The sequence below is a fragment of the Chaetura pelagica genome, unplaced genomic scaffold (genome assembly GCF_000747805.2).
Source record: "Chaetura pelagica isolate M959 unplaced genomic scaffold, ChaPel_1.0 scaffold269, whole genome shotgun sequence".
NCBI lineage: Eukaryota > Metazoa > Chordata > Aves > Apodiformes > Apodidae > Chaetura > Chaetura pelagica.
This window is the reverse complement of record NW_009954705.1, coordinates 735,618-794,724: the sequence shown is the minus strand read 5'-3', so window position 1 is coordinate 794,724 and position 59,107 is coordinate 735,618. Positions and strand designations below refer to the sequence as shown.

Genomic DNA, 59,107 nt, shown 5'->3' with positions numbered 1-59,107 from the left:
AGACGCGGGTGGGATTGGGGTGGGCTGGGGGCGGGTGCCGTGGACGCGCTTGTCCTTCCAAGTGTGCGGGAAGCGGGGAGGGAGAGCCCTGGGACTCGAGGTTCGCTCGGTTTCGGGGCTGCTTGTTGCAGCTCTGCTGCTCTCAGGGCAGGGTTTCTAGAAGCGCCTTCCTTCCCCCGATCCACTTGGTAATTGTCCCCAGCCTTCGGGTGCCTTCCTCCTGGGGGGGTTGGTTGCCGCGCTCGGCAGCGGACCAGGGCTCCTCTGGTTACCCGGAAAAGTGCTCGCATCCCGCCCGAGCTGTGACTTAACTTGTTTGCATCGATCCGCGTCCTGATAGGAGGCTTCTTCCAGTTATTCCTTTTTCATTACTCTCTCTGTTGATAAATCAGAGCTACAAGCAGGTACACGGATGCGATAGAGCTGTCTTGGGGGCTTTTAAAGAGGGGATGCTGAATTCAAGGAAGGAAATATCCCTCATTCAGCAGAAGTCCCTGTTTGCCGTGGAAGAGATGTCTTGAGGGGTCACAGCTGGAGATCCTGCGTTTGTGCCGTTTTCTGTCTGTTTTGTAGCTGAATGAAAGTTCTTGTTCCTAAATCTGTTTTCACGGGGGAAGGGGGAAAATGCACCCTGTCTTCTGGTTTGTGAATTTGCTGAGTTGGGACTGTTGCCCACCGTAATGTCACACAGCGAGACACACATTTCCTGTTATTGGAAGCTGATTGATGGTTTTCATAAATATTGCTGCAGAGAGGCTTTAACATCTCAGACGTATCAGAGGTGGCCCATGACAATTCTGAATGAATGTCTGTGAGCCCGTGGGGTCAGATTACTTACCTTGTTGTTGATCAACTGGAGTAATATTTTTTTGTGATGTGGGAGTTCAGATATTTTCACTTGGAATTGGAGGGTCTGACGTGAATTAATGAGTTGTGTACCAGGTTCTTTATATGGCCACTTGTTGAAGGACAAACACCATGTACTTCAGGTATTTTTGTTAGATTGTAGGTCAGACTGTTGAGGAATCAATGTGATTGATCCTTGAGCTAGAACAATCTTGTTCTATTGCAATTCTAGCTAACATGTTTTCACCCACAGTTGACCACTAGTGTGAACATCCATTCAGTGCCGGCCTCTTGATTTAGGGCCAATATGGAACGTAATTTTTTCTGCTTCTTGAAAGCATAGAAGTTGTAGGCCTGGACTGGCTAAGCAGCTAGTTTAAGATTATTCTGTATGTATGGTTATTAGAAATAATATTATTTTGTCATTGACATTTAGGTCAATCCTGAAACAATTTTTTTCAACTAAAAATAATCTTTTGATTATCCAAAGTGTCCATGTCCATGAAGCTGGCATTCTGATGCCAGTTAGGTATTATCTGTCCAATCATAGTCATGTGCACTCAGGTGGAAAAACTTCAGGCATAAGATTTTTCCCATGTCTTTCTGATGCATGAGCTTTGATATTACTGGGAGATGGGACAGCTAGCATAGGATAGCTGCTGTAAAAGTTTTTTCAACACTTTATAGATAATACAAGGTTGTGCTTAAAATATTCCAGTAAAGATAGTGTGAAGAAGCACTTGTTTTTTACTGTGGAGTTTTTTAGAACAGTGTGGGTATGGTCATGCAGATCTTTTTAATTTTAACAAGAGTAATATACTCATGTTTAAGCATCTGTTTTTCAAAACCAAAAAGGAATCTAACTGCTGAGTAATACTATTTTTTTTCTAGCAATTTTTCTTGATGTCAGTCCACTGTTTGATAAACTGCCAGACAACTTCCTAAATATTCTTGCAAGTTTTTCTTGCCTTTCCCTGTGCCTCTTACAAGAACTCTCAGGCTGTTTCTTCTCTTCTTGTGTTTGGTTAGTATGAAGCCAGTATCAGGCAGTTTTTGTCAAAAGACTGTTCGTGCCTACACAAACCTAACATGCATGTACACTTGCAATCTGTAACAGAGCAGTCTGGAACGATGTTGAAGAAGCTCTTCATACATCATGGTGTATTTCATGACTTGGTATCCAAATTTAAGCTTCACTTCTGCTGACTCAATTCTATTTTATACATCTTATCTTTGTTCAAGCTCTGAGTATTAGAAAGCAATATCTTGCATTTTCAAGTACTGGCAGGCTGTGTGGGTACAGTGAATTGTGATATCCAGTATTTTTAGTTTGTTAGCCATGGTGTCTTTTGAGATGAATTTACAAGAGCACATAATGTCTACAAAATATTGGGTTTTTTGTATGCATCATTGTTGCATTAGTCTATACTGCAGTGTTCGTACTAGTGGTGGCAGAGCTCTTCCTGTGGTGCTGTCTCCTAGTGTTGTATCCCCTTTGAGCTACCTTGGACTTCCTTGCTCTTCATCGCCACTGCTGTGATTCCTCGTGCTCATGGCTGGAGAGTGTGGAAAAGCACAGCAAAATATCTTTGCCCTTAAGTGTTTCAGTCACTGTTCTTCTTGCAATATGGATGAGAATGAAAGTGAGTGGGTTTTGTTTGTTTTAAAGCTTTGTCCTTTGCAGTAAAAGTAGAACTTAGTCTTCTACTCTCTTCCGTGCAAACCTGACTGAACTATATCAGGTTTTTATGCATTGCTGAGAAGTGGTAAAGTAGCCCATGCTTACTGCAATGAAGATGTGCCTCAAACTACACTGACCATAAAATGGAGATTGAATTGAGTCCTTTGCTTCTGTTGTCTAGAATCAAACAAACACTTGCTGGAAGTTGAAATGTATCAAGTCTTACAGTAGCTGAAGTAAAGAGAAGATAGAAATTATCTTTGTAGCTTTAAATCTACAAAAAGCTACAAAGACATCAGTCTCAGACATACAGAAGGAAGCTGTAGTAGTAGTAGTACTTGTTTTTCAATTTCTTCTAGAAACTGGCTGAATAGGTAGCACAACCTGAAAAAGTGTAATGAAATTTAAAAACAATGCTAATCTAGAAGTTGTAGCATTAGACATGAAAACCTTGTCTTCGGGTTTCAGGTATTTATGTGTTCGCTTCTCTCTCTGCCCGTTTAGCATCTTATATACAGGGTCAGTGTCACTGATTGTCTTCAGTGATTGATTTGTCCCCCCAACACTGACATCAAATACATAGTTTGAATCTAGATGTGGCTTGTAGGATGTAATAGTATGTTCTGCGTGAGAAGTCTGTGTATATCTTGCAATTCAAATTTTTGGCTTTTTTTTGAACGAGTCAGACTTGACGAATCATGCTGAATGGCTAGCTGTTGTCCTTTTCCTTCCTGTCTCCTGTCTAAGGGTGCTGTCACCACTAACCTTTGGCCCATTTCAGGCACATTTGACAAGGGTGAAGAGATACAGTTACTCATGTTCAAGCAAGCATCTTGGGGCAAAAAGACATCTTAGAGGAAACAGACCCTGTTTGTGCCCAGCTGAGGGAAGCCTGGAGTGCACGTACCTCAGATGTCACAGCAGAGAGGCTTTATGAAAACTATTGCAGGAAAATTTTACAACTAACTCTGATACAGGTATACATATATGGACATATATTTACTGCTTAAAGAATTATTTGTTTACAATAAGGTTTTCAACCTGATTGTGAAATCTGCACTTAATGTAAATTGATGTTTGCCAGAGTTTGCAGTTGGCCGGAAATGGATATGATGTAGTCACTCCTGTTCCTTGTAATTGCACTGTCTGCTCCGAAGCAGGAATTAGAATACGTAAACATTGATGATCAGGTTAACAGATTCTGCAGGAAAGAGTATACAGAAGACTTGTGCTGGAAGAAGTGAGAATTGAGAGTTTCAGCAAGTAAAGAAAATACATGGAACCTTAGCTGCAAAGTGAGGAGGTGGTAGAAAATAAAGCAGAGGAGAGAACTAAAATAACAGAGAAAACAGCAGTGTTATGGTACTCCTTTATCCAACTGTCTTGACTTGCCCATGTGGCAGAGTTGGCAAGATAGAACATGTGCTCTGTCTCAGCCACTGCATTTCATTCTGGCATCATGACCAGAATCCACCTTGATCAGTGGACTGGAGAGTTCAGGCACGTGTTCTGTTGTGGCAAGCACATTAAGTTTGGAGAAGTATGTATTAAACAGTTGGGGTAAGAGCTAAAACCACAGTAGGGAGGTTCACTCATCTGTTGGAGTTCTTATCAGGACCATATTTCATCATAAATATGTCAGTTTGGGCCCAACACAACAACAAAAGGAACAGCCTCATGGCTGCTTACTCAACTCTGCCCCCACACACACACTCTGGGATGAGGACAAAGCTCCTGGGTGGAGAAAAAGGACAAGGAGGGTTCTTCACCCATTAAGGCCCTGGGCAAAACAGACTCACCTTGGGGAAAAAATGATAATTTAATTTCACACGAAGCAAACACACACAGGACACAGACAACACACAGAGCAGGGCTTGCATATGTTACCCCACCCCTCCCTTCTTCCTGGGCCCAAATCACTTTGATCCCGGTTTCTCTCCCTCCTTCCCCCCAGCGGCACAGGGGGACTGGGGATGGGGTTTAGAGTCAGTTCACAGGCTGGTGGTTCCTGCTGCTCCTTCCTCCTCAGGAAGGAGGATTCCTTACGGTCCTTCCCTGCTTTCCCATGGGGTCCCTCCCATGGGGGGGATGGGGGTTAGAGTCAGTTCACAGGCTGGAGGTCCCTGCCACTTCCTCCTTCTCAGGAAGGATTCCTTACACTCCTTCCCTGCTTCCCCATGGGAGAGAGTCCTCCACGAACCTCTCCTTCATGAATCCTTCCCACAAGGTCCCGAGCTGCTCCAGCCTGGGCTTCCCACAGAGTCAGGGGCTGCTTCAGGAACAAACTCCCCTGGCACCGGGGTCTTCCAAAGCTGCACAGTCAGAGTCCACAGGCAGCAAATCCTCTGGCCACAAAATCCAAGTCCACTGGCCAAGTTCACCCCTCCTGGTGCCTTCAGGGAATGTCCCACCACGTTTGTCCACGAGTGCAGGGGCACAGCTGCCATCTCACCATGGGTTGCAGGGAAACTTCTGCTTGGGCACCTTCTTCCCCTTCTTCCTCAATGACCACCAGCACTGCTTTCCTCCTCCAGCACTGCTCTTCTTCCCCCCTCCTAGCTCTGCTCAGGTGTTACAGCTGTTCTTTCGTACGTCTGTTGCCACTCTAAGGGATTTTTGGCTGGGTTTTGGAAGCAGGGGGAGCTGCTCATCTTCTTACCAGAGCCACTCCTGTGGCCCTTCCCCCACTACCAAAAACCCACCAGACCAAACCAGAACAATATGACACTAAGGCGTAAGCATGATTGTGGCTTTTGTCATCATTTTTGTAGATGTAACATGCTACAATATGGTAATAAAATATGAGTCTGTACATTTGCTCTTTAAAAAGCTGGATTTGTAACACTGCTTAGCATACTAATTAACTTGGACAAATTTGTTTTAAATTTGCATCAAATTATGAATTTGACTCTGAATAAATATACAAGAAATGTCAAATGTGAGACACGAAGAAAAAAAAATCCTGAAGTTGGGAACCTGTAAAGTAGTATTTATAGCAGCACCGAGAATTATGTTTTGGGCATATTACTTGGTTGGATATTTTAAGTTATATAAATGTTCCTTTTTCTTTTTACCTGTATGGATACATAGATTTATCTTGCATGTTCTAAGCACAAAGAGACAACGAAACGCAAACTTGGACTCTAGTCTTGCTGACATAATTTTTAGCTGTGTCAGTGGGGATAACCGACTGCATTACTAAAAAAGCTTGAATATTTAGATTGGTCATATATAAAGTCTTCGTATTTACTTTTTAAACCACCAAAACAACTAATTTGCATTAAAATGTCTAGGAATTATTCAGTAAAAATGTGGTAAAAGGATGTCTGTCCATTAATTCCTCTAATCTACTTTTTCAACTTTGATAAAGCAAAGATGGTGTATAAAAGCCTTGTATAGGGGATAGCTTTTGTTTTCTGCTTAGGAAGTTTGCAAAAGTTAAATGCTTTTAACAAATTATTTATTTCAATAAGGTCTGTCTGATTTTTCAGTTGAGGGGGAAAAAAAAATTGACATCTTTTTGTAGCATAGAACCAGAATGGCTCTACATAGTAGACCAGAACCAGAGAACATTTTTACCATTTTTCATAAACTCAAATTCTTTTCATAATTCCATGAAAATGGGAAATTATAAAAAGCAGCATACTTCTTTTATGAAATAGGAATTATGTGAGTTTAAAAAATATGTGAAACATGCGACGGTGTGCCGTTTATCAACAAAAGCAGTTAAGTAACTTTATTCCTTTTTTCTTTGTTATTTCTTCTCCCTCTGTATTGTGGGTGATTAGATAATTCTGATTTTTCTAAAAGATTAATATAATGCTTGTGACTCTCTGTACTTTGTAGGTAGTGAAAGTTTTCTAAAGTCAACATCAGATCCTCTCTTTAATCCATCTGACAGACTTCCTGTCTTGTCTGCTAGTGTAGTTCAACCTTTTTAACTAAAAGTCTTTGAAAGTGGTAGTTTTGATCTTTTTGGGACCCCACTTAGTACTGTTATGAGATACATTGCACCAATGCTATTGAAAGTCCATCTGATCAGAAGAAACTGAAGCAAAGGCACCTGATATCATTAACAGCATTACTCCAGGAATTCTCTGGAACTATACAGTATAAAAACAACTTGTTGGCAGTCTTGTTTTTTTAGCAATATGATTTCCTTCTGTGTTGTACAGCTAGTCGACTAAGACTGGCAGCAATTGGAGAAGAATTGTAGAAGCATCAATACATCTTTTCATGTTTTGAAGACCCATTCTGAGCTTCTTAACGTGAGAGTAACTTGTCTTTTACTTCAGTATTCAAAACAGGAGGAAGTATAGCTGTATCTAGCTGCTTTAAAGGAAAGTATGTTGTGTATGCTCAGTAGGGCTTAAGAGGATGGGTGTGGTAGACATACCAAATGTGAAGAGAAGGTAATTTTGTGCTATGCTATCATTTTCCTTGCAGAGATGTTTTTACTTTGTACTCAATAAAAAAACCTTTTGTCTTAGCTGCTCATGGTTAGAATATACAGGACTATGTCTTCAGCTAGTTAGTTGAGCACATATCACTGATTCTAAGTATTTTAAAAATATGAACTGAAGCTATCCAAGTATTTCATAGTTAGATAATCAAGTTGTGTATTTAGCCCAGTGCTGGGTGCATTTTCATTAGTGTTTTAGTTCAAGTAAGGTGTGTGCAGTTCTGAAGTGATTCTCCCAGACATCCCAATTTATCATACTGTGGTTTGCATCTTGGAGTGGTCTTAGAATGCACAAATTAGATTCCTTGTGGCGGAAAATAAATTAAGCAACACAGTTCAGCTGCAGCTGGGTGTTCAGTCACAGAGCCAGCCTAGAACTAATCTGGGAAAACCCCTCTGAAACCCAAAATGTGTATGTCAGATTATAAGTACCAACTGATTTGCTTTACAGATTGTCTCCCATTAGCTTATGCATATGTTAGCTGTTAGTGTGTCCCAGGAGTAATAGTTTGACACATAGCACCAAAATAGTGTGACCTCTGAGGCAGTGGGAAAAGGCAATAAGAAAAACAAAAATAGTATTTAAAAAATATTTTCGTTTTAGCAATTGAAAAACTAAACAATCAAACAAAAACTCCATCACATCTCTGCACATTCCTCCTTCCCACTCCTTTCCATCGAAATCTACAGTGTCAGGGGTTTTTGTTTAGTTTATTTTAGAACTTTGGGAGAATGTATATCTGTAAAATTTTAAAATGAGGAAAATTCAACTGTACTTAGGATTCTACACTTTCTTCTCTCACTGTGTTTTCTGGGCTTTAATTCTACTAAGCTGAAATAAAGCTCTCATTTGGTCAATGTTAAATGTGTTAATTTATAGAAACATTGAGCTGTTTTGAAAATAAATTTGAGAAGCTTAATTAAGGGACTTCCATGGTAAAAAAGGTTTCTTGTCCCTTCAGTAAGGAATTAGCATCCAAGGGGATCTTTGATAAATTGATAATATAGCTTTTTTCTTTAAGTTGATGGGGGAGATAAGCAGTAAGTGTTCAAATGATTTGAATGTGCTTAAACTAAGATTGCTCATAAATAATTTACCTCATAGAGTTTACATTTAAACATAAGATGAAATGGGCTCTAGTTCAGCTTTATGCCAAACTTTCCTCATGTGTAAGAACATTATTTTCTAATAATTGATATTTTAACATTGTTTCCAGAATCACTTTCAATACCAAATAGAAGTTAAGCAAATTTTTATTTCATATTATGTTCTTGTATACACACCTTAGTTGCTGATCTTTCCACTGTGTTAACTATGACAAATACTTTCTGTATTCTGTGTTCTGTATGCTGTATAATTATCTCTGTGCTGGAAGGGGGGTAATGTTGAGCAGTGGTTGGTATATTATAGGTTTTATACTGACGTGATGCAAAAACTGGTAAATGCCAGTTCTATTGCGATAGCAGGTTTTTTGGACTTCTGTTCCTCTCACTACTGGTTAGTGGCCTTGTGTGTTCTTCAGAAGAGAAGGGAAGCTAGCAAAGTTGATGATGTTCCTTTCTGTCCCCTGCACTATGTCAAAGCCAAGTTGCTATGTGGGGACTGAGCACCTCTTGTATGGGTTGTTCAGTGAGACCCAAAAAAGAGAGGTTCATCTTGGCACCTTTGCACATCCCAGTAAAGTAAGCAGAGGAAGAAAGGTCTATGTCCCAAACCCAGTAAGTCGGTCTTGGCTGATGGAAAGAAACAGGCTTTCCTTCTGCCTTAAACCTCTGCTGCCCTCTTGTCCAGAAGATGACACAGTACCATAATGGGGTGTTGCAGTGCTTCCCCTCTGCAACTGTGATTGCATAATGAAAAAGTCAGCTGGGGTGGATAGTGTGTGCTGTAGTGCTGAATGGGAAACCTATTGTAGCGAGGAATAGTTGGGTTTTAAAATAGCTTTTTTGTGTCAGGTGTGAACATGCATTTTAGATTACTCTCAAGCCCCTGCTGCATTATATGTTTTCATTCTTCAACTAGCACACTGTGTACAGTATAAATGATAACTTGGAGGGGAGGAATAACGTATTTTGTGATAGACAAAAAGGGAGCTGTAGAGGGAAGTCTAAGTAGCTTGAGGGGTTTTGTAGTGGTGTAAAACATTCATGCTGGTTTGTAGTAATAAAACAACTGCATTCAGAGATGGGTAATGTCATGCTTTCAAATCATGTGAAAGTCTAAGCCCTGAATCAAACAGCCTTGAATAATCAGAAAACCATAACTATAGCGGAGTATCTTAGCATGTCTTTCTAATTGCCAGGTCAGGATCTTTATTGCACCAGAAAACTAAATCCAGTGTTCAGGTCTATACAAAGCAGAAACATCAAAGTTTATACTATAACAGTCTTCCTTCCAAAGGCAGAATGAAGCAGCTGCACCACCCTTTCTTTGAAAAGAGAATTTCCTAAAAGCCTGCACTTGAATTTATTTCTTTTTAAAGAAGTAGAGATTTTTAAAATAGGATAAAAAGACATTCACAGTTCCTTTGTTTTTTTCTAGTTTATTTGTAAATAGTACCCACCTTACCAGAGCTTATGGGTGTATTTCAACAAGGCTCCAAGACTTAAGTATTCAGAAGTTGTGGAGTGCTTTAATCTTCAGTGAGGCTTTATATCCCTTTGCACCAACAGTGTGATTGGAGAACAGCTTCTAAAGTAGCAAGCCCTGCAGACAAAACTCAGTAAAGGAGAGGCTTTGTCATAATTGCAAGGGATAGGACTGGTGAAAAATCAGCTGGGTTTATGTCATGCATGGAGCAGAGCTGTAGTGTCTCAAGTGTGGGGTTACAGGATCTTTTGCTGTTTTTTGGTTAGAGTTGTTACTTCCTAATGGGCTTATGGCCCTCTGTTTCCAGTTTCAGAACTACAAAACTGGACTGTGTAACCACAATTGTGACATGGCACATACAACATAATAGAGTTTAATTATAATTTTGCACATTTTTATACAGTCCTAATTTTAATTCTGTCCCCCTTCCTCTTATCTGTAATTAATCTGTGAAATCCTGAATGCTGCTTTTAATGCAGGTTGTGATTTTGATTTGATTTTATTGTTATTATGTCCAGGGCTATTTGATACATCTTTGGTGTAAAGAAATAACTTGTTGGGAAGGAGTGGTCTGTTTTGAAGTTTCTTTGCTGTGTACTATGTGCTATTTTAGCTTCATGTAGGCCTGACTTTAGACAGGAATATTCATGCTCATGTATTGGCTTGACAGAGGCGATACATATATGTCAGTGTTGCATGCAACAAAAGGGATTTAGCGTTGGATAAATATGCATTTTTTTTCTAAAAGCAATCAGTATAAAAGCTTATAGATAGCTAGGGTTTTTTGTTCCCTGAATTTTCAAGAGTAGACATTTTTCTGTCTCTAAATAAGAAACTTCTCTTTCCTTTGAAACTCAATGTTTATTGTATTTGTTCAGTAAATAGCCATTGGCTGGAACCACAAAGTAACCAAAGTTACCTTCTCTGACTTCTTTTTGAGGATCAGACCAAACAGATGTGTTGGGCAAAGGCTGCAGCATTTGTAATGTGCACCAACACTAGCTGTACTGTGTTGTCTTTTAATTTTACAAACTTCAAGATATTTAGCAAAGCACTTTGAAGTATATTTTCAGTGTGAGTAGAGGAGTTCTTTCTCTTCCTTTAAGCAATCTGCACTTTTTAACTTTCTCTGAAATGTGCTACACAACATGACAATTGCACTTGTTAAGAGGAGCTCACCCTTTGGCTTTTTATCACCTGGTTTGCAATACTATATTAATACAGTCTGAAAATAAATATAGAACATTGAAACAGTGTTATTGCATGAAAATACCTGAAAATCAGGTAACTTACTTTGAAGTGTTTTTGAACAGAACATGTTTGGAAACGCAGATCTCTAAGGTGTTGTGGATTATGCTGAAATAATTTTCTTGTGGTGGAAGAGTGTTAGGTTCTTTATTCTAACTATATAAGTATAAAGTTATGGCATGGAAGACTTGCTGTCTGCTTTAAGAACTGTGTGAAATGATTTTGTGGACAATCTAAACATCCTGAGAGTGCAAATCAACAGAGAACTCAAAGGACTGATTTTTCTGCATTCATAGCTAATATTATCCTCCCTCCGAGGATATTTGTCTTTGCATTAAGCAATAGACTAAACAAGTTTGGTGAATTTGCCAGGTATTATTGTTGAGATGCATTGCAAACTCTGCTTTCGTCCCCCTTCATACTAGAGAAAGGAAGGTATTTAATCTGTTTTCAATATTTAGTCTCTCTATTATTTTTGGTTTTCTCCCTGCTGACTGGAGAGAGCTTCAGTATAAGTAAATTTTGTAAGCTTATGGTCTGAGATCTGAAGATACTGGTTAGGTGTTAGCAAGACTAACTATGACCAGGGTGGTGTTTGGTTTTGGGTTGGTTTTGTGGGGTTTTTTTGTTGGTTGGTTTTGGTCATTTATCTGTGCCTAAAAAACTTCAGTTGTTTTTCTCAACCAGTTAAATTCACTGTGTACATAGTTGCAACACTAATATTTTACTGCTTTTGATTTTTCTAGGGCGCCAATGCCTCAGCTTTGGAGAAAGAGATTGGTCCGGAACAATTTCCAGTCAATGAGCACTATTTTGGTTTGGTTAATGTAAGTTTGAATCTATAACTTCATTGCTTTAAAATGCTAGGAGTGTATTTGTTAAATTACCATACTGTGACTGCATGAATAATGAAAACACTGAGAGATACAGTCATTGAATATGTTTCAGTGTTCAGTATACTTGTTGAAATATGCTACTGAAATAATTGTTGAAATTGATTTATTTAATCTGTATTTAATACTTAATTTTAGGGTATTATAAAGATCACTTTCTTGCTATTAAAATGTGTCTTAAAAAAAAAGCTGTTCAAATATGTAGCTTGTAGTTCATAGTGTGCCAATCCAAGTGAATATAATGAATAAATATAGTAAAAGAAAAAAAAATCTCGAAGACTGTTGATAATGTGAAATGTTCATATGTGGTAGTTGTATTAAGATTTTTTAAAAATACTGATCCCAGTGGGAATGCAGTGGTGGAAAAAATATACTAAATTGTTCAATTAAATCCTTAGCTTTAGGGAGTATTTTAAATTTTAATTTTTAATATTACCAATGAAAAGTATATCTTGGTAAAAATTGCATTATTCTGAAATGAAATATCAAATTATTTACTAAAGCTTCAGAGCGTATGGATATAAACCAAGCTGGCTTAACACAAGCTATCATCTTGTGTTCTTAATGAAACTAATTACTTGTAATGCTGTCCAACTACTATAACATATGACTACCTCTAGGTTCTTAGCACTATGGCTGAAGAGTCTACAATGAAACTGTGTGCTGTATAGTCAGTAAATGCTCTTGCTGACAAGCGGACTTACTTTTGTCTCAAATGCCATTACTTAAATGAGTAATTTTTTTCCTTTCTCCTTAAAATTGAAATACTTTCAAAGTAACACATTGTTTCTCTGAAAATAGAAAATACAGTAGCTTAACTATTAATACTTGTTAGATCTGTAGCAGAGGTTAGGCTTTCTGACAAGACTGTTCTTTTGTCAAATCTGTTATTCTGTTGACAGATAACCTGTTTTCCTCATTTCTTCTCCAAGTCCAGAAAGGATTGAAGACTTAACAATAGAATTGTGTTGTATGCCTGTTCTTGAAGTTTTACATATTTTGTACCCTTAAGGAAAATTTCAGTAAAGGACAGTCTTGCTAGTATATAGTGAAAGATCTACAGGTTGTGGCTTTCTGTGGTTCAGATGGAGTAGGAAATTTGAGGGGATGTCTGTCTTTAGGTCACTACCCTCAACCATAAACATATGAGCCAGGCAGCTAAGATACCTCAGAGTGCTCTTAACTTTTTGTGTAGTACAGGAATGTGGCTTATTTTAACTTCAAACAAAAAAGTTTTATGGACTGATTTATTTATAAATGGTAACAAACAGTAAAATAGATTTCCATTACATCTATATCACACTGGTTCTGTGTTTTTCAGGTACAGTGTTTGGCTAAGGAAATCAGTTGTGTTGTTGCTTAGTTGTGCAGATTGTGTTTGCTAACACCATATGTATATGCCATCAACGTGTACTAAGCTTGCAGAATTTAAATCTGTCAGGAAGAGGAAAGGTAATGACCTCTTCATTAGCAAAACTATGGCCATTCAGAAAGAACAGCAGTGCTAATGATAATTAAAAGAAATAATAGCTAATTAGATAACACATTAAGATTACTATTAGATTCGGAAGTAGTAGAAATCACAATTTTTGCCTTCATTGATTTCTCTAACTGTTTTATAGCAGTTACAAGAAGTGAAGCTCTTAAAAGTTCATTAACATTTACTACTAATTTTTTCTAATTTGTCTATTGATTTTGTTTGTCCTAATTTTACAAGAAACTGACATAATGTGGAAATCAATAGCTCTCTTCTAACTGTGTGATAGCTAGCCATTTGAGATGTCTGGACTGCAGGACAGGATTTTAGTTCAAGGTGAATGTTCTGAAATAAGAGATCTATCAATGCTAAATGTCCAGAGGTAGTATAAAAGAAGAGAAGACAGAAGCACTGTCTTATCTCCTCTCCGTCTTTGTGGTGGAATCTAGGAATTATTCAGCAGATGGGCTGCAAGACCAATTTGAGAGGTAGAGGAAGAATTAAGAAAGGGCAATTATGGGAAGCATATGGAAGACCACGTCGTCGCTGTTGTTTTACTTTTCTTAGATGTGCACGTGTTTCCTCACAGAAACAAGGAAGGTTAAAATAACTCTACTAGATATAGTCTGTTGCCTTCTTCTGAATGAGGCTGAAGAGTTTCAGTAGCCTGTACAGGCTGACATTTTCAGGTATAAAATTACAGTGACAGTCTTTTTTAGAGTTTTCTACGGTTACTTTCAGGCAGACTAAACAAGCATTTCATTTTCCTACAATTATATTTTTAAAAAAGCCAGCTAGTTTCTATAGTTTATAGAAACTAGGTAAATATCCATCTAGATTTGAATAGCTTGAGGGGCTTTCAGTGCATGCATTTTGATATTTCAGAGTGGTGTTGTTACACTGTTACTACAAAACATACAGATCGTGGTTGCAAACTTCACAGAATCACAGAATTGTCAGAGTTGGAAGGGACCTGTAGAGATCATCTAGTCCAACTCCCCTGCTACAGCAGGATCCCCTGGAACACATTACTCAGGACTGCATCCAGGTGGGTCTTGAATATCTGCAGAGAAGACGACTCCACAACCTCTCTGGGCAGCCTGTTCCAGGGCTCTGTCACCCTCACTGTAAAGAAGTTTTTCCTCATACTCAAATGGAACTTCCTATGTTCCAGCTTGTGTCCATTGCCCCTTGTCCTGTCACTGGGAGCTCCTGAAAAGAGTCTGGCTCCATCCTCCTTGCACCCACCCTTTAGATACTTACAGGCATCGATAAGGTCTCCCCTCAGCCTTCTCCAGGCTAAACAGTCCCAGCTCTCTCAGCCTTTCCTCATAAGGGAAATGCTCCTCAGTCATGTTTGTTGCCCTCTGATGGACTCTCTAGTAGTTCCCTGTCTCGAACTGGAGAGCCCAGAACTGGGTGCAGTATTCCAGATGTGGCCTCCCCAGGGCAGAGTAGAGGTGGGAGGAGTTGAGAGGTGTGCTTTTGTATTGGAGTCAAAGATGGGAAGAAAAGTAATAATGGTCATAAGACCAGCATTTATTTGTGTAACAGATTCCTCATTTGCATAGTCTAGAAGCCTCCCCACCCTTTTTACCCCCTTGTTCTTTAGTACTTGTACAATTAAAATCTTCTAAGGAATGGAATTTTTTATTTTAAACATTTTAGGTGACCAAGATTGATGCTCAGGAGTCTTTTTTCAGACAATTTCTGTTGCCTCCTATCTCTGAATTAGGTTGAAGAAAACCTTTCATGAACTTGATCTGCTTGCATTTACTTTCTTTCCACAGGCATGTAGGTTAACATGCATTTATAATAAATTCATCTCCTGAATTTTGTTGAGTGTTCTGAGTTCTCTCTTGCACCATATTTTGGTCGTCTCTCACTGTATGTTTGCCATTCTAATTAATTCATCATCAGACTCTTCCTTTTTAAAATTGAAATGTTATTAAATTTCTCATTTGATGCCTTTTCATCTTTTGACACTTGCTGTAGAAATTTTAGCACTTTTCCCATTTAATTTAATTTTAAGAACGTTCTTAACATTTTAATGTAGTTTTCCATTTATAGCTAATTCTAGTTGCAAACTCATAAAGAGTTAGCTTACAATATTAAAGGTTTTGTCATAACTACGGTGTGATCTCATCTGCTCCTTGTGAGGAAAAAAGCCTTGGTTTTCTGCTTAAGTTAATTGACCTGCTTTAGTGCAGATTTGGACCACAAAGAAGCTAATACAAGCATTCTCTTTAGCTTAAAGTAATAAAAATACTGGGCGGTAATTTTCTCACTTTTTAATATGGAGAGTGTGGGGAAACTGTTCTTTTTCTTCCCCTCTTTCTTGCAACAGAGAGCTAAAGACTTAATATATTTTTGTAAAAATACACTTCTTACTCATTATTTGAGTGTGTCTTGGATATTTAGAATGTAGTTATTTATATTTCATTTATTTAAAATAAAGGAAAACAATTTGCTTTCCAGTTTTCTGATTAAATTGGTTCTCTTGTTTGTCATTGTCTTAATCAGGAGTGAGCAAAACCCAGTTACTTCCTTGCTATTCCTAAGAGATAAAAGATTTTAGTTCTTTGTTTAAAGAACCTGCTCTGAAAATATCTCTAAATGCACTGTTGCTATATATAACAGTCTCCCTGCCACAATATAGTCTTGAGAATTTGCTAGCCATGTATGCTACTATGTTTATATAAAGCATAAATGTGAACATTATTTTTACATTTTACAGAATGTGTGTAGCAGGTGCGGGCTTCAATTTGCAGGTTGAATGACTGCAGCTGAAAGGTTGGATTACTTGTTGAGGGCCTTATAAAGGTCTTTCTCACACTTTCAGTGTTTGACAGTAGGTTTCACTGGAGAAGGGCAGCATAAAATGAGAATGGCTCTATCCACTGACAGCTCATGATGCCTGCACATAGGTGATGGGGAGGTGTGCAGTGTTGGGGTGAGCTGGAGACAGTGATCACAAGACTCAGGTGCCTAAGAGCTGGAAGGAGTCTGGGGAAGAGGGACGTCTGGAGTGCCCCTGTGCAAAGTGGGTTACAGATGCTGGTTTTGCTGACTCTGCTTGCCCTGTGCCAATTCAGTGGCTTGCCTTCTTCAGAATACACACCCCAGAGTGTACATCCCTCTCCTTTTAGTCTTGAGTTGAAACTACCACCTGTGCCTTAGCTCCGAATCCTAAATAAGCCATATTTCATTGTTTTAAGAGAACTCCTGAATGCCAAGCCTGTCACCCTAAAATGCGAACTGAAACTGTAGTAACAGGTTAAAGCAGTTATTTCTGACTTTGATCACAACTATTAAGATTTGGAGAAACCAATTTCTGTAGTGTCTGAGAAGCTCTCAATTTACAGCTGAATTTCTTTGCGGTATGAGGTCATGCTGTGCCTGTTCTTTATTGTTGTGGCTGACTTGTGGGAGATTGGTAGATATTTTTACCTGGGCACATTTTGGGAGCTGTTATACTGGTGGTATTTGTTGAACATTTTGACCCGAGTAAATGCAAAATATTACTTACAAATTTACAAATTAGTCAAAGTAATCTATTGTTCAAATTTACCTAGGTTTTTCTTGCACTTACTTACAGCTTACTTGTTAATCCTTTGCAAATTGGAAATATGCTCTACTGTCCTAAAGTCAAGAGGAAATGACATGCAGAAAATTTGCCCCTGCTTATGCATTCTCTTATACTTTGGATTTAATTTTACCTCACTACAACAATACAATGTAAACTAATAAGCATTTCTCTTATTTTACAGTTTGGAAATACATGCTACTGCAATTCAGTTCTTCAGGCACTTTATTTTTGTCGACCATTTCGAGACAAAGTCCTAGCATACAAGAGTCAACCAAGGAAAAAAGAGAATCTCCTTACGTGCTTAGCTGATCTCTTCCATAGTATAGCCACCCAGAAGAAAAAAGTTGGAGTAATACCTCCCAAGAAATTTATAACAAGATTACGAAAAGAAAATGGTAACTTTTTTTTCCTCCTTCTTGTGTAGTAATCATAGCAATTATGATTTAATTCTGAAGGTGACATAGTGGAATAGCCACATATTTGTTAAACATGGAAAGTGTTCTTGGTCCTGCAGTATAAAGAGGTGGCCCTAGAATGAGGGTGTAACCCTGGTGCCGTTTTGAGAAAGAATCCTTGTCTCTCTCACTCTTCATGTAGAACCGAGTATATTGTCAGTGGCTGCTTATGGAAGTGCTTGCTAATTTTGCCTCTCTATAAATTGTATTTTTGTAATCAAAATTCACTGTAAAGCTTTTGGTCTGTGTTTAAGAAAACATTATTCTTTGAATGCAAACTCGGTCTCCCAAACTGAGTGTGTGGAAAAGACATTAAGACTTGCCTGCAGGATTCTAGCTTGAAAACTCAGAAATTTTAAAATTAGTTTAGAATTTATGCAATACTTATCTTGACCTAGTTTTTAAAGGATTAATGAATTTTAAAATAATTTAGTAGTTTTGGCTAATTTTTTAAGTGTAATATCCTAAATTTCAAGAGATTTCCAGGGATTTTTAATATTTCCTGTTTCTTGTCTGCAGAGCTGATTGGTCAAAACGTTTTAGAAGATGGTTTGATGGTAAAATATAAATGAAATATTGTAATCTGCCACTCAATTTGGATACAATTCTATAAAAACATAACGTAAAATTTTCTAAAAAATAATCCCTAGATTTAAATAAACTGTGTGAGGTACCATAATTAACACTGCTGCAATAGACATGTTCATACTGTTGTAATCTCTCCAAGACTAAAACAGTGTTTAAATATTATTATGTCCACCTCTGTAGTAAAAACAGAAACTAAGATACTGTAATGACATTCCTAATTTGAAGTGACCTCTCCAGCAAAGGCACGCCATGAGTTGTAATAACATTTTTTTAAAAAAGCTCTGAGGTAGTGTGTAGTCACTTCATATGCAGAATAGAAAACTGATATTCAGTTCTTCAGTAAATGTACTTGGATAAGCACGCTTATATGCTGATGCATTTACAGAAATAGTTCATTATGTCAATTAATGTTGACTAGGACAAATACGGAAAATGGTTCAAATGGAGAGAAGAAGGCAGATGACAGCAGCCTTTAAGTTCTTCTAAAAGTGTTCTTTTTAATGCTGAAGTATGTCATGGCACGAACATTCTAAGCAGGAGATGGCAATTGGAAAATTTTCAATAGAGAAATCAGATGTGAAACTTGAGCTTGTTGGCTTTTGGGGTCTTGTTTAAATGATGATAATCTCACCTTTTGTACAAATAAATTGCTAAATCGTCAGGCAGTTATTACATAGACATTATATATGCTATTAAGTGCCTATTGTAAAGGTATATAATTTTGAGCCTTAAAGAATATTTAAAGAATCAGGTAGGTATGCAACACCAGTCTAGATTCTGCTCTAGTCAGTATCAAAACTTACCAGGGTGATGACTGAGAACATAATCTTAATGTATTCCAGACTACAATTCTGCTATTCAATAGGTTTTTTGCAACATACATGTATTAATGACCTTAAAGCTTATCTGGCAGGGAAGTAGCTACTGGCTTGAAGTCAGCTGAAGGTATACTGTTATGTTTCCTTACATTTCTTCTAATTATAAAATGAACAACATGTAGTTTTCATTCTGTTGTACTTAATGCTGTTTTACTGACTGAGCATATAGCCCTGAGAGGTTTGTAATGTAACAATGTGAAGAATCTCTGAAGTGTTTTATTTTACCTCAAGAGGTTTGTAGCTCTTGTTCTGCCTTGACTTGATTAAATAAAGACCTTACAGTTGGCTAGATTCAGAATTGAACTTACTTTTGCTTCTCAAAAATAATGTAGTAGTTCATTAAATAATCTACTTAGTTCGTACTCTTGGCTGACCTATTGCACTAGTTAACCTCTTCAAACGATCTAGATTAGCATCAAGTTATCCTTTCTTTGCTAATAACTTTTTTCTATGTGAAGTTTGCTCCAGGATGTTGTTGTAAAGCTTCTGTGTAGTGTTGTTTTGCACTTCAAAGCTAAAGTTTCACCGAGTATCTTTTTCATTCACCTTTCCAGTCCTGGGAACCGTCCCTCTGCTGAAGGCCAGTCTATTAATATATTCTTGTACTAGAAGCATATTGCAAGCTATCATTAATTGAAGTAATGGCAGATTAAAAGACTTATGTGATATAGAATGCTTTATAATTGGCAGGTAAATTTCCTCATAACAATTCCTGGCCAGAGAGAGAACATGAAACTATTACTAAACCTTACTCAATGCCTTTATGGTTTCCTTAGTTCATTCCTAATGTAAGGATTTGTAGCAGCAGGTTGATATCCCAGGCTGTACATCTAAACCATATTTTTTGGGGAGTACCCATTTGACCGTAAACAAGAGAGTAGATTTGTAAGAAAGAGAGTTCAACTTTACACTCTAATCTGTATCATTGCTGTATGTTGCAAGTATGTGCCAGTGAAACTATTCTCCTTTCACTGAATTAATCCTAGAACTATTGTGCTTAGAAATGTTGACAAATTGAGGAAGCAGGAAGCATGGTAAATCCATTATTTCTATCCAACAAGTAATAAACCAGTAATAAAGGTGCAAATGTATTACTTGAGGTCTTAATTTGAAACCTGTTTGCTCTTGCTGTGGCTAGAACTTTTGACATGGCTTTGATGAATACTGGCTTACTTAAAGAGCTTTGAGAAAGAAAATAGTTGTTTAAAAATATCTATGTCTTTTACTCTTAGTTTCATTGCTAGTATTGATGACACTGTGCTTATGACAGAGCAGCAGTGGACTTAAAACCGTAAAACCCTTATATAAAGCAATGTTTTAAACATTGATTGTTCATGTTCTTCCTGTGATAGAGCACATAGATGATTAAATGTTTCCTGTCATTCGTGCTCTGTTTATTTCTGGAAAATGTCAACACGTAATGCCATTTGAGATACCCTATGTTACCCAAGACATTGACCTAAGCTTGTCAGAAATAGCATAGCCCCTGTACGAGATCCAAATCATTGTGGACTGGCATCTGGATGGCATAAGTTATAACATTTCAGGTGGCACTATATGTACATCTAGGTTTAGCTAATGGAGTCGTTCATAGTTTTCTTGCAGAATGAATGGGTCACTCTTCTGTTAACTCTGATCAGCTGAGAGATTTCTGTGAATGTAAGCTGACTTGCCCTCTCCTCTTCCCACACCCTATATTTTGGCTTAGTTTATGAAGTACACGTTTTAGGTAGGTGTTTTATTGTCATGAATGATTCAAGAGGAGAAATTAAGACTATTTTGAAATTCAACTTATTTAAAAGAAGTTGTGGGATTTTTTTAATAACACTAACTGGTTAATAAAATCTTCTGTTTTATCTTGTAGAGCTTTTTGATAACTACATGCAGCAGGATGCACATGAGTTCTTAAACTATCTATTAAATACAGTTGCGGATATCTTGCAAGAAGAAAGAAAACAAGAGAAACAAAATGGTCGTCTACCTAATGGCAACATCGACAATGAAAATAACAGCCCACCAGACCCAACCTGGGTTCATGAAATCTTTCAGGGAACATTAACTAATGAAACCAGATGTCTTACATGTGAAACTGTAAGTCTGTACATACTTCGTAAAATGTATTCTTCCACATTTCAGAACTTCATGTTGTATGATGAATATATCTCAACAGACTAACATGCTAAATTAGTTTCTTTCTTTAAAAATATTATGTTCATGTGAACATTTGTTTTTGGGGTTTTTTTTCTTAAGAAGAAAATTTCAGCAGCTGATGCATGAGTTGTAGGAAAAGGCTTTTGTTCAGTAAATGCCCAATTGAGTTTTTGTTGGTGTGATCATAATCAACTTCAAAATTTAGATTAGAAAATTCTGAGAGCAATGAACCCTGCTACTTGAATGTCTTCATACTGTAATGTCATGCTTAGTGATACATTCTATAAATAAGTGTTTTGAATCAATTTCCACCAATTTCTAATTTTTAGATTTAGAGTCACTGAAATCAAGATACTACGTTTGGCTTTTGGCACTGAGGCAGGAGACTGGAATTCCAAAAGAATGTAACTTAATATGCAGGTGTTATGGTTTAACTGGCCCCAGCAGGTTGTTGACACCTGTAAGAGGAACTAAGGAGAGGGTCTTTGGGACTGTGAAGCACCTGGGAGGGTTGGAACAGAGAGGGGTCAGTATTCCCTCCCACTTCCTGCCATACCCTATAAAAGCCGGGAGAATCAGAAGCTTTGCCCACTTTTTCCTGAGCGTCTTCTTCGCTGCTGCTGCTGCTCAGAGGTTCTTCAACTCACCACATGCTCTCCAGAATCCAACAACTCCTTTGGGTGCTGTTGGGAGCTGTGGGCCCCTCTCCTGAAGCCACCTACTACTGCCATCATGGACATCAGTTTTGTACATATCTATATAAGTTTCTGTATCCATTCTTCCCCCCACGTTACTCCCTTTTCTGTGTTACAGTAAATTTGTTCCAGTTTCAGTTTCCATCCCTTAAGTCTCTCTTCCTTATTCCCCTTTTATCTTCCCCTGGGAGGGCAGGTGGGGGGTAATAGGGAGCAGTTCTGTCCTCTGGTTTTTTATTCTCCCTGACCACTACAGCAGGACAGCAGGAAAAGTGTTCCTCTCCTAAATGTCTGTCTGCAGAAATTATTCTAATACTAGACCCTGAGAAAGAAACTCCTTTGAATGAGCTATACAAAAAATTCCTTAAGAATATTTCTACAATAAGAGAAAGGAAATATTTCTTAAGAATTTTTAATTGAATTTTACTTACTTGAGAAAGAGAAGCAGCAGCACAATTTGAAAATTACAGTAACTTTGTCATAGTCTGTACCTTAGATACTGTAAAAAGCTAAATTACTGATTTTTTTTATGACTCTTCATACCTGTTTTCCTTAATTAGATAATGTGCTTGGTTCAGCATGATGTTGGAGATGAGAAATTAATCAGGTTAAATCTATATATTTCACATCTCAAAACATTGAAATAAAAATAGTAAAAAATAATAAATAAAATTAGTATAAATAAGAAATTTATTGATCTTCTAGAAATACCCACCTCTCTTTTATTTCAAAGAAAATAGCTTCCTAATGTCTTGTGTAATTCAACTGAACACTTCAGTAAATCATGGCACTTTGAGTAATTCAGGTGCTGATTGTTTACTTTTCTGATAGATTTCCTCTCCCTAATAACTTTCATGGCAACTTTGAATTGCTTCTCTTTTATTTCTGGCATTTATTATGAGTTTATCTTAGTTTCTTAACATGACTGATTTTGTTACCTGTCCTCACGATGACATAATGAATCACCACTATCCACATTTTAATCTAGGTATAGTCCTTAATGCAATTTTAAAATACTGATAAGCTCTTTGCCAGCGTATTTTATTAGTTATTTAGCCTGTCACAATTTTCAGAGTATTCGTAATATTGCTCAGTTAGCTGTTGCTTAACAGGATATGCTGTGTCTGTTTGTCACTGGGCCTCCTTGGTCAGTTGAATTTTAAATTCAGTGTTATAATACACTTGTTCTAGTATATTAGGGGCTTTGTTTTCCAAGCCCTGATAATCTGGAAGCTATTTTATCAGCATCTGTCTCTTCTATATATCAGCTTGTGTTTAATTAAAGTACAGTGACCTGAAAATGGGCTTTTGGTAATATTACTGTGAATAGTGTCTTATTTTCAAATATAACCATCATATCTGATTGTTTTAATGGTTATTGGAAGCTTTCTGTGTTTAGAATGATAACTTAAAGTGTCAAGAGTACTTGGATATAGCTCATGTAGGAGACAGCAATAGAGGATGAATTAGTGCTTCTTGGTGACAAGACAGTAACCTTAGTATATTTTTTTATTTAAATTTTGAATTTAACACATAGTTAAATATAAAGCATAATATATCTTTGCTCTATGTAAGAATGGTCGTCTTCTAACTGACTGAACCTAGTCAAAGTTCCTAAAATCAGCATGGCAAGATTTTATTCTAATTTCAGTTGTCCTAATTATAGAAAAGAGCTTCTTAGCAAGACGCTTTTGGCTCATTGATGAAAAATTAACTGACTCAAGATTTATCCTCAGTTTAGGTATGGACAGTGAAATATAAAGGACACAGATATGATTCTTTAACAAAGACTTATGTTGTGGATCAAATCACACTATGAAATACATAAGTTACAAAATAGATTGTAAGTTGTCTACATGCTTTCAATGTGATTTCTTGTTATCATGCTTTCCCCCTTCCTTGATTGAGGTAGTATGATGAACTAAATATTACAGTTTTTTGTGGTTAGATAAAAACAATCTAGAAATTAATTTGTTTTACAGGCTTCCCTCACAATTTAAGGAAAGAATAACAGGAAACCAAAAAACAATATAATTGACTTGTTTAAAATTAAATTTTAGATGGCTAAGTACTTCTACAAGAAACACAGGAAGTTGTCTTGGATCAAAAGCACCAAACATATCAATGTTTTTCTCCAGCTTATAGTCTTGCTCTTGCATTCAAATAAACATAGAATTGTTTGGCTCAGTTCTACTTTGGACTGAGAAAGGCAAAAAGGAAAATCTCAGTGGTCTCTCTTACAAGAGTACTATAGAAGCCTTAACTGTGCCCTACTCCCCCCCCTTTTTTTTTTACAAAACCAGGATAAATCAGATCCTTTGTTTCAGCTTAAATTAAAATTAGTTTCTGTCTTAGCATGCATGGGAGCCTACAGCTGAAGAAGCTTTTCTGTCAGTGAGCTGATTCACATTGCTTGTGAAGTTCCAAACTGAAGGAACTACAGATGCCATGTTGGCCTTCTGAGGTTTCTGCTCTGTGTGGCATTGGTCATGGGAGTACAGCTGAGCTGTGTGAGTGCAGATCATGACCACACTGAGAACAGCTTACCAAAATACCCTTTAGCCAGAACACCCAACTTCTTCACCATTTTTCAGATGCAAAATGTGATGCAAAATATAATGCAAAATTATTTTAAAAGTCACCATCCACTCTTAAGTATTAGGAGCACTCAGGTGGCTTTTTGAAGGGCTTGATTCTGGAAATGATGAAGTTTTTGACCATGTCAATCTTTTTTTAATCCTATAGATGAGTGAAATAAATAGCACTGGTGACTTCAGTCTAAGGAACTTAGTGATGTTTATTTGAAACAGAACCAGTACAGCCTGGTTGGAGTGGATGGTGACTTTTAAAATAATTTTTTATTTTCTTAAAAATGTATGAGTTAATACTGGAAAAAAAAAAGGTACTGCTCAAATACTAATGATTAAAAATGTTACAAATTAAGGGTAGCAATTTCTAAATTATCAACATAGATGGAAAAAATTCATTTGGCTATTCTTTCAATAAAAATTATTCCTCATGATCCCAGGTGCACAATGGACTGGCTAACCCGAGAGAGGTTATTTAAGGCAGCTTTACCACCAAGAATGGAAGAAATCCTTTTGCAGACTGCTAATTTCTGTACTGATCACCTTTTTAACCAAGTACAACATCTCTGTTTCCTCTTCTCCATCTCCTCCCACAGCTTCTCTATGGGATAAAGCTGCCTATGGAATCTTTACTGTTTCATTGCGTTTTCTTTTATTAGACCAAGAGAGGATTGCATGTCTAAATAACACTAATCACATGACTCCTTAATTCCAGCTGTCAGAGCTGAAGAGAGCAACAGAGTATTTTCTAGAGTTGTTTGTTGGTTTTTTTTCTGAGCCATTATTAATCCTGAGGTTAAAATAATTTATTTCCACCAGAGTTCTTAGTGTTACAAATTCAAGTTCAAAAGCAGTTTACAATGGGATGTTTTGAACAATTGTCCACACACTTAAACTGTAGTACATACCTGGAAACAGGAAATGTGCACTGCACAAAGAAAATGAAGATGGATTTTTTTTCCCCCACCCTAAAAACATCTTGGAATTTTTCCTTATGTGTTCTGTTATCCCTTTAAAAGTATAAACATGACACCTCAGGATCTAAATGATGTAGTAGATTTATACTGACATAGTGACATATTTTTGAACATGTACACTTACTCTTGGAAAGATTAGCTATAGAAGAGTGAGAGGAATCCTTGCCCAGTGCTTTCATAGATATTAACAGAAGCTTTAAACTAATTTCATAAGCTTTTTTATTTGCCCAATGGTATTAATTCTCAAAAGCAGTTGTCTTGACCTCCTGTATTTTTCTTATTCTCCCTGTATGCTGCTCTTAAAAACAATGTTTTTCATATCTTGATGATCAGAGAAAACTTTGCAAATTTGTTTTTATTCTGAGTTGAAAAGGAACACTAGTGCTCATGTAGCTGTTTAACTTTTCCTATTTTCAATCAAGAAACTGCAGCCAAGCCTCTTCTCTAGAAGCATTTACCGTAGTAACTAGGAGTCATAAAGGTCAGAGGACATTCTCATCAGTGGCATTGGATATCTCTAAATACAATGTAGAAACACTAGCTGACAAACGTTCAGATTGCAGATTGGTGTTTTCTAAACCTTTAAATATTATAGCTGATTTTCAGGGCAGCTGTAGATTTTGTCCATCACCATTTTTGTGATGGAATTTATTCTCTGCTTCTAGGATTTTCTTTTTTACTTTAATTGCTCTCTGGCCATGCACTGTTCTGCCTCTATCAGACCAAGTCCCAAGCTCTCATTTACCAACACATTTGCTGTCTGCTTCTTGTTTAAGGATATGAATGTAGCCAGGAAGAGGATTAAAAATATACGTGTACTTTATTAGGGACATATGATATACAAATACATAGCTTTAAGCTGGAGGGAATCATAGGGGAAGAATGGAGGTGAGAGCACTAAATAGAAGAATCCCAGTGACTGTATTATTTTGAAAAGAGGGTTGTGTAGAAGGAACTCGGCATTAACATTGTTGAGCTGAAATCACAGCTTAATGACAACTGGCATTATATACCCTCACAGTCACGTACACAGTTCCCTCTTCCTCTTTCTGAACAAAATTGGAAATAGAGATGTAGGAAATCTCTGAAAAAGAAGGAACACTTATAACAATTTTTAATGTTTGTAGTGAGGAAAAGGATGCCTTCTGTCAATAGCAAATGGTACTGAAAAACAGAGGCAAACTGCTGCATTACAGTCTAGACAAGCGGACTGCGTGGTGGGTGGGGAGCTGGCTGACAGGCTGTACCCAGAGGGTGGTCGTAAACAGTTCTTTTTCAAACTAGCAGTTGGTCACAAGCAGGGTCCCCCAGGGGATTGGTACTAGCCAATGCTGTTTAGTGTCACCTTCAGTGATCTGGACATTGGAATCAAGTGCACCTGGATGAGGTTTGCAGACCGCACCAAGTTGGGTGGGGAAGTAGACACTCCAGAAGGAAGAATCACCCTCCAGGAAGACCTGGACAGGCTGTAAGAGTGGGCCAACAAGAGCCTTATGAAGTTCAGTGGGGACAAGTGCAAGGTCTTGCACCTAGGAAAACATAATCCAGGAGTGCAGCACAGACTGGGATCCACCTGGCTGAAGAGTAGCTCTGTGGAAAAGGACCTGGGGATCTTGTTGAATAACAAGCTTAACATGAGTGAACAGTGTGCTGCAGCAGCAAAGAAAGCCAACAGGATGCTGAGCTGCATCAGCAAAGGCATCACCAGCAGATATAAAGAAGTCATCATCCTGCTCTGCTCAGGGCTTGTCAGACCACACCTGGAGTATTGTGTTCAGTTCTGGTCCCTGCTATACAAAAAAGATGTGGACTGGCTGGAGGGGGTCCAGGGAAGGGCCATAAAGGTGATCAAGGGACTGGGAAGCCTGCCCTATGAGGAAAATAATAACTGGGTTTGTTCAGCCTGGAGAAAAAAAAGCTTAGGGGAAACCTTAATGCCATGTTCCAGTACTTAAAAGGGTGGCTACCAAAAAGATGCAGATTCTCTTTCTTTCAAGGAGTCACATGGAAAAGACAAGGGCTAATGGGTGCGAATTACTCCTGGGGAGATCCCACTTAGACATCAGAAGAATTTATTTCACTATGAGAAGAGTTGAACCATTGGAATAATCTTCCCAAGGAAGCAATGGATTCCCCATCACTAAACACTTGTAAGACTCAGCTTGACAGGGTGGTGGGCTATCATATCTAGACTGTGTTTCTATCTAGAAAGGCTGAACCAGATGATCTTTGACGTACCTTCCAACCTGGCATTCTGTGTTTCAAAATAGTATAACTAGTTGTAACTATAAACTGTTGGTTCTTTTTTTCCTGCAGATAAGCAGCAAAGATGAAGACTTCTTAGACCTTTCAGTTGATGTGGAGCAGAATACTTCAATCACTCATTGTTTAAGGTAAATGCAAATATATGAATTTTCATACTTTGTGTTTCACCTGTTACCTAAAAAGCAGGAATTAAAATTAAAAGCTCACAAGCTTAGGAAATTTTAGCTTATGTAGACTTAAGAGTATGAAATTCTGTTTATATTGTACATGTTTATATGTGTATTTCAGGTAAGAAACTTGTATCTATAGCATTTATCTTTTGTCTTTTTTTTTTTTTATTCAGGGGTTTCAGCAATACAGAAACTCTTTGCAGTGAATACAAGTATTACTGTGAAGAATGTCGCAGTAAGCAAGAAGCACATAAAAGGTACAACAGGCTCAGGAAGGGAAAAAATAACCCATACATTTAATGAAAATGCTTGTGTATGTCCTTGTGTGTGCCTATGAGGCAGGGAGAGAACTTCCTTTTTCCCATAGTTTTTCTCACTTTTCTTTCACTTAAGAGTAATTTTGTTGCATTCCTCCTCTTGCTTGAATTCAGTGAACCTATATCCATGAGTAAAGAGAATCCATGCAAAACATTTTGGGATCATTTGATCATTATTTTACAAACAAGAAGGAGAATGGTGTTAAGACAAAAAAAAAAGTTAAAAAGATGGGTTAAAACAAAGTTACAGTGACTAATCAAAGATTATGGGTAATGCTGAAAAGTCACTGATTTTGTCTTGATAATGAAATAATATTTCTGGTTCCTGTAAGAATCAGTTTGATAGCACTTTATTTCTGATTCAGTCAGAAGGAGGCTTTTAACTTTTTTTGTTAACTGAGTGTCTGATTTCTTAGTAGTGCATAATTAGTTGTGCAAAACTTCTGCTTGACAGCGCTCCTGAAAAGTACCAGAAGCTTTGTGGAAGCCTGAAGTTCACTTTGTGTAAAAACTCTCATCTGCTTTATAAGTCTTCTAGTCTTGTTTACATCTTTAAAAAAAACCCAAAACCAACTCTGGTTTTGCATACTGTGTGGTATTTATTATCTGAGAAAGTATTTGGCTGCTTATAGAAGCGTTGAAGGGATGAGAACACTAACATGCTCTACTGGTTATACTACTGATTGTGTTTATTTGGTTTATCATAGATTCAGCACATGGCTTTTGGCATTCTCATCTGCAAAGTCTGCCATCACATGTTGCCTAAGCTTACTAATTGGTGTGTATTAGAGGGTTATGAAGCCAAGTCTGTCCTGTTGTTTTCTGTTGCCTTAGCTCCTTCTCTGTGTGAGAGGTAATGTGATCCCTGACCAATATAAGCTGTGTTTTCATAAACCTGTGCTGTAGGCACTGCCCTATTGGCAAAACACAGATTTTGTTGTTTATGTTTTGCTTTTCATGTTGGGCTTAAGTTCAGTTACACTATGGTCAGAATTTTCTTCTATGCCTGTAACATGGAGCTTATCTGTGATAGTGTCTACTCAGCTAGCAGAGGTGGTATGCTGAATTTCTTTCCCAGTGAAAGAGCTCCTATTATCAAATACAGTTGCATTAGAAGAGGAGGACTTTTATTTTGAAAACAGAAATAGGGCAGAAATTATATCCATATCTCAGTAATATAATAAAAACGAAACTCCCTAAAAATAGTTGTTTCTTATATCTTTCTGCTCTTCTCTAGCTTGTTTCATTTCCTAGTTCCCTTACCAGCCACGGGGAAAATTTGAGTCTAGCAGGATTTCCTACAGTTTGCTGTCAGTCTAAGTTTAATGAGAAAAAGAGAAGGAAGATGAGTTTTCAAGGATTTTATCCCCAGCCTCTTATCTTTTGGAAAAGGATTGTCTTGTACAAACATTTCCTGGCACTCTGAAAATACAGCCTTAGTAGGCATTTCTGAAACCTGACTGTGTTGTTGAGACTTTTGAGCTGCTTTCTGGAGCTGAAGGCAGTTTGAAAAAATCAGCACAGAGTTGATCTCAGGCAATTAGCTTGACCAACAAGCAGAGTGCTCTCTCTGGGTTGCTCTGTTAGTATGGGCAAATTACTGCCCAGAGAGTGGTTTGCTGCCAGGCCAGCTGTGGCTGTGCTGAGGGTTTGTAGGCACTGATGAGACATCTCAATACCTCGCATTAGGGAAAGGGGCCAGTGAGCCCTGGGTGAAACTGGATTATCACTTTGACTGCCATAAAATAACGCTGCAACGTTTCTGCAAAATCATTGTGCTGGAGCACAGCATTATCTTGTTTGGGCAGCAGGAGGTAAGGTGTGCAGTGAGGTATCTGTGTCCCTTGGCAGTGTTAAATGAATGGCTTGGTTGGAAAACTTGAAGTAATACATATGTAACAAAGTGGTGTAAAAAAGATTATTTTAAAAAGCCTGTTTGAGTTCGCGAGGTTACTGAGAAATTCAGCTGGACAGGATCTCTGGAGGAACTGTGTTGCAAAGCCTCCACAGTATGCCAGGTGGGATCTGAGGTTTCCTTTGGGAGCTCAAGAAAGCTATGGGAAGAGCTGTTTAAAAGTTAAATTCTGTGCTACACAGTCGTGGCTAAATTATTATGTGGGTTCATCATGGCTGTTCTTCTTATTATATATTATAGCTTATTTTTTTTAATGCGTTTGCAATTCACTCAAATGTTAAAATACACCTTTAGTTTAGCAACATAGTATTTGTGTTCAATATTTGTTAAATGGCTGATTATTTGAGCTTCTTTTAATGCTCACAAACTATTTTTTTAAGACTTCAGTAAGACAGCTTTCCTGTTTGTTGATATCAACTGAATGTTTTGGCTGGATATTGGAAATACTGTTGGTTTGTTGTTTGTTTGTTTTTCTTTTAGGATGAAAGTAAAAAAGCTGCCTATGATTCTAGCTCTCCATTTGAAAAGATTTAAATACATGGATCAGCTGCATCGATACACAAAACTCTCTTATAGAGTAGTTTTTCCTCTAGAGCTGCGTTTATTTAACACCTCAGGAGATGCCACCAATCCTGACAGAATGTATGACCTTGTTGCTGTGGTAGTTCATTGTGGAAGGTAATAACTCTGTTTTGCACAAGGGGCTGATAAGTTACTATGTTTAAAAGCCAAAACATGCAGTATCGAATAATTGTAATTGCATATAAAGATCTCTTAAAAGGATAGTTTCTTAGGAAAGTAAGCATTGCAGGGAGATGATACCAATCCTAATGAACATATGGCTTTTGCCATGATAGTTATTTGTGGAAAATAGTGACAGTGTATTTCATATGATGGATCTTTGTATGAACATAACTATATTTATAAAAAAACATGAACCATGCAATATCATATAACTAATAATATTTAGAGATGATAAAAAAGTGTCTTAGGAAGGGAAGCATGATAGAATAGATTTCTTTGTAAAGCGTCTCCTTTAGCGTGGGCTTTTTTTGAGGCTTGAGCAACATTTTCTGATATATATGCAATTACATTGTTTCCTTGCTTCCAAAGTATGACTATTAAATTTGTATGTAATTTTGCTATATTCAACAAATGTTTTTATAGTTTCATATCTTAAAATCAGGGCTGCTGTACAAACAGCGGATTGTATAGATAAAAGACTTGAAGTGTAAAATACTAATTAAACATCTAGAATCCTAGAATAATTTACATTGTGATGTCAACTACTTCAGAGCTCAAAGCAACACTAGCTTTGACATTAGATTAGGTTGCACTGTGCTCAGTTTCTTAACTAGGAATGCTGATTTCACTGCCTCTTTCAGCCATTAGTTTCAGTCCAGCGATGTTCTCTTTTTTTTTTGTTGTTGTGGTTTAGTTTGTTTTTTTTCCTTATATCCAGTCAGAATTTCCCTTGCTGCACTTTGTGACCACTGCTTATTGTCCTTTCTCTGTGCAATTCTATGAAGAGCCCAGTTCTGATTTCTTTAAAACTCTTCCTTTTTGGGTAGTGAAAGACAGCAATTGGTTTCCTCATTTAGTCTTTTCCAGGCTGAAAAAAGCCAGCTCCCTCAGCCTCTCTTCATCCTTTTGGTACTCTAACCCTTTCACAAATGTAGTGGCCTGCCACTGGACTTCCCCCAGTTTATCAGTCTTTTCCTTAAACAGACAAAGTCATGTCTGGGATTCCATGACCAGTTCTGGGACCCAGTTGGTGAGTGGTGGGGATTATCACTTCACTGCTGGCTCTGCTCTTGCAGTGCAGCCCCACATACACTCAGCCCTGTCACCAAAATGATGCGCTGCCTCCTAACAGCTCATCTTGTCAGCTTCCTGGGCCCTGCAGACAGCTGGTCTGCAGCTGGTGTTGTTGTTTGGAGTTAGTGTCACACAAGACTTTGCATTCATACTTGTTAAAATCTCATGAGTTTCTTACCAGCCCATTCTTCCAACTTTCTGAAGTCCCTCAAATGTCAGACTTGACCTCTGGTTGCCAGTTACTGCCCTTTGTTCCACCCCCATTCCTCCCTTAATAGGCCAAGAAGTAGATGGCTAGATCTCAGCTTAGTCAGGACAGTTTTGGGAAATAAGCCTTTGTGCCATAGTCTTCTGGGACACCCTCATTATGTATTTTATGGAAACATAACCAGTCTATTTCTGACCATTCTGTCCAGTTCTGACCATTTTTTTCTTCTTCATTCAAGCTGCAGTCTTGGAAACTTACCCATTCTCAGAGCTGTGGAGAGTGATAAGCTCTGTTGTCACTGGGTAATATAATTTGGGGCACAGACATGCCCCTCACAGGTGGCAACCTTCCCTCCCTGATCTAGACATAAAAAATGTGCTTTTAGCCAGTTAAGACCATTCCAGGACTACTTTACCTAGTTGTTCACATACAGTTTTTAAGGTTCAGCTGTTTCAGAAAATGTATTATTTGTTTTTCTGAAATCTGATTAGAAATAGGACACTTTAAAAGTTTTGTGGTTTTTCTGTCTTAGTTGTGGTGAAATTTCTTCTCTGCCATAAACTGCAGCTGTGCATTATAAGTTTCAGTTTAATTGGAGACCCTTGTCATTGCTGTGAGGATTCTTGAGGCTCCTAAACTGCCAGTTTAATCCAGTTTTGTTTATGGTGGACCAGATAGAGATATTCCTGATTGAGACTGTAGATGAACAGCAAAACTTTTTCTATCTGAAGATAAGCAATAGTTTGGTATCTGTTCAGTCCCTATAAAACCTCAGAATGTTTTCTTGATTTCACTTCTCTCTTTTTTTAAATTTCATTTATATTTTCAATGCCTGTGGTCCTTATTCCTTGTGTGAAATTTTAATCCTTTTTTTAGCACAATATTAAATGTAAAGATAAGTAAGACATCATAGAGCTGATGTAAGTGGATGGGGAAAAAGAAAGCCAACTTTCTAATAGAAATTGTACTGGTAGCTGTTTTAATTATTCTTTAAGTACTGCTTTTCTACAAGAAAAAAATTATTCATGAAATACATTTGTACATACATGTGTGTTATTTTCTGTGGTTTTTCCTAATTTTATTTTACAGTGGCCCCAACAGAGGACATTATATTGCAATAGTGAAGAGTCATGATTTTTGGTTGCTTTTTGATGATGATATTGTGGAGGTAAGCTTTGTATAACCCTGGACTTTTTTCTGGTATCAACCAGAGCACATGCACCCCCTTGTGTATATTATTACTTAAAGGAAAAGGACCAGTGTGCTAATGAATAGGGGGTTCAACTTGTCTCTAAATGAGCAATAACTGTCAGTGCAGAGCTGTGCTTTACAATTTGATTGTTCAATCTTTTGAGTTGCATTTTGGTTTTTATACTTTTAAAAATTAGCTTCTCTATTTATGGCCACTGTCCTTCCCTTTTGTTTAATAAGCTATTTCTGTGGCCAGGAAACATGGCAAATGAAGATACAGATACACTGATTTTACTGCATTTTTTTTCTGAGGGCAATTTTTTGGAGCAAGCCATTTGCTCTGGTTTTGTAGGAGTTTATGATTTCATGGAATGGATCAGTCTGGTAACCTGTTATATTGACTGTCCTGGGTTGTTTCAGACAAAGGTGTAACAAATATCAAAATAGGAAGAAACTTCGGGGTTTTGACATTTTGCCCTAAAACTTAAAAGGCCCCTGAAACAGGAGCCTTTTGCCTCCACTGGTATTCTTGCTAATATTAGCCATACTTCCAGTTCTTACTCTTTCTTAAAAAATAGGTTTCTAACTAATTTCCTGGAACAGCAGAATTCTATTCACCTGTTTTGACTTTGTCATCTTTCTGTTTCGTCAGTTACATTTTATTCTTAATTGAGAGAAAGAGCAGAGACTGGTGTTGTCCTTACATCATCTCAGGTTTTTTGGTTCTGTCATCTTCCTTTTTCCCCCCTTGTCTATTCTTGCGCATGACCAGAAGTATGATTGTGCTGTCCAAGTCTTTTCCCTGACTTTATTTGAATTACTTAAAGCTATAAAATGAATACTTCATGTTTTTCTTACAATGCACAAGAACTGCATCATTTAAAAGAAGAAAATTTAGTGAAACAGGTGTTGGACTTCCATTGTTAATTGGCCAGCTGAGTCAAGGGTATTAAAGAGGTCTTCTCTCCAAGCCACATGATGGACAGTTTTTCACACAGGAAATGGCCAACATGGAAATACGCAGAATGGTTGGGAAAGTAGAAGGATTGCCTCTGTGCCTTAACAAGACACACAGTAAATGGAAATGTCCCAATAAGGTCAAAAGTTGACTTTCCTCCAGGAAAAACAGCCAGCACTGTAGTAGATCTTGTAGCATTTCACAAACATCAAGGGCAATCTGTCCAGTTACAAAATAGTAACACCTGGCATTAATGTTTGGGTTTGTTTGTTTTTTTCCTGACACTTCTAAAAAGGAAGAGAGGACGAAGGAATCTTCCTTATTCTTAGATCTAAAACATTTCATTGATATTTAGGCTCATGGTTCATCAATTTGGAATGGCTCACTCCTTGCTGAGAGAGATTTTGTTACAAATGATGGGATTGAGGTGGAGTAAAACCTGCCCAAGTGAAGAAAAATGTATCTTTTCACCTCTTTGCTGTTTGTAGTGTAATTGCCCTTGATTAAACATGTGGCAAGAGATTGTTTTCAGTTTCTTTTGTAGGTGAAAATGATGACAATGAAAACTAGACAATATTCTTTTCATTTTCTTAGCAGAAGTTTTGCATCTTTCCACAAATCTGGGTTATAGAGGCTTTACAAGCTTACAGGGTCACAGGCAAACATTCTGTGTAAAAACAGGAGAGGAGGTTAGCCTTCTCTCTCAGCCCTCTCCTTGTTCTCCTCTGTGCTTGATTGGGTTACACTGCTTAGATTTAGAAAGGATAGTCTGTACTGACATTCTTCATATTGAATAGTCTCAATGGGATATTGTTGTTTTTAAAACTTACCTGTATGAGCACTGCGTATTAGGTTGCATTCATAGTAGGTTCACTTAATAAAATGTCTATGTGAATTGTATGTATCCACTGCCCTATGTGCAGTTGGTGGCAGAGGGGAAAATGAAACAAAACGAGTTTAAAATTTTATTTGGATTTTATTACTTTATGTAATTACGTTAAAGTTATTTTTGTTCTACAGTAGTTTTTAGAATGAAACTGAATGCCATGCATATGTTATGGGAGATATTATTAATTTAAATATTTGGGTTTTTACACACAGAAAATTGATGCACAAGCTATTGAAGAATTCTACGGGTTAACATCAGACATCTCAAAGAACTCAGAGTCTGGTTACATCCTCTTCTATCAGTCTCGGGATTGAGGAGGAACTGTAGCGAAGGGAGGTGGTTATGCCTCACGTCTTTCTAACTTGGAATGGAGCAAGCACTGAAAAAAAGGAAGGCAGGGAGCTCCATGGGCAGTAGCAGAGTTTGCACACAACTAAGGAAAGCGTTTGGGATTCTTAAAACCTTTGTATCATTTGGATTTTATTTGCTCAGGTATCATGCTGACTACACATCTCCACTGCACCCCATAAGCAAAAAGAGAGATACCAGCCACTCTTGCAGGAGCTTTCTGTTAGGTAATACTCTATGGTCCTAATTCAAAGCCCATTAAGGTCACTGGAGAACCTTTCATGGACTTCAGTGGAATTTGAATTGAGTTTGAACTGCACTGCCAGATTGGTGCAGTAGGAGCATTAGAAAACTGTATTTTATACAGACTTTGTGCGTAAAATGTAAAGGACTCTCTGTGAACTTAGTTTCCTGTGCTTAAGTTTAAAAGAATGAGGTTGGGAGGTTTTTAACCTGTAAGCAAGAAGATATAGCTGGGCCCAACACAATTGCCTTCTTGATGGTAGTAGTTTAACTGAAGATACAAACGGGTGTCAGGGAGGCAAGTATGTTTTGCTTCTCTGAAGAAGCTTAAGTTATTTATAATATATGATCGGGAACAATCAATAAAGATTTTAATCTCCGTATGGGGAAGGATTTGGTTTGTAATAGTTTATTTTTATTTATAAATTATTGTAACTTAGGATCTTGTGTATTGTCCTTTATTCTAACAAGTATTGGAAATTTTATATATTAATTTGAATTAAAAGTTATGTTTAAATGTTACACAAGAGCAAACAAATTCTAAAAACAATGCCTACAATGTCTGTAAAAAATTAATAACACAGAAGAGAGATTTCCTTCTGGAGGAACTGGTATCTAAATGAGGTACTTTAATTATATTAGAATATCCTCTTTCTATTAATGAATAAAAATAAAATCATAGAATCACAGAATCTTAGGGGTTGGAAGGGACTTCGAAAGATCATCTAGTCCAACCCCCCTGCCAGAGCAGGGTCTCCTAGAGCACATCACACAGGAACGCATCCAGGTGGGTTTTGAATGTCTCCAGTGAAGGAGACTCCACAACCTCCCTGGGCAGCCTGTTCCAGTGCTCTGTCACTCTTACAGTAAAAAAAAATAATTCTGATGTTCACCTTGAACCTCCTATGCTCCAATTTGCATCCTATCACTGGACATCACTGAAAAAAGCTTAACTCCATCTTCCTGACACTCACCCTTTACATATTTGTAAACACTGATGAGGTAACCCCTCAGTCTCCTTTTCTCCAAGCTAAAGAGACCCAGCTCCCTTAGCCTTTCCTCATAAGGGAGATGTTCCAGTCATCAAACTATTACATAGAAGACTTTAGGAATGTGTATCATAAGAAACTGATGGTGCAGTGGTGGTATACTCGTCTTTCTAGTTCTTTAATAATTTGTTATTGTTTTATACTCTAAGCACATTAGAATGGTTTGGAGCAAAATAAACCATTTTCAAAATATTATTTACTCTTTTAAATATGGATCGACTTCTGTGGCATGGGTAACTATCTTAAAAATCACTCAAGGTCTCAAGTATCAGTTATGTGTGAGTAATAAAAAGAAACAGGCTCAGAATTTCATGAGACCAAAATACTACATTCCTTTAAAATAATAATACTTAAGTCCTGTAGGATGACAGTTTCTGAAACTAAGCAGTTTACCTTGCTTTACATTTGTGAAACAGCATTAAGAATTGAATCTTGACAAAACACCTGATCTGTGAGAAATGTGAACTATTGTGATTTGACATTCTTTCACTTAACAGTTTGTTGTTTGACAGTAGCTGAATGTAATTTCTGGAAAGTCATGGGATGTGCATTCCAGATAATGGCAATCAGGTCTTTAATGTCCTTATCACTCTCTCTTCAGCTAGTGATTCTTATGTTACTGTAATTTTCTAAAGTTATTTTATTGATACTGTTACAACTTTTTAAATGAATGTCTCCTGTCTGCTGCTATAACTGACTATTTACTTACCTGTATCTTTTAGCTCAGGAAATGACTTCACCTATTCATTCAGTTGAACAAATCTTTAACAGGGTCACAAAGTGAATTGGGCTATTTAGCAACTGTCATGCTGTAACAAATTGCTTTTGTAAAATGCAAAGTTTCTAAAGCCTTGGTTTGGCAAGATTCTTTTATAGAAAATTATATATCATTATTTAACTACCAGCATTGTAAAGGAAAACTTAAATATTGTGAAAGATGCAGAAAATATTGGATTTTTCTTAAAGGATTAAAATAATTTTAAAACCTTTTTTCAGCTTTCAGTGGGAAAAGGGTTAAGGGGTGAATCAATTGGATAATGGTGCATGTTAGAAGGATGAAGTCCTTTGCATACTAAAGGTACAGTATTGTAAAAGAACTGTCACATTACTTTTTGCTAATTGAAAATGTTTGGTCTTTTTTTCCTTTTTTTGGTTTCCTTTTTTTTGTGTAGTTAAAAGCTGAGACTAGTTGCTAAGCATTTTATACCCTAACAAAACGTAAAACATTTTTGTTGTATCCCTGGTTTTACTCCTGCAATGTATTTTTATAAGATACTGACTTTTATTTTGTATAGGGTTTTTGAGATAGTATTCCAAATTATATATTTTGGTTTTCTTTTAGTGCAGCTGAAATAATTGTAAATTCTTAATTATACTGATATCAGAACCTGCAACTTAAAAAAAAAAGAGGCAGGGAAGTACAAAATATAACTGATCGGTATGTAAAACATGATAGGGTTTTTTTTTCTTGGCTGTAATACAGTGGGGAGTGTGGAAAAGTTGTCAGTTGTTGTAAATGGTGGAAATTACTTGCTGTGTAACTATGTAAATGTTAATTGGGACTACAGTCCCCTATTTTGTATATTGGAGCAAAAAACTTCTATTAAATAAAGTATGTTCTCTAAAGGTAAGTTCTGTGTCCTCTGTGGAGCCCGAACGGTTAGTCAGCTGCCTTTTGTGCCTTCCAGGGTTTTCAAATTGAAAAAGTCTCTGGAATTTCCTGTATTAATCAAACTGGCTTGAGCCATGGAGGGAGAAGTGTGTTTAAATATATATCTTCATAGATGTGTTCGTATGAAAATAGTTTGGTGGCAGCCATAATTTTGGTGGTATGCTTGCCTAGAATTAGCTTTTAGGGAAGGTGTTGGTTTATGAGGTAGAGGAGAAGGAAGTGTTTTGAAATACTGTTCTTTCTTGCCTTTCCTAAAAGCAAATCTGTACCTTGCTGTACAGTATGCAGCCAGGTTACCCAAGGGTCTCTTGGATCGCCACCTTGTGGGAGGGAAAACGGAAGGAAAGAAAGATAGGAATGTTTACAGCTCAAACATCAGAGAGAGACTGGACAGGAGTCCAGTGTCAGAAAAAAAAAAGGTACAGCTGGTTACAATATCCGTGTGTGATTTGGTATCAAGTCATTCTCTTGCAGTATATGTTACTGTTTGTAATGAATACATATACTTAGGGTTTTACAACCAGTTTATACCCTGCCATATTTGCAGCTGCATTGCCCACGTCAATAGCCCTTCACTGCATGAAAATAGTGACTTCTAGGTGTTCAGGTACATGTCTGAACAGTTAAACTCAATTGTGTTTTCAAACTTCAGACCTTTTGCCATAGCCTTTGACAGCCATGTAGGACTGACAGGCATAACACAAGATGCACAGAAGATCTGCATCCTGCTGGAGCAGCAGCTTGAAGCCAAACAGGGCAACCTGGCTTGTTCCCCCCGTCTGTCTCAGTGTTTCCACAAGCCCTATTCCATATGTGCTATTTGGATCATACACAGATGAAAGATTGTATTGCTTGGTTACTTTTTTTGGTGATGTTTGTTAAGTTTAAAACCTGAAGCATCTGAGGCCTCTGCTTACTTTCATAATTCCCTTATTAAATAAGGGGAACTTTATATGGTGCTATGTGGTCCGATCTCTCAGCTGTAGGTTTAATATTATCATGTATAGACTCATTGTTAAGCTCATCCTAGTAACTAAAAGAGATTGTGATGTGTGAAATATTAAGTCCTCACTTAGAACTTACTTATCTTGGTTTCTTGCCTTTTTCTTCAGAAATTTCCAGTTGCCCTTACCAGAAAAATCCTGTGTACAGTTAGTGTCATAAGCAGATTCTCATACTTTTCTTCATAACAGTTTATTCAAAACTAGCAGTTGTCCCTATGTGTAGTATACCTCCACAACATTACTTACAGAAGAACAGGGATGAGTTCTCTCACACACACAAAGCCTTGCCTACTTACGCACATGAGGAGGTGACCTCTTTTTTTTCTGTTTAACTGCTGACTTTGTTCAGTTACAGAATTAAGCTTGGACTGAAAGGACTGAAGACTGAGAGTGGAAATTTAGAAAGTGTTGAAAATGCATCAACAACTGAGGATGCAAAAAAGGGTTGAGTGGTGGTTTGTTTGTTTGTGTGTTTTGGTATGTTTGGTTTGGTTTTGGTTTTCATTTTTGGGTTGGTTTGGTGTGTTTATTTTAAGTTGCCTGAGAGCAGTTATTTGAGACTTGCTAGTCATCCCTTCAGATGTATGCATAGATTAAGCCAGCAGTACATGTATGTCTTTATCTGTAAGAGGAGAGGACTTCAGTACATGTTAATAATCAGTTGGTTGCATTATTATATTGCAGATGCTTTTGTGACTTCTTTTCCTAAGTAAGGTAGATACGGTTTGTTTGCTTTCAAAGAGCAGCTTTACAGTATAAGCTGTCCATTTCCCCACACACACACATTTTTCTGGGTTGATCTTAAGTGTCTTAGAAGTTCAGCCTTCATATACCCTGCTGATAATGCAATGTGCATGTGTTTCTGTCTTGTCAGGCTTCAAAGTCCTCTAACCTCTCTTAAGCATAACATCAGATGTATAATACATTAGTACCTTTACAAACAAGCCCCCAAGTACTCAATTATTACTGAAATTAATATTCTACCTAATCTGTATTAAAGGTTTGTTGATTTTGCAGCAGCTTTGCTACTGTTATAAATGAACTACACAAGTCAACTACCATGCAAACCAACACAGCAGCTTCATCTTTTAAATTCAGAGATCTCTGGAATCTATTGCTTACAGTCTTAATGACAGAGTGTGGTGAGGCAGAAATAAATTTTCTTTGGTCTGTGTTCAAAAATGTCTGAAAAATTGTCTGCCTCTTAACATTTTTTTCTTAAGTCAGTTAATTTTTAGGCTAAACCTAAGAATCTGCTGCTATTGTTGATTAACCCCTTTGGGGGAACTTGTGTAAGAATGTGTTGGATAAGGAGGATTATTTTTAGACATCACCAGTTTTGAAGTGAACTGAGTAGTATCTTGCAGTCTCTTCCCAAAAGTACAAATAAATAATATTCTTTCTTTCCCTTCAATGACTTGTGATTGCTACCTGCATAAGAGATTGTAAGGGCTCAGAAAAGGGCAAGGTACTTTCTACCTAACTCTTTGTATAGAACTCGTGTTGGCAGCATTAGGGAGCTTGTAATTACAGAAGGATCATCAGACATGTCCTTGATCTGCATTCTGCAGGTGATGTAATCCAGGAGACAGAATGCACAGCAGGATCTATCAGAAAATCTGGAGAAGTAGCATTACAGTTGTTTCCTAGCACACTAAATATAAAAGCAGCATTTATCAAAAAGAAAAAATATTGCATTTAATGTAGATTTCTGGTGTTTGGAGAATTTAGGGAGTACTCAAAATACCCTGCCATGCTAGGTCTTTGTTCCTTATCAGAGTCATGCCTTTGTGCATGTGTTTAATTTGCTATTTAAGCCTGTATTTGAAATTTCCATCTGTACACAAATTTGTTGAGTTGATATGATTGTATTAAATGAGTACTCCTTCAGAAACAGTTTATGCATACTTGTCAATCCAATTTAAATATAATCTTTTAATGGTCTGATCTGAAAAGCATTTTCAGCTGCTCACTAGGTTTCATTTCTGTGGTTTTTGTTACTGATTTTTAAGTTACAAAAAAAAAAAATATAATTAAGATCTCCAAATATTTTATTAGCATGTTATATTATTAAGTGATACAATGTCCATGGATGCCTGAAAATCTCGCTGCCATCAAGTATCAGCTGTTCAGAATTTTAACGCCATCACATCATAACAAGTTGATACACATCAGTGACTTTGAGCTGTGATTGTTACTTCAACTCTATTTCAGTAAATGTTGCTTTATTGTAATGGCTGCTTTAATCAGCTCTCAGGAGATGTGCTAACGATGTTCAGCCTGAGGTTGCAAACTTTCATGCCTGCACGTTTATTTGTGTTCCAGAAGCTGATTATCCTGATGTTATGTCACGTCAGCCTTCTCTCAGCATCTTTCATGACAAGGAAGACTGCTGATATGCAGCTACGGGCAGCGTTTACTAAATTACTGTGCTGTATTTCAGAGATTAGATCAATGTTTAAGATTTTTTGCAGTTAAAAATACCTGGAGCTTTTTGTCTTCTAACCTTCATGCCTCTCTGGTGAAAGTACTCTTCAGTATCAAAACCACTTGTTGGAGTAGTGGGATTGAACAAATACAACCTTGATGTACCCCTTTCTTCCTCTTTTTAAGGAGACTGAAAGATAGTCAACATTTCTCCCTAAGACTGTTACACAACCAGAAACATATTTGAAAAAGGAAACTTGTTTTATGAAAGATAACCTACAGAGTTTGCTTGGAGTTCAGGGTGGAGGTGAGGTGGTGTTACACAGAGATCTATCAGAATGAGCAGCAGGTTGTATTAATACCTGTTAGGAGCTGGATACCAAGGAGGTATCACTGTGTTTGCTGATCCCAGTGTGTTCTAGTGGGACCCAAATTTTATGGAGCAGCCACCAAGAACCTTCAGTGAATATCTAGGAAAAAACTGCATTCAGTAGGATTGTACTTGCTAATCATATGCAAGGCTCTGAGACTGGCCAGTGCTTCTTTCCATTATCTTTTTGGGTAAAAGGGAGACAAATTTGAAGGTACAATTTTGATAGGTACAGGCTATTTTTATTTATTATTTTCTTTTGCAATAAAATTTTGGTAACTTTTTCTGAATCACAGAATATTAGTGGGAGAGACTACAGGTTGAGATCAAGAAATATGTTCCACACATGGATCACAACACCAATTTGCTTCTTTTTTTCTATATATCAGATACAGAAAAATTAAGAATTCACCACGGGAGAAACAAGACAAAAGTTACTGTAGCTGTCTTTTGTTTTTCTTCATTATGGGATTGTGTGCAAGGCAATAAATATGTTTTGGGAAAAAGGTTAACTTGGACATTTAAAAAAAATACAATGCATAATAATTTTCTGCTTCAGTGAGCAGTATAGTAATTGCTAAAGAAGGAGAAGGAGACTCCACAACCTCTCTAGGCAGCCTGTTCCAGTGCTTTGTAACCCTCACAGTAAAGAAGTTTTTCCTAACATTGAAGTGGAACTTCTGTACTCTTGTTCACATCCATTGCCCCTTGTCCTATCACAGGGCAAAACTGAAAAGAGATTGGCCCCTCCTTGACACCCATCCTTCAGATATTTATAGACATTAATTAGATCCCTTCTCAGTCTTCTCCAGACTAAACAGCTCCAGGTCTCTCAGCCTTTCCTCATAAGACAGGTGTTCCAGTCCCTTAATCATCCTCATAGCCCCTCTGTTGGACTCTCTTGAGTAAATCCCTGTCCCTCTTGAACTGGGGAGCCCAGAACTGCACACAACACTCCACGTGAGGTCTCACTAGGGCAGAGTAGAGGGGGAGGAGAACTTCCCTTGACCTGATGGACACCCTCTTCTTAATGGAGTAAGACAGCAGGATGGCACTGACCTTCTTGGCCACAAGGGCTCATTGTTGTCCTGTGGATAACCTGTTGTCCACCAGGACTGCAAGTTCCTTCTCCACAGAGCTTCTTTCTAACAAGTCAGTTCCTAGTGTGTACTGGTGCATGTTGTTATTCCTCCCCAGGTACAGGAGGCATATGAATGTCTTTAGCTACACAAGTATCAAATTCCATTTTGGAAATTGAGAAGGAATAACGTGAAAATACAGCTGCCCTGTGTCTCAGGAGTTTCTAGGACTTATGCCTATCCTTGGTGGTTTTTACATTCAGGTCATTCCTTGTTCTAACTTGTTCTATTTAGTGGCTCCTAACTGAGGGACATTTAGCATCTGCTCATGAAGATTATCTCGTTAAACCATGATCTAACTTCAATTTCCATTGCTGGCAGAGTATGGGTAGAAAGCACTTCCTGATATTTCATGGCTGTTTACATAAGCACTAAGAGCAGCACAGCATTTTCTGTTTTGTTCTCTCAAAGACTGGATAAGATTGTAGGGGTCAGCATGCAGGGAGATTAAAAAACCCAATTAATCATTACATTTAATAGGAGTTATGTATTTTAAGTACCTTTGTTGATAAGGACCACAGATAGCATAGTGTAAAAGCCTGTGGAAACAAGGAGTGCTGAAAGTTTGTGGTCTTGAATATCTGAGAGAACAAACCTTCCGAGTGCTCCATAAGAGCCTGTGGACCCTCAAAATGCAATAGCTCTCCCTAAGCATTGTCTTGGAGATGTTGATTCAAAGCAAATGACTTAACTTTTTTTGGTGAAATAAAAATTAAGGAAGCATTTTTCCCATTCTGTAAGCAATGTCTGTGTGAATTTGGAGGCTTGAGATGTTTTTCATAGAAAATTAATTGGATGTTTTGTGATTAATAATTTACTGAAATACTTCTCATAGGTTATTAAGTTGTGTGAATTGAAGTTCTAAGTCACCTTATATCAGTGCTGGTTTGCCATAGTTGCTGTTATTTTTTTAATTACAGTAAGGAAGACCTAGAGCTTAGAAGACACTTGTCACATTAACATTCCATTTATTTGGCAGATTGGTCTGTTAGGGATGTCTAGATAATTATATTTAAATCACTGACTCTTGCTAATGGCCAACTTGAGGGTTTTTTCCTACAAATCTGTCAGTTCTTGAATGTTTCTTCTAAAGCATGAGGAGGAATTTAAAGACGTTTTGACGTGCTCATGCAGATGTAAGCTCATTGTAGACATACAAATGCTTACACTGCACAGTGTCTGACTACAGATGCTTTCAAACTGCTACTTTTACACTGGAAAACAGGCTATATATTTTTAAAAAATTCTGAAACTCAAGTGCCTGAGGCTAGTTGCCTCAATATGAATTAAAATTCTACTTCTCTTCTGAGTATTTTTTCAGTGCCAATAGTTAAAGAGTCCTGAAATGAAAAGGAGCTACATAGTCTCAATGTCTTTGGAAAGGTAATTTTAATGTAGATGCCCAATACAGAGTTGTAAGCCTAATTTTTGACACAGAGTTGACAATTTTGGACTGATTTATTAATAGATGAATCCATCTCGTAGACAATGGTGAAAATCTACAGCTCCACATAATTGGAAAGAAATATTTGCCTTATTAAATCCTAGTTTTCTTAAAATCATTGGAGCTAGTAATAGCAATGTTCGAAGTGTTAGGAATGCTCTAAGTGTGGCATGATAGCCTAGCAAATTCAAACCTCTGTGAGCACAGATTTGTGGTTATGGATGATTAATTTCATACAAAAATACTAACACCAACAGCAAGAGCTTTCACATACTCCATGTGGGAGAGGTCTATCTTCTTTAAATAGTCTTCTGAAAGCAGTTTTTGCTCATAACTTTACTGTGCCCAGTTAATTGCATAAATCTTTCTCCAGAATCTGGTCTAGTCTTCTTTAGATACCATTTGGAGCTTGCAGAAAACATTCACAATAACTTTGGATTCCTTTATAAATTGTAGTGAATGAGTTTCAAACTAAAACTGAGTTGAAGAATGCAGCCAAACATCATTACAGTTAGTTCATGCACAGTCCATTAATGGCTTTCTTATTACACATAGAATTTTACATCTTCAGAACTGAATAATACTTGAAGTACTGTTCTTATTCTGTTTTCTGAGACTGGTGACCTTAGCTTTTTTAGTTTTGATAGGCATATGTGCTGTTTGAGAAGAAAAGCCCCCTCCAGTGACACGCAATAGACTAACCTCCAAAATTATATAAACATGTATGTGTGTTCCTGTATGTCATTGAGTAAATATAGAAATAAATATTGATGGTGATGTTGATTAATCAAGTGTAATTCTGAACTATAGGATGGCCAGCTGACTGGAGGTTTGTTTTTTTTGTGTTGTAAATGATGCCTTGGTTGCTGGATATAAATATTGGCCTTTCCCTAGTATATGTCTTGTGCTCTTTTCAACAAGTCCTGAGAATAAAAGCTAAATCAGGTGTTCTGTTGCTGGATTAGAACTGGCAAGCAAGTGGTAATACTGGCACTGTACAAAATACATGTACTCCAATGAATACAAACTGTGATTAGTGTTGCCCCATATTACTCAAGAACAGGGCCAACTGACACACTGGTTATGGATCAGATTTATCCAAATTAGTGATTTCATGAAAGGGCAATTGAAGGCTCAACTTCTGGAGACTCCCAAACCATGCTGAGTGGAGAGAGCAGGGAATGCCACCAGGATGCCCTTGTACCTGGGCTCCATGTTTGGCTCTGGCTGTCTTGTGGGAGGACAAACATTGTACTCTGCCACAGAATTCAAACACTCTTGCTAAACCAGTCCTCCCTAAGGCAGCTCCACGTGGGATATGTGCTAAGTATTTGATTGTCATCAAGAATTTCACTGATGACTAATTGGTTATTAGGGTTTTTTGCTTTATAGTGCTGTTGTGAGGAAAAGCAGTTGTGTTCATGTCAGTTTTAAAAGCAGGACTGCTCGAGCAGCTTTGTAAGAAAAGGGAATCTAATTATGTTGAAACGTGTTTCTCTTTTGGTGTCAAAAGTGAGATCCAGCAACTTGCTTCAGCAAGCAATGGGATTGCAGAAGGGAGCTTTGGAGAACTTTCAGCTTGTTGGGCATGCAATGGGCCACCTACCAAGGCTCACTCCTCAATAAGCATAACACCTTGGTGCTCTGAGCCTAGTGCAAGCTTCCAGTGAGATACTGGCTCAGCCATCATCCTGTGCCACGGATAGAATGTTCTCTATGTGGAAGTTTCTCCTTGCAAGTCTGAACTTCTCTCTCTTCAGTTTATGACAGTTGTCTCTTGTTCTCCCACCATGTACCACAGAAAATAACCTGGCTTCCATTTTCTGTATTTTAGAACAGAATCACACAGAATCTTAGGGGTTGGAAGGGACCTCAGAATATCATCTAGACCAACCCCCGTTGAACTATTCTTACTTAATATGACTGTATTAGTGTTTGGGATTGTCCCAATCCACATGCAGGACCTTGCCCTTAGTCTTGTTGAATGAGCCCACCTCTCAAGCCTGTCAAGGTCGCTCTGGATGCCTCCCTTCCCTCCAATGTGTCAGCCTCACCACACAGCTTGATGTCATCAGCAAACTTGCTGAGTGTGTGCTCAATCCCACTGCCCATGGCCCTGACACAGATGTTAAATAGTACCTGCCCCAATGCCAATGCCTGTGACAGTGATGGAAACTACAGTGTTTATCTAGTGATGATACTAGTTCAATATTCTTTCTAATTCCTTTATTTTTTCCCCCTTTCCTGGTGGTGATGATGGTGATTTCTACCTGCTGTGGGATTCCTTTGCAGCTCCATGTAATGCATTTTCATGTTCTGTCCTGCATAGCAGGCACGTTGGATTTTCCTGCTGCTGCAATTAAGCTACAGTGCTGGACGCTGGGGGCATCCTTGGGGGGCGGCCCTGGGGATGCAGTGCTCCTGCTGCCCTGCTGTGATCCCTGGCTTCAGGGCAGGGCAGCTTGCCCAAACAGCATCACCCTGAAACCCAGCAGGGTCTGGGTAAGGCAGGGAGGAAAAGCTGCACTAAACCAAACTGTGTGTTTGAACAGCTTTTCTGTGCACGGCTGTCTTAGCACTGCTGTGTTTAGCAGCAGGCCTGGCTCAGCTCTTCTGCAGTAACAGAGGGAGCTTGCCAGAGGGCCACTCGCTGCCTGGCAGGGAGCACAGCACCAGCCCTGAGAATTCCTGGGTTTCTGTCAACAAATAATGAGCAGATGCAGGATGGACCCCTGAAAAGTTGTGCTTTTGTGTTCATGATGTGAAGTGAGGCGTTATCCAAACAACACTCCAGTTCAATGCACTGGTTTTCATTGAAGATGAGATGGAGTTTCCCAGTCGCTTGCTCACGGGATGCTGCTGCTGCCCCTCCAGCCCACTGCTAGGGCAGCTCCCCCAGGACTGCTGACCACTGCCTCAGGGTGCATGTCTCCCCAGCACCCTCTGCCTCCTTTTTCCTTGTCAAAATATCAGTTCTTGTCTCCCCCCTCCCCGGAGAGGTGAACAGCTTGGTAGCAAAGCACAAAACCTCAGAAACAAAACTCTTGAGTAAGGGTTTTATAAACATCACACTAATTCTTTACAAAATGCTGTAATCAGGAGTAATGAGAGGAGGTGCAGTTCTGGCATGCTGCTGATTAGGTACTAAAACCCTAAGCACAGTTGTCAGCACCTCTCTCTCCAGTGGTAATTCAAGATGTGGTTCTCCTGACAAATCCCCGTCGACGGATAAATAAAGTGACATTTGGTTACAATCACCTGAAGTTATGGCAAAACCCATTCACTTGAACAGTCTCTGGCAAAGTCAAGAGGACTTATTCCATTTGCACTGAAACATGAAAATATATTGCTGTCTTTTTTTATAAACAGTTACTGAAAATTGCACTTGTTATTTCCCCACAGCCGATGGCAGCAGCGCTGCTTCCTCACCTGGCCAGGCTCCAGCCCAGCCTGCTCTGCCTGCCAGGGCTTGTTGGGGAAACCAGCTCCCAAGCTGTAATATATCCCTCCAGCTGGTGCCTGTGCAGCATTACTGTAGGGATGTGCTAATTACCTGGTATTCATTTAAGCAGAGACAAGCACACAGCACTTTCTAATTTGCAGGTAGGATGAAGATGTCTGACAGTGGTCCTGCTTTTGACAGCATTTTGGTTTGCTGAGGTGGTTGTTGCCCTGGACAAAATGGGTGTTACCAGTTTCTGGGAGATGTTGATATTTGGATTTTATTTCCTTTCTATCCCAGCTGAGAACATATATACAAATGTTGGAAACTTCCTGTGAGTCAGAAAACCTCAACACACTAATTTTTAGATTTTAAAATTTCCTGTGAAGTGGGTGTCATTTGGAGATCCATAATCATACCTTATTGTGGTTTTGATAAACCATGATGCAAAGGGTTTCAAGAGTCCATATTTATTGCTGAGATCTTGGTGGAAGGGAAAGTGGCTGTTTTGCTTTAGAAAATCTCTTTTCACATAATCACAGACTTGTTAGAGTTGAAAGGGATCTCTAGAGATCATCTAGTCCAACTCTCCCACTGAAGTAGGATCACCCAGAGCACTGTACACAGGACAGCACCCAGGAGGGTTTTGAAAATCTTGAGACATGAAGAGCCCACAACCTCCCTGGGCAGCCTGTTCCAGTGCCTTGATCACACTGTCATCTTTTGTGTTTACACACACACACCCTCCCTTCCCCCCCCACGAATGCCAGGCTGGGCAGAGAGAGGTGCTGGGTGGCACTGAAGCTGCCTGGCAAGTGAGATCTTTGAGGCACTGGGGATGCTCAGGAGGCTTCTGGTCCTGGGCTGGTGCTGTGCTAGACCCTTCCTGCCATCCAGTAGCTCCTGGGGGGCTGGGGTGACATCCTGGCCCAGCTAATCGAGTCTCCCAACCTAGAGGAGAGTCCACCATGAGTTGCAGGGAAAGGTTTCATCCCTGATCCCCAGTGGACTGAAAATTCATAAATTATGGAAACCCTGATGGCTGGCATTATATTTCTTGGTAACAGGTTGGATTAACTGGGAGGTCTAAGGGGGCTGTGGCTGTTCAGCATCCCTGCCCATGGCTCCTGCTGCCAGGGGCTCAGGATCTCTCTCCCCTTGTTCCTGCTGCTGCCAGCCATATCCTGGGAGAGGAGTACCTTTTCCAGACCTTTAAAGACTGGGAAACTAGAGGGGAAGGTGTTTACCTCTTCCTCTGATATTTACCATAGAAGAAAGAACAAAATCCAGACCAGTGAAGGCAGACAGGTTGGCAAGCGTTGCTAAACCCAGGAATCTGATGAGCTGAGCAGATGGGTTGCTTTTGCTTCAGAGAGGAGTGGGATTTGGGCTCTTGTCCCCCAGTGATGTGCTGAGGTGCCAGCTGCCACACCAGTGAGCTCTGGAGGATTGTCTCATCCTCTGCACACAGCAGCTCCTCCTCTCTGCAGGGTGGTTTTCCTCACCTGAGAGACCTTACTATGGAAATGCTTCCCCCTGAATTTTGTTCCTCATCCACAGCCTTCCCTCCATGCTGTTTCTCCAGTAACTTCTAAAGCAAATCTGAGCAAGGCACAGGAGTCTCAACGGTCATCAAGTTTCTCCACAATTTTTGCATGCTGGTGGATGGGCAAAGGAGAAGAACCAAACTGCTATTTCCACTAGTTGTTTATTTTAAAGGTTTTATAGGGTTTTTTTCAGGTAGTGAGGAGTGAAAACCCACTCTGAGAGCTGAAGATGGAAAAATCAACTCCCTGCCAAGTGTCAGTGACTTTGCTCCAAATCCCAGGGGTATTTCCTTAACATCACTGCCCTCCCAAGCTCTTCAAATAGTTCAGGTTTTTGTTACAGCACTTCCCCTCCACAGAGGGGACTATGCAATTTTTTTATGCTGAATCTAATTTTATTTCCATCCGAGTTGGTATTTTCCATTTAAAAAAAAAAAAAAAAAGAAGAAGAAGAAAAAAAAAGTATTCCTCCAATAGCATTATCCAAACACAAGTCAGCACTCATTTTGGGTGATTGTTTACAGTCTTCATTATGTTCACACTGGGACTTTTCTGAAAAGCTTCCATTAGGGGCCCTCAAACCTCAGCACAGGGAAGCTGGCCAGAGGTGTGACAGAGTTAAATGGTGGCTGGTTTGATTCCAAGTATGATATGAAGATATTAACCATGGTACCAGTGCTAGGGCCTTAGTCAACCTGCCTTGCAGCTCCTGGCTGGCGTGTCACTCTCTTAGAAACACTTTAAACTAAGGCTTACCCTTGGTAGAAGCAAATATCCCAGGAGTCGACCTCCAAGCCCTTTGCTGTGGACAATGCCATTGAAATTAAGGTCTGCACCTGCAGCCAAGTTCAACACCTTGGCTGAGCCAAGCCCCCCTGCCTCTGAGCAGTCCAGGGGGCTGTGCTGCTGTGCTGCAGCTCTGCCCCGAGCCGAGAGCCAGCTCCACTTCCCACCTGGCTGTGCTGAGCAGTGATCCAGAGCTGCACAGCCCAGACAGCACTGGCATTTCTTTAGGTGCTCCTCTGAGCCCTTAACTCCCACCTTCTGCTTTGAGACTAGATGTAGGTATTCAAGTCCCACAGATACTTCAGCTGTCACCAAAGGCAGCAAGAGCTTGAGTAGGCAGTGACATATTTTGAGAGCTGATGATAAACCCATGGAAAGGGTTTTGTGGTTGCACTTTAAATGAATTATTCACCAACTCTGCCACAGTTTGCTTGTCTGGAGTAGCCAGTGACTTGGACTTACAGTCAGAAGTCCTCGCTCTCCGTGTGTGAGGATCCCTCCTAGCACAGTTTACACCAGCCTGCTTGGTGAGGGGCTTGCATCAGCCCCTGGAGTACATCTGACTGAGGCAAGGGAAGGACAAGTGGTCTGTCAGCTCACTGCCATCAGCAGGGAGGAGGGGAACTGGAAACTTGAGCAAAAGTATTTTTGACCTGGGATGGGGTGAAAAGCCCTAGGCCATGGGCATGAAGTGGGTCTCCACCTCAAAGTACTCCTACCCCGTGTCCCAGAGCCTTACCAGGCGCTTTTTTTGCAGGGAGCAGTGCTAAAGGCAACCATTGCCTCCCTTCCAGATTTGTTTCTACCCATTATGTATAAACCATAGAAAGAGACCAAGAACAGGACTCCCATCCCACCATCTGAGAGGACACCACCTTTTGTGTATAAGAAGGTTTCCCCTTTCTTGGTTTCCATCTCTGTGCTGCGTTACTTGTTGTATTGTGCCCAGTTCAGCAGGAGTGCTCAGGCCATATGCTCAGCCAGGCTCCCATCCCTTGGCCAAGCACCAAGCCATGTGTGGACATCAGTATTGACTTGCAGGTTGGAGACAGGAGCCTTGGAAAGAGACAGCACATTTGGGTCACTTGCTCTCTCCACCATTTTCTGCTGGCTTGCTGGGTGCCCCTCCCAGCTCAGAAGGGAAAACCCTGGTGTGAGTGTCTTTGCTCTGTTCTGCCTGTGCAGCTGTGAAGTGTGTTTTATTTTCAGTGGGGAAAGTGAGATGAAGGGGACAGATGCTGGAAGCCTGCATTGCAGCTGCCTTGGTCACTTACCAGACCTTTCTGTGAATTATTCCCATTTCACATGTAATGTCCTTATTTCAGGTGTATTACATGAGAGATGTAAGTGAAGAAACAGCAGCTGCTGCAGCAACGGGTGCCTGCAGGGTAGAGCAGGAGGTGCTCCCTGCAGCCATGGCAGTCCTGAGGAGCTCAATGCTGGGCAGCAGAGCTCAGCTTCAGGTGGGCACCTATGAGGCATCTCCCTACAGCTTTGCAGACCCTTAGTTGCCACCCTGGCCCCACAGCTCAGTAGCCAAGCTCTCATGAGACAAGGGTGTTCTGGTCTCCCAGCAGACTGGGCAGAGGTAACATTCACTTTCAGAGGGTCTACTGGAATCTCTGCAAAGAGACAGCCAGACCCAGCTTGGATTAGCTAAAGCAGCACATTTATTTTAAGGCACAGACAACTAAAAGATTCAGAAAGAACTACAGGAAGGTTTTCAAAACCATTTCTTAAAATCCAAGTATGTAGGAGGTGAAGATACTGCACTGCCAGGCTCACACTGGGCTGTGTGGTTTAGTAGGTCAAATGGAACACAAATGTAACTTCATTCCTCTCTTTTCTGCCTGCTGCCTTGAGATATAGGCCAACTTCCCTTTAGATACAGTTGAAAAGTAGAATATCTGATTTCCCATTGTCCAACCCACCTGTACTGCCACTGCCTTCAACAAAGGTCAGAAACTCCTGCTGTCTGTTAAGAAGCAGTGCCCAGGTACTTATTCCTTTTGTCAAATCTATACCAAAATCTCTTTCACCTTAAAATCCTTACCCCTAGTCCTGTCACTACAGGCCCTGGTAAAAAGTTGTGTCCCCTTCATCATCTGCTGTATGTGGTATGGGACCGTGGTCCCTGCTGTGCCCACAGTCCCTGTCTGCAACTTGGGTGGGGAAGGACCAGGAGGTGGTAGCTGGGGGTGGCAGCAGCTCGTCCAGCACCTCCTGGTGGGCACTCACTGGAGGATGGTCTGCAGGAAAGTTGCTGGGGTGTCAGGAACATGCCTTGTGCCTACAGCTGTAGTGAGAACCTGCATCTTGTTGCTTTTCTCCTCAACAAATTGTATGTAGGTGGAATCAATTATATGTAATGTGCTTCAGCTTCCTAAGTGCAAAGCATAGGAGGCTAAAATGTGCCCCAGATTGACGTCAGCAGTATTTCAAGTATGTAGCTGAAGGCAGCACTCCTTTGATATGTCTGTTAGTATCTGTTTTGCTGCTGTCATGGATAGTTCTTTTCTTCCATTAGTCTGCTTAGAATCATTTTTTTAAATCTCATTTTAAGTAATGATTTTCACCAACAAACAAAAGAGAATCAGCAAAGACCAAGCAGGGGTGTGTGTGATGATTTCAACAATATGATGCTGTAGAAAATATTCCTTTGAGCTTTCTGCATTCAGAAATAAGCCCAGAGTCACATTCTTTGGAGGTGCAAAGGGCATTGGTCACAAGTCAGTGGACTTCAACCTGTGCCTGTGTCTCCTGGCTCTCAGGGATCCAGATGTGCTTTCATAAGCACATGTATTCAGTAAGAAACTGAATTTCAGCAGCTTCAGCAATGTCAGAGCTGGCTCAAAGCTGTGCTGGCAAATTTATTTCTCTTGCAGGCATCAGGCACACAGCGGGGAGGGAGCAGATCAGGGGGACATGTGGGGCACATGTTTGAGGGTGCTGATTATGTGGATTGCCATCAGTGGGCAGGGGCTGGGCTGAGCAAAGGCTGTTGGTAGGATGCATCTCTCTTTGCCCCACACCATCTCCTCCCTCATTTCCTCAGGGAAGAAAGAACCCCACACATGCTTCTCGCAGGAATCAGGAGCCAGAGCCACCTGTCTCTCACCCCACCAAATCAGCCCTTGGGGAGAAGATAAGGGATGCACAAGCAGCTGGGGAACACGTCACCCCTGAACCATGTCGGAGCCTTCCCGCAGCTGAACAGGCACAGCTCCTGCACAGGGTGTGAGGTGTGGCCTTCCAGCAGCTCTACACAGTAAGAAAAGTGCTTGGGATTGTATAGCAGGCTATTGGTGCACACTTCTTGCTTGTGTGGAAATTACCATTTATTCAGACAAAGAGGGAGGTTCCTTTAGGAAATGCTGAGCTTATTTAATACAATCAGTAACCAACTACCTCTTTTGCATCAGTCAAGATTTACCATCACTTTCAGACAGCCCCTGGTGCCCATATCCTTCATTGCCACTGATGTTTTTGCTGCACTGGGGGAGGAAACAGAGAAGAAGAAGAAGACTTGTCTGTCTGCAAAAAAAGGCCACACCTTCAAGTAGCTGCTGACAAGCTTCAGCCATTCATTTAATGTGGAACAGAATATTCCTAGTAGTGCTTCTTGCTGTGGTATAAGCAATAACTCTACATATGCTGCTTCCTCAGAAAACTCATATCCAGCAACTAATAAAGAGTAATTAGTAACTGGGGCCTTTAATGATGTTATTTTAAATATATTTTTCTCTGTGGATGATAACAACGTCTGTCCTTTCTCTGTATCATTTCCTGAAAGCTCTGACAAGTACTCCTGCCTGCTTGGTAAGGCTGATGCTCCAGGAGTTGAGAAATGAGGAGCAAACTTGAGCACGCAGGTAATTAGTTGAAAGTACATCTTATCCCTTCAAAAGCTGGTCCTATTAAGGGGCACTCAGCTCACCACTCTCAGGCCTTACAGGAAATACCCTAAGAGATAATTTGGGAAAATTTGTTACAGAAAAACAACATGTACCAAGCCTACATAAGGGCATCTCAGTTCCTGAGGAGCCTGCAGACACCACCTGGATGTCTCTGCCTATCTCACCCCACCAGCCCTGCTTTCCCCAGCTCTCGAGCACCACTTGCCTCTGAATTCAGCTACTTCAACCATCCTGCTCTTACCTTGCCTGCAGCCCTGCAGAGCACTGGGGCCATTCTCTCCTGCAGCAGCAGTTGGGAGGGTCACTGGTGGCCAGAGAGAAACTGCTGGCTCAGAGCTCAAGTCCAGTGGAGCAGAATGGAGACCAGAGCTGTGAATGAATGTGAGGGGGATGAAGCCATGCAGGGAGATGTGAGTGAACATGCCAAGCTCAGGGAGAAAGGAGATGGGAGAAATGAGAGCTCTCTGCCAGACAAGTGCTGACTGAGCTTTAGAAGCTGGCCAAAGCTACACGAGGTTCAAAAGCAGCGTGAATACCCCTGAGACACCAGTCACATAGGCCAGCAGCCTTGGAGATGGGAACAGCTCTCCAGAAGCAGGTCCTCTGAAGATACTAATGCTGAAAATCATGGTAGTTCTCCTTATTTCATGCTCACAAATAGAGCAGAGCAATTTTGGCTCAATCTGTTCCAAGGCCACCTGAAGATAATACCTACCCTGGAAAAGCCAACAAAGAGTTAAAGCTGATAAACTTAGACACAAATGAAACCTTCCTTGCAGAAAGTGTCTGAACAGTGGGGAAAGACTCAGCCTTACCTAAAAGGACTGTACTGAGCTGGGAAGCATCTCCCCTCAAATGATTAGGAGGAACACAAGTAAAACTGCACTGCTGCAGCCTGAGCAGCGCCACTTCCTCCTGCTTCCTTCGGGAAGTCACTGGCCGTGCCAGATTTCATCTTTGAGTAGTATCCAGACATGGGCTCACACTGGGTGTATTTTCTTTCTATTGCTTCTTTCTCACTTCCGTCCAGAAAATGTACCTCACCCAGCTGATAAGATCAGGCTCAAACCGCTCCATGTCTGGAGTTAAATGCAGGCAGATGGTTCCCTCGGCCTCGCCCGGGGCGCTGGTACAGATGAAGCCGGCAAAGGACACAGCAGTGATGAGCGAGGCAGCAGGAAGATCAGTGGAGCAGGGATGCTGCAGCAGGCACTGTGGCAGGAGAACCTCCTTAGTCAGAGGGACAGTCATGCCGGGGTGACTCAGCTTGGGAAAATGTGCTTTTTTTATGACTTAATGAAAGGTTGTTTAGTTGGTTGGGATTTTTTTTATTATTTAAATAATTGCTGTTACTGACTCATTGCTGGTGGATGTCAGGGATGAAGGGAGCATAATGGCACTAGCATTTCTGGCAGACTTGTAACCATCACTTCAGAGTAGGCTCCATGTGGTGCCACCTCTAGCTTAGGCTCTCATTTATGCCATCCCTGTCATTTTTGTGGCTTCACAGTTTTGCCAAGAAGGCACCATTTGAACTGAGTTTTCCCATGCTGGTGGTCTGCCTTGAGCTTGTTATTAGGAACAGGCTTGTGGTGTTTCAGCTGTTTCCAAGAACTAAATTAGGCAGAAATGTTTTGCAGATTACTGCTTTGTACGTAACAAGACCTAACAGTAGAAGTTCTGGCCTCAAAACACCGCCACAAATCATCAATGCTTTTGAAACTTATAAGGCACTGCTTTCTCAGATGTCACCTGTTTCCCAGAGACTTCTCCAAATTCTGCTTCTCTGGGGGTGCTTTATGTCAGGGCTGAGCCTGCTCTGCCCTGGCACATCTCTGGTGCATTGCCCATCCTGCACACAGGCCATCTGTAGGGGACACTTCATCCACAGGTAAATGTCAGAGCAGGACTTCCTCAACAATATTTTATTTCAGCTGCTGGGTGTCTTGGACCAGAGGTCAGAAAGCCTCCCAGCCCTCTGCTTTTGTTACTTCTACCATTGGCATGGAGAAGCAAAGAGGGTGAGGAAGTGTCTTTGTTCGAATGCCAGACAGAAATCAGTTCATCCAAGGATAAAATGTATGGGGGGGGGAGGAGGGCACTAGGAGGCAGACAGACTGGAGACAGAAGGGGCAGAAGGGGTCAAGCAGGCTTGAGGGGGATAAGCAGAGGAAGAACAGCCAGTAACCAGTAGAGCACACTCCTTTCTTGAAACCTGGAACAGGACCCAGCACTGGCAAGTCTTCACATTCCTCTGCAACCAGCAACATCTCCGCTGGAGGAGATGGAGTGGGGCAGAGTCAGGACACGAGCACTGGCACACAGACATCCCCTTGGGCTCTGCAGCAGCTTGTTGGCCACAGAGCCACGAAGGTGCCACATCCCCACTGAAAGCTTGTGTGAGGTCCCTGGGTTTCAGCAGAGGGGAATTACTGCTGATAGAGGCTCTGGAGAGGGAAGGAAGAAGGAAAAGAGGGAGCAGTCTGTGCACAATGCTGTCCTACAGACCACTTGCAATGACAGAGAAGACATCACTGAGAACTGACAGGACCTGGGAAGTACCAGCATCTATGCGACCTCCTCGCTATTCCTCAGAGAGTAGGAGTGATCCTTTCTCATTTTATTCCTCATTTGAGTTAACTCATGCTTTAATGAGCAAACCCAAGTGGCTCCAGGAGCAGAGGCCTACAGCATGTCCTGTGCTGTCATGGCTAGTAAACTCCTCATCCTTTCCATGAGTAACTCAAGTCATCAAGAGAGACAACCTGGGTTTGATCTCCCTCTTTATTCAGGAAGACTCTGCCCCAGGCTCTCAGTTTTCACAGCACTCTTCCAATTCTGATTGCCAGCCTCAATTTATTCAAGTTTAAGCCCATTTATTCTCAGGCTTTTCAAAGTCCAGGATACATCATGTACTATGTGAAGAGCAATCTCCATGCTAATAGACAATTCTCCAAAGAAACACCAACCTGAGAGTCAGAGTATGACTGATGTTTTTTATTGCTCATTCTCCTATTGCTTGTATTTATAACACTGAATGTTTGTAGAGCTATTACTTTATGTTACCTACAGTTATTGCACCAGACTGAACTTAAACACAGCAGTGTCTTCCCAGTACTAGAAGTCCAAACTGACTGAGAGCTGTGGGTCTACTTATTTTGTTCCTGCCTTGCTTAAACTTAAGCCCAGATCAACAAAAAGAGTACAAGAAATTATTGTGAGAGCTGCAAAATTAAATTTTAAGCTGTATATCCACAGTTTTATGGAAGACAGATTATACCATGAATTTGTTTTGCTGGTTTTTTAAAATGTTGCTAAGTAAAGGTGTAGGAAGGTGCTCTAAGAATAATTCACATTGGCAGAAAGACTATTTGTAACATCCCCCAGTCTTCAACAAGTTTTTATGGTTCTTGAGAAAAGACTCCCAGTTCCAGAGAATGAAAAATGGGTCTCTCAAGCACACCCAGTTGCAGTTTTGTTGGTCTAGTTTTGTGGCAGTGCAGCCTGGAGGGTAATAGAAGAGTGTGTCAGCCCTTACACACATACCAGCCCCCCTGGAACTTTGTTTTGACAAAGAAACATCATGGAGAATAAAGTAGTTTTGGAAGGGCAGATCTACCAACACTGGGAAAGCTTTCTGCCTTCCCCTTTTGTTCACATCTTCCTTCTTCCTCTTTTCCTTCTTCTTAACACTTCTCTTCCTGTAAAAGCTGCTATTGGCTTTCCCTCTCCTCCTTCACCATCTAATCAGCTAGTGTGCACATGTGCATCCGTGTTCTTCCCCTGGTCCAGTACTCAGTTATTTGCTCAGCGTCCCATTTAAGCATCCTTACTCTTCCCAAACCTACAGGCTTGTCTCTTATCACCTGTCTCCTGCCCTCCAGCATCACCTAAATCACTTAATCATCTCCATCAAACCTTCACTCTCTGTTCCTTCACCCTGCTTCAGGGCTCCCCCATGCCAGCGACTTGCAACATGCTGACTGGGAGCCCAAGAAGGGTGCTCAGACCTCTGCAGACAGGCTGTGCCCATCATTCACCTCCTTGTGCCAGCAGGACCATCCAGCTTACATGGACTTCAGGTCCATCACGGTGTTGTTCTCCACAGCATGGCTCTGCTTGCAGCAGACGGGCCCTTGGTGTGCCCTGCACACTCCTGATGCATCGGCACAGACCAGACTGCAACAGCAACAGCAAATTGCTTGTAAGCATCATGTCCTGGACACCTCAGCCCTTCCAGCATACTGGTCTGGATGCCCTTCAAGCAAGGGATGACCACAGCCACCTCCCACCCCACCACTCAGTTGGAAAATCAATCAGGGTCCTCAAGAAGTTGACAGCCAGCTGAACATGAGCCAGCAGTGTGCCCGTGGGGCCAAGAAGGCCAACAGCATCCTGGCTTGTGTCAGAAATAGTGTGGCCAGTAGGAGCAGGAAAGTGATCATCACCCTGCACTTGGCACTGGTGAGGCTGCATCTCAGATACTGTGTTCACTTCTGGGCCCCTCACAACTAGAAAGACCTTGAGGTGCTGGAGAGTGTCCAGAGAAGGGCAACAAAGCTGGTGAAGGGTCTGGAGAGCAAGTCTGAGAAGCGGCTAAATGAGCTGGGGTTGCTCAGCCTGGAGGAAAAAAACAGAGGCTGAGAGGAGACCACAAGTACCTGCAAGGAGGTTGCAGCAAGGTGGGGGGTCGGTCTCTTCTCCCCCGCAGAACCAGCGGCGGGACGAGACCAAACGGCCTCAAGTTGTGCCAGGGGGAGGTTCAGACAGGGTATTAAGGAAACATCTATTCACCAAAAAGTTTGTCAGGCAGTGGAACTGGCTGAGCAAGGAAATGGTGGGGTGATGCAGGGGGGGTGGGGTGTCCACC

At 39.8% G+C, this 59,107-nt stretch overlaps 1 protein-coding gene across 1 annotated transcript; it reads left to right on the top strand.

The window, feature by feature from the left end:
- Positions 1 to 1,153: 1,153 nt before the first annotated feature.
- On the top strand, positions 1,154 to 35,716 carry USP12 (ubiquitin specific peptidase 12). The gene is given in 11 exon segments (XM_010005649.1): positions 1,154 to 1,160; positions 1,738 to 1,812; positions 1,815 to 1,870; positions 11,574 to 11,654; positions 16,968 to 17,181; positions 20,572 to 20,798; positions 27,435 to 27,511; positions 27,727 to 27,810; positions 30,266 to 30,463; positions 32,901 to 32,979; positions 35,062 to 35,716. Coding segments are annotated over 11 exon segments (1,200 nt in total). The 3' UTR covers positions 35,164 to 35,716.
- Positions 35,717 to 59,107: the final 23,391 nt, after the last annotated feature.